This window comes from Salvia splendens, chromosome 18 (genome assembly GCF_004379255.2).
Source record: "Salvia splendens isolate huo1 chromosome 18, SspV2, whole genome shotgun sequence".
NCBI lineage: Eukaryota > Viridiplantae > Streptophyta > Magnoliopsida > Lamiales > Lamiaceae > Salvia > Salvia splendens.
Genome location: NC_056049.1, coordinates 4,748,482 through 4,808,250, shown reverse-complemented (window position 1 = coordinate 4,808,250; position 59,769 = coordinate 4,748,482). Strand labels below are relative to the sequence as shown.

Genomic DNA, 59,769 nt, shown 5'->3' with positions numbered 1-59,769 from the left:
CCATGAAGAAAAAACGTGGGACTTGAGTTTACCGGAATAAATTTGTGGAGCAAAAATCAAGAACTCACGGCTGCCCTACTCCTTTTGCTATCTCAAAATTTGGAAGAAAGGTAAAAATTTGTGGAATGGTTTGGATGTATATATTTACATATAAATTGTAGATTTGAAACTGATATGGAGTAGTTGAGATATATAATAAATTATGTGGAGATTTGGTTTGTTGGAGAGGTTTTAGAGAGTGGAGATATGGGCAAATCGTTTGGTGATGGGGTTTGGAGAAATATATTTGACCAAGTAGTTGACTACAAATTTGAAATAAATAATTGATTTTTTTTGGGCTTCTCAAAATTGGTCCCAACTAAAAGAAATAAAAATTGATATAAAAAGTCGGGGTGTTACAATATGCACATGACATTCATGTACCATTGCAACAACTTTCTCATAGGAAATGTATTCGTTTATTTTTATAGATATTGCGAGCAATATATGTGTGCTTGGAATATGCCGACCACTCGACTTGTGCTCGGCATTCTAAAAAGTAATATATTCATGCAATATTCCAACAATTTTGTACCATAAAATATATATGCAGTGTGTTCGATTTATTTTTATAGATATTGCGAGTAATATATGTGTGCTTGGAATATTTCAACCACACCAAATATTCTCACTTCAACAATATACTTATATATATGGATCAACCGAGCGCAATATATGTGCTTGGAATTTTCCGACCACCCCACCTTTGCTCAGAAAATCCCTACCACCACAAATGTGCTCGCCAATAATAGACTTGTATAATTATTCAATGTATGTCAAAAATAGACTTGTATAATTATTCAATGTATGTCAAAAAAGATATTGTTATTGTTTGAAAAGATATTGTTAGATGTTAGTATAGCATGTTTTTTTTTTATTTTAATAAATTGTTAATGCTTCAGCTAGTTAGTATAGCATGGTTTTTAATGGAATTGGTTTATTGATATAAAACATTCAGCTATTTCTACTCATTTCTAGTTTCATTTCATTGTATATTTCAAAACATGTGTAATCACAATGTATAACACGCGTGGATATACATTTTAAACAAAAGTCACTACACAATAGTTAGGATAATTTAAATTCTAAAACAATAATCAGAACATGATTATCATCATATAATAACATATTAAATTCCTTACTTTTTAAGTTTATAAAAAGAGTGTAGGATTAAAACGTTACCTCAAATTATCGACGAATTTGCTTCTGAAATACTTTATGATTAAATACGAATTTTTCTTACCGAAACTATCCCACGAAATGAGGTTCGATGCCTTTGTATACTTAGCCAAATCCATTTCTAGAATTCTCTTAGAAAAATATCTAACTTACCTTATCTTTTTAGTTTAGTTTAAGATGGCTTGCTTCCATAATCCATGTGTGCATTTTTATTTAGATTTTTATATCCAAACAGAGTTACATTAACATAGTTAGACAAAGCTATATAGAAGTGTGGGACCATGGACCCATCAATTATGAAATTTCTTAAGATAGTTTTTATAAAGTGATTTATTAAAACTTTATGATTAATTTCTTTGCTAGCTATTGATAGTATGTTTTAAAATCAATATCATTAAGTTATGGTAAGATACGATTTTTTAAATTTATTAAATTTCTTTCTGTAGATTGGGTTTATAACTTATGTTCTGTAAAATGGGTTTTAAATTTTCAATATATAATTTTCTTTTCATTATAGTTATATTTTGATTAAAATATTTATATTGGAGATATATATGTGTGTACATGTGGTGTTGTAGTAGGTGTTAAACTCTTGTTTCTCTAATGAAGTGAGACCTATTCTTCACGAACAACATTTTAATTACCTTATCTTTCTATCCCTCACTTGTTTTACCAACTGTGCATTAAAACTCATACCGAATCCAATGTGCATATTCTTTTGTGACGAAGGAAGTATTCTTTTGTGACACCGTTCGTCGGCGCGAGCACCGCTGCGGATGCTCTTAGTATTGAGTAATTGCAGTTGACCAATTTCCCGCATTGTTACCTTTTAGAATCTATTTGGAGAATGCCATAAATTTGTCTTTATCTTTGTGCATTTATCAAACATCGTCCCATATATCCTACAAATTGACTTATTTCTGTATAGAATAAAATATTACAATAGTAGTCCATAAATTATTGAGTATGCACATATGACATAGCATATGACATACTCCATTTTGCAACACTTAAACCACACATATATTTTAAGAAATTTTTTAAAAATATGAGTAAAAAAAATTAGTGGATTAGTTTTGAAATAAAATTTGAGTGAGAATGAGTTAGTGGAATATAAGGTCAACTACAAAAAATGGTAAAAAGTAAAATGTGATAAATTTGTGTAATGGACGGAAATGGAAAAATGTGACAAACTTTATCCGATATCTATATATCGTCAATGGTCGATTTTTATTTTACTACTAGTATCACCCATGTGCTACGCACATTATATATTTTTAAAGTATTAATTTCCAGTTTTAAATAAAATTAGAATTATTATTAATAATGAACAATATGAGTGACAATTTTTAGTTATAAGAGAATAAAAAATCTATACAAATCAACATTGAAGCATAATAAATTTGAAACAATCACATAATATAATGTTTAAACATTAAATCATGGAGTAGGAAGATAAAAATCTATCACAATAAAGAATTAAACCCAATGGATAATTACTCATACACTACATAAACATTAAACTTAAAATCAACATTATAAACTAAAACCTTAGATTCTTCACAACTCGTCACTCTCCAACAGAACTCATAGGACTGAACACCTGCAGAGAAAACAATACATGTAAATGGTGTTTCTATCAATAATCTTCTAGCATATAAGATTAACTTTTGTAGTTTACAACAACTTACATATTACACATTTAATCTCAAACGTTGAATAAATCTAGTATAAAATTAATCAAACTAATAATAATAAAAATACCGAAAAAGATTAAATCAAAAATGCAAATTGGGCATGTGTCTAGCTGCAGAAAAATGATGCTACACATAAATCCCACCACATCATCGCGTCATCTACGACCCCTCTACCCCATGCTCTAATACAATTTGTCGTCGAGAAACGTGAACAAAAAAAAATATAGAACCACAATGAAAAGATAATTCCACAACTAAAGAACATGTATTTATAGATACAAAGACAACATCAATCTCTTAAACCTTTCAAATTCCATCATACATCACACAAAAATGCCTCCTCTATATAGGTAATCAATAACAATTAATAAATAGTATTAATTTATATTAGCAACCCTAGGAAACGCCTAAGTGATTTTGAAAAAAACGCCTAAATCATTAATCATTATTTAGTGAAAATTGGCTATAGTTTAAAAAAAATCCGTGGATACTTTATAGAAGAAACGCCTAGAAAAAGTATTATACCCAAAAACTAATAAATACTTTATGATTTCATTAGTGACCCAAAATTCATACTCCTAATATTTAAACTAAAAATTAAATATTTGTAACTGTTACGCCTAAATTATTTTATGACATTTATTACACATTATATTCATTATAGTTACTACAAATATCTAGATTTACCCAAAAGTTTAAATATTTAAATTTATACCCAAAAACTAATAAATACTTAAGATTAAGGCCAAAACTCGCCATTTTATATATGTATAAATTAGATAAAAGATTCAACCACAAAATATGATGAACATTAAAAGTATAAATTCAACCGAAAACAAACAACAAGACCATCAACACAACGATATTTGAATAAAGCGATATCTGAATAAGATGGATATGTAGCTAAATCAAAAACAAAGGAAAAATGTCTGACAAAACTAACGCCAATACACCCCCACAATAAATAAAGCAACAAAAATGCTCTCATATATACCTCTTCAGAATAATTTAAAAATGATTTTATATTATATTAGGTACGTATGATATACTATAGTATCATATTTTTATATATATTTGAACTTACACTTGTTAATTTTATTTTCGCATCTCTACAAGAATCTTGAAAATAAAAATTAAATTTAAGGGAAAAGATTTAAATTTACTTCATTATACTAGTAATTAAGAAAATGATATCTTAGCAAGTTAGCGTTGAGTTGCTATACAAAATTGAATTCTTGTTGGAGTACTACTTACAATCACGACAGACTTTACTAACCGTAGTTTTTTTACTTCAAAGTCAAAACATAAGTATACCAAACCAAACAAAGATGTAGTGTTGACAAAGAAGCGAAGAAACAACAAAATGAATCCTCAACAATGCTAACCATCACAATCACATGATCATGTTATTAGTAGCACTTTTAATGAGGCACTATATCACTATAACCCACTCATGTACCCTCAAACAATTTTCATTTCATGCAATCTATATATATATAAATTTGAATGAGAAAAAGGGACACCAATGTGGCCAAATTGAGTCTAAGCACAAGAGGAGGGACCAAACCCCAACCTCCTGTTGCCAAAATCAAACTCCCACAAATGATTCTGCTGCATAATATTCCCAACAATACTCGCACCCGGCCCGGCCCCGCCGTCCGCGAACCCGAGGCACTTCACCTCGGGTGTGTCATCGATCACGTAGCTCTTCACCGGCGGCTCAAACCTCGCCCCGTCCACAAAATGCAGCATAAACCTCGGCACAACCCTCTCATCAAACCCGGTCGAGTTGAAGCAGTACTCGAGCGGGCCCACTTCCCCTTCATACACCCGCTGGGAACCGCGCAGCGACCCCCGCAAGGCAGCCATCACGGGCTCGTAAGCCGGCGTCGTCAGCACCGTGAGCGTCGTGCCCGAGTCCAGCATCGCGCCGCCGCCGCGTCCGAAGTCCCAGACCTCGGCCGGGATGTCGAGCATCGCCCCCCCAACCGAGATGCCTCGGACGCGGACGGCGTAGAGCGTGCCGATCGCGCCCAGCACTAGCTCCGTGTGCCGCATCCAGGCCACGGAGACGTTGGCGTCTTTGTAGGAGCCGAAGATGAGGTGGCTCGAGACGCTTCTCGGGCTCAGGTGGTCGACGAGGCAGTACGAGAACTTGCCCCCGAACGCGCCCGCGGCGTGGACGGCGTTCGAGTTGGTGCTGTATCCCAGTCCCATTATGCCGTCCGCGCCGAGTAGGCTCCGGCCGGTGGAGGACTCGCTGCAGCCCACGAGGACGTTGCGGAGACTCGCCGTTCTCCCGTTGGTGAGGCTGAACGTGAGGGTCTCGTGGGCGAATATGCCCTGCGCGCTCGTGCCATCCACGTAGCTAATCGTGTTGTGAATATGGAAAGAAATAATTAATGAGACTATTCTATTCAACATGGAGAGCTAGGCTCATTTGTTTTCATTTTTGTGAGCTTCAATAAATGAGGTTTCTTTTTCCAGAAATGCTATAATACTAGGAAAATAAATAAATACGTAAAATTTTGTGATAGTGACCTAACAAAATGTGAGAGAAAATCTAAGATAGGGTTGCTACTTGCTTTCAATTCACTTAAAAAAATGTTCCTCTCGTCCGCGATTAGTTCTATCAAATTTCTTTTGTTTTCAATCCGCAAATTAATTTCCCAACCCCACATTTCACTAATTTATACTTTCATTTCTCATTATTTTTGCAAAATTAGTTGACTAGTGCGAGTTTTACTTAACTATAAAAATAGAAGAAAAAGTTAATAAAATATGGATCTTATTTTTTATATTATTCTTATTAATTTTATAATAGTAAAATGAAATAGCAAAATATGAGATCTTACTAAATATAGTAAAATAAAATGTGACAATTAAAATTTAAGTGAGTCAACTTTAACCAATTAATGATGGACGGTAGGAGTGTCCCTATCATAATATTCATGTCATTTAGTAGAGCTCTTAATTTTAATTTCACACTAGTAGGTGGGTGTAGTCAGCCTATGACTAATTCAACCCCAAATGCCCCTACCATTCAATAATACATGTCATATTTGGATAATAAAATGAAATTTTAGGAGATGTTTTTGTATATTAAGTGGAGATAGAAAATACTACAAAATATATTTATATTTAATATAAAACAGAATTTAAAAAAGAAATGTAGTAACATTTTTTGTGGGACAAAAAAAAGTGTGACATCTACTTTTGAAGAGATAAAAGAGTACTTAATTGTCAACTTTACTTGCAAATAATGAAGTGCGTGTGTGAAAGAACCTGTAATCATAGGCGCAGGGGTCGAGTGGAGATGGGCAGATAGCGAGGGAGAAGAGATCAACAAGATCAGTCTGGCATGTGGTGGAAGAGCACGGCACAGTCTTGAATGACGAGGAGCGATCAGCGTGGAACACGCGGCTGCGGTGGCCAGTCTTTATCCTGCCGCAGTCATCCCCGTGGCATTTGTACCTGCAATTAGGATCAGTTGGTAAAATATCTTTAAATGGGAAACCATTATTGATCCTCTTAAAAAATAACAGAGTAGTGTACCTGCACTTGGTCCAAGTGAGGTCACTCCCGGTGTCGGGGATCAGCACGAGATGCTGCCCCGGCGTCCCCATTTTGAGCTTCACCAGGTACTGCCCCACGCCGTAGTCGGCGGCGGAATGCAACGGAAGTTCACCGGAAGCATTGAATTTGCTCCTCACTTTCCTTGACATGGCTTGCGAGCGAGAGGCGTCGCTGTGGACTAGCTTCCGCAGCGGAAGGGCGCCGCCTGGATGCAGGTGGTGGCGGTGGATGAGCTCGAATTTGACCCCGGCGGCGTCGGCATTGAAGGAATTAGCAATGAGAAATAAGATGAAAAGGAGCTGCTGCGGCATACACCTTGGCCTACCCATTTGGTACTCCTTGTTAAGGAAGGGAAAGCCGCCGTGGGTATTTCTTTTGGAAGGGAAGCGTGTATATATATATATATATACATATATATACGAATTCATCTCATATTTACCAGCTTTGTATATTGTGGGCTGTCTAAAACGTGGGGTTGAGAAGGTATAACTCAATATTCCATCTTTCCACTGGTAAATGTTTTAAGTATTTTTGTTTGATTTTGTTAAATAAAATAATGATATTTTATAATAAAATATGATTGAGGTGAATTAGCAGAATATAAGGTCATTAGTAATTTTATTACGAACGGAGGGAGTAATAAAATAAGAAAATATATAATCAAATACAATATTTTGTAAATATAACAAAATATTTTGTAAGCATAATTAAATTTTTTAATTTTGTAAATATTTGACTAAGGTGCTTGTCGCGGAGTGGTTAAGGTATTTTTACGTTGTGCGCAGATAAGAAATGGAATCTCAAAGCACACTATCTTTTAGGAATGTTGAAAATTGCTTTGGAAAATCGGGTAATCAGTCAACGATTCACGACCGAAACGACGGATTTTCCGGATTCAAAACGGTTTAATTAGTTACTCATACTTTAAAGGTGCAAAACGGTTTGATAAGATGTAAACAATAAATAAATAAATAAATATTCCATTGATTAGATGTACTCTATCTGTCCACAAGATAGTATTCACATTTTCATTTCGGTTGTCTACGAAATAATGTCCAAATTGTTTTTCCATTTTTAGTAACTGACTCTCACTTTTTTATTAATTCATTACACCCATATTCTATTATAAACTAATATGTAAAAGTGAGAGTCGTATTCCACATAATTTTTTCCACCAATTTTCTTTTACATTTCTTAATTAAAATCCACTGAAGGTGTAATTTAGTATTTGTATATAGTATTGAAGATTAGTAATTTGGAGTGTTAATTTGTACAGTAGAATGAATAAAAGTCTTTATTATTTTTTCCAATATAAATCAATCAAAAAATTACTCCATCACACATGATAAAGGAGAAAAGTTCATTAGTACTCCCCCAGTTCCTTAAATTTTATCACACTTTAATCGGACACAGGCTTTAAAAAATGTAATAGAAAGTGGGTGGAAAAAGTTAGTAGATAGTATGTCCTACTTTTATATATTAGCTATTAGCCTATTACTATATAATAAAATGCGAGTAATGAGTTAATTGAACATGAGGTATACTACCAAAAATAGTAAAAGTGAAATGTGACAAATTTTGTGAGACGGATGAAAATGAAAATATGTGACAAAATTTAAGGAACGATAGAGTATTTATCTATTTGACTGAACTTTTAAGGCATAAAAATCTTCAGTTACAGAAATTTGCACTTTTATGCAGCAATGGTAAAGTAAAATTAATTCATCACGATTTCATAATTAATTCTGTTACCTTGAATCCAACTGTATCCTAAAAAATGATTCGTCATTAAAATCCAGCAACATATTAGATTGCTTCTAATTGTAGTCTAGTAGTCGGTGGACTTTAATATATACAACAAATATTCACACACTAATTATATATCCACATCTCATTTGCAACTTCTTTTAATTTTATTTCTTTTATACTCCCTTCTTTAAGATTGACCACTTTCAGGAAACTCAATTAGTTTTCATAAACGTGTAATAAGCAACATAACTTTTGCAGAATGTTAAGGATGAAGTTCCTTAACTCGTAGATTTTGCGTCGAACGTCGCGGGAGCTTTTGCCCGTCGATCAATCCGGCGTCAAAATTATGATTTTGTGCGTTTTGCACGTTTGAAAGGAAAGAGAGTAAGAGAAAATAAAATAGAAGGATAATTGATATTTCTTGAATGAATGGGAAGAATACAATGCCTCCTATTTATAAGACTATCCTGACTTAGAGAACAAGAAAATAAAGATCCTAATAATATATGGGAAATATATGCTAAATCAATATTAAACTAAATAAGAGAGATTTGGGGATATTCGTAGAGATATTCTCGTATCAACTCCCCCTCTGTTAAAATCCACCTTGTCCTCAAGGTGGAAACCACGACAAAACAAAGAGTGTCGCGACTAGAAGCTTTGGCGAGGTATCCCCACCCGGATCAAATGTATGCAAATCCTCAAGAATTGCACAAAGTTGACGAAGTGCAAGGACACCCACAGAAGTCCCGAGCTTAAGAACATAATTCTGTGGATGATAACACATCTGAATTGTTGTTGTTTCCCAACCATCAAATGCTTCAATCTTTTTACAATCACGAGCAAAGTGTCGCAAAATACTCCCTCCTGGATCAAACGTACACGACCGTTGCTTTGCACTTACTCGACTAGGAGAAAGCGAAGCAATAATTCCTAGGGAAGTCTCGCCCACCTTTCGGTATTCAACAAACCCAATATCAATCCAAATATGATGATGCACCGCTAAAGCATTGATAGCACCTTCATCAACTTCGTGAATACCTACGATCACACGCATTCTCGGTCGTCGTGGACAATACATCACCATTGCCTTACCGCCATAACTACAGAACATCTCACAGAAATCCAATCCCACCGGAATGCACTCCAGTGCTTCACGTTGAGCTTGGAAACAAAACTCCTGTATAGTCATACCCTGTGATGAAGCTTTTAGAAATCCATTCGTTTCCTCATGGTCTAACAAAACCCCTTCCACTCCAACTTGATCACATTTAGGTCGAAGAACTCTGCTGCGTGCGCACCCATGGCGGGTCCCAGCAAGTGGGCTGTCTGAGCGTGGTGTGGCGTGGCTGCTGAGGCGGTTGATAAGGCTGAGAGTATCCCTGCTGCGTGCACAACGTTGGCGGGTCCCAACAAGAGGGCGGTGGTGGCGAGTACGAATTTGGCTCGTAGGACGATGGTTGCCGATACGCAGTTTCCTGGCGCAGCCATGGCGGGTCCCAGGAAGTGGGTTGACGGGCTTGGTAGGGATGGTGTTGTGGGTGGAGTCTCCCATCCTGTGGATATGGATATGATGGTTGTTGATCTAACGCTCTGTTCGGATGGAGCAGGGGTTGAGATACGGGCTGCCATGGGTGGTAATCCGCCTGCCGGAGTTGATATCCGGTGTAGCTGTACGACATGTAGACAACGATTCGGGGGAAGAGATCACGATGAAAGCACCAATTGTTAAGGATGAAGTTCCTTAACTCGTAGATTTTGCGTCGAACGTCGCGGGAGCTTTTGCCCGTCGATCAATCCGGCGTCAAAATTATGATTGTGTGCGTTTTGCACGTTTGAAAGGAAAGAGAGTAAGAGAAAATAAAATAGAAGGATAATTGATATTTATTGAATGAATGGGAAGAATACAATGCCTCCTATTTATAAGACTATCCTGACTTAGAGAACAAGAAAATAAAGATCCTAATAATATATGGGAAATATATGCTAAATCAATATTAAACTAAATAAGAGAGATTTGGGGATATTCGTAGAGATATTCTCGTATCACAGAACTAACCATCAACTGTCCCATTTCCAATTATTTAAACTTTAATGTATGTTACAAAAAAAATATAGATAATTAAATAAATAAAAATGTCTAGCTAACTACATGTGGTGGTAGGTAGAAGTTGAATTTATTTGTAGTTGGTTGATTCTTTACAAATGACCTAAAACAACACACAATGAAATAGGAGTGTAATGAGCTAATTATTATTTTTTTCTTGCAATTGTGAGATAATAAAATGATGGTTACTATTGATCTATGATGATGAGAGGGAACATCTCTCAATCTAGTGTTATTAGAATCACATGGATAAAAATAAATCTTGAAATTTCAAGATGAATTAAAATAGTAAGCCAAGCTAATTGCATTTTGATGCACAATCATAATTGCAATTACACACTAAAATGCGGCCAAATCCATTAGGAGCGCAATATCCTTCCCCTTTGAATTCGGCCTTGCAGTTAGCTTCACAATCTGGAAGGCTACAACCTCTGTTATCAATTATAGTTGTGCATTTTTGTTGTCCATTCACTTCAACGATTGTGCCCACTGCCACTGCAAAAACAGATTTTATTGTTTATCTAATAATAATAAATTTAAAATTAACCAATAAAAATAAATATGTATACCTGATAATACAAGGAAGAATAGAACTAAAGATAGCTTAGCCATTCTACTTGATTTAACCTTTCTTTTTGTTTACTAATAATATATTGGTTGCATCTACTATATTCCGATGGTGTTGCTGCCTCATTATATATATCCAAGAATCGGAAAATCATCCACATTAATATTGCAATCCCAATTATTTACCGTTTTATTTTGAAATAATTCGTATTTATTAACATTATATTGTTGCCATATTATAGTCGAGCGTTTCATTGAAATCTTGAGTATCAACAAGATTTGGACCTTGCATTTGTTTAAAGATACATATTTATTTGTCGTTGAAAATATGGATTTAAGTTCCCCAAGTTATTTTTTTGAATCCATAATCCATGTATATATATATTTTTAATTTTGTAGGTATATTATGTGTGGGCCCATAGCCCCCAGTAATAATGAAATTTCTTAGAAATATTTATTTTTTAAAACTATGATTAATCCATTTCTATTTTCCTTCGCTATTCATAACATTAGAAGATCAAGAGAAATGATATGCTACCTACCTTATGTGAGCATCATTCTCGTTTAACGAAGTGTTTTTCTTCAATTGCTTTTCCTTGTGTTTTTAATTAATTTGGCTTTTGCAAGTACATATTTTTGTGGTTTAATTTTATTATTAAGATTGAGTACTCCATCATTAGGATATTTTAAACTTCCATTTCTTGTAGTATTAATACGATATTAAGATGTTTGTTATGTTATTATAATTTCCATTTCTACGATAAATAATAGTATTAAAATAGTAATAATTTGATAGTAAAATACGCGTGAGACACTAAAATATTCGGACAGTTGCAAACCGGGATGCACTATAACAAACTTATCTTATATGGAAAAATGTTATGCATTTAAATACACAAATTAGTATTCTTAATTGATAAAAATAAAAAATAAAAAAAGTATCTTTAGACATTTTTTTAGTGATGCTGATAGTCTGAGATGCTTTGTGAACAAAATTATATAGTTGTAAGTTAAAATCTATTTATAATGTAACTCAACCTGAGAATCTCTTTTTTTCATTTTTTAAATAAAAAATTCACAGAGACCATGAATGTTCTCTTTATTTGATTAATACAATGTCAAAGGTATAAAACTTCTGGGAAACTCAATTAGCTTTCAAGTTTTCATAAACTTGTAATAGGCAGCATGAGACCATCCAAAACGCGTCTCGCGCCGGGCTCGCGTCTCGTCTCGGAGAGACGAGACCCCCGCGAGACGCATTGCAGCGCCCATCTCGTCTCTATCTCGCGCCCGTCTCGTCGCGTAGCTCGTCTCGGCGAGACACGAGACGAGATGGCTCGTCACGCGCCAGGGACACGTGGCACGTCCCCATGCGTGCGTGACGCCCACTCGCTGGCCCGCGAGTGGGCGTCGTCACTGATGACGCAATAATTCGTTTTTTTTTAAAAAAATCGATTTTAATTAAAATTTTTTTTTCAAACGGTAATATTACCGTTAAATTTTATTTTCATTTTTTAAATTTTTTAATTTTTTTACTCTATAAATAATTCTATTTCATACTCATTTCAAACACAAACACACATCTATTCCTCTCAAATCCTCTCTATCACTCCAATTTCCATCTTCAATCAACTCAAACAAATGGATCCTTTTGAGCAAATGCGTCAATTAATGGAACAATCACTCGAAGAAGATCGACGACGAGAGGCGGAGGAAGCCGCACCACCCCCACGATGCTCCCGGAAGTACATCAATCGGAACCGGGAGGAAGCCGCCGCACGGTTAGTACGCGACTACTTCTGCGATAACCCGATTTGGGGAGATACCTATTTCCGTCGCCGTTTCCGCATGCGGAAACCGCTATTTCTCCACATAGCGAATACTTTGGCGGCCAGGGAGGAGTTCTTCCGAGAAGGGTTCGACGCGGTCGGTCGTCCCAGCCACACGACGCTGCAGAAATGTACTGCAGCCATCCGGCAGCTTGCGACTGGACAAACGGCCGACATATTCGACGAATACCTGCACATCGGAGACAGCACTGGGCGCTTGTGCTTGCTCAACTTCTGCAGAGGCGTCCGGGCAGCCTTCAGTGACGAATTTCTCCGGAGGCCAACCACGGAGGATTGTCAGTTCCTCCTCAACCTGCACGAACAAGTGCACGGATTCCCCAGGATGCTTGGCAGTGTCGATTGCATGCACTGACAATGGAAGAATTGCCCGGTGGCTTGGAGGGGTTCCTACACGAGCGGCCACAAAGGCACCCACCCAATTTTGTACTCGAGGCCGTTGCCGACTACCGACTTTGGATCTGGCACGCGTACTTCGGGGTCCCTGGCTAGAACAACGACGTAAACGTGCTCCAACAGTCCGACCTCTTTACCGAAGTTTTGGATGGTAAAGCGCCGGCCATCAACTTCGTCGCCAACAACCGGCGGTATAAAATGGGGTACTATCTCGCCGACGGCATCTACCCGAAGTGGCCGACCTTCGTGAAGACGTGCGGCAGGCCAGCGAACCCAAAGCAGGCTCTTTTTGCGCAGAAGCAGGAGGCTGCGCGCAAGGATGTGGAGAGGGCGTTCGGGGTTCTCCAAGCGCGCTTCAACATCATCAAAGCCCCGGCTCGTTCGTGGTTCATGGAGAGCATGGTCGACATCATGTATACGTGCATAATCTTGCACAACATGATTGTCCGAGACGAAGGACCCGATGCCGGAAATTGGTTCGACCCCGAATCCCCCGGAAGCTCAACCGCAAGTAGTCCGCCGCGAAGTGGAGCGCATCCATCTATACAAGAACGGTTGGCTATTCGGGCAAGGACACGCGACTCTAGCGCCCACACCCAACTCCAAGAGGATCTAATTGAGCACATTTGGGAAAATTTTGGCGGAGAAGATTAAATTATGTCATTTTTATTTTTTTAGAATTTTAATTATGTCTTCGTTTTTTTAATGTTAAGTTGTAATGTTGTTTTAATTTTAATAAAGTGTGTTTGTTTAAATTGAATTGGGTTTTAAAAAAAATTTATAAATTAAATTGAATGAATAGTAATTAAGAGACGGTATAGAGACGGTTAAGAGACGGAGCGTTGCAGGTTCCGTCTCTTAGTTAAGAGATGGAGGAAAAAAGGACAGTGGGGCCCTCAAATAGTGCTCAAATAGTAGTTAAGAGACGGTTTAAGAGACGGTATAGAGACAGCGTTGTGGATGGCCTGACTTTTGTAGAACTAATCAACTGTCCCATTCAATTAATTAAACTTTAATATAATTCATATGTTCCAAAAATATTTAGGTAGAAGTTGAACTTATTTATTCTTGGTTGATATTACATTTTTATACAAATGAACTAAAATACAAACTGAGGAAAAAGGTGGTCAATCATAATTAAAAAATGGGAAAAAGGTGGTCAATCATAATTAAAAAATGGGAAAAGCTATGTGGCCACGTTATGGCTGGCCATAATAGGGCATTATGGTCATTATAGGCAAGAAATATATTTAATGTTTATGTACTTTTACTAAATTACCCTTTACCAATGATAGAATTCTTCAATGTACTTTTGCAAAATGGAGATATAAAGTTAGTTTTAATTAAAGTTTTAATTTGATCATAATTTATTTATTTTAGATACTTTCATACAAACATTTAAAATAAAAAAATAACTTAAAATTAACTATTTATATATTACTGATATCCCCATCTCCCGACACTTCATTCCCTGCCACTATGCAACTTACCGTCTCCATCCCTCCAGCCATTACTCTTAATTGACGGCTATCACCACCATTATTAATCAAATCTCTTTTTTTCTTGAAATTAGATTTTTTATTTTACTGTCTTCAATTTTAAGTTGGCCACTTTTTGCTTTTTAGGAGAAAGGGAGGGGAGTTGAGAGTCACCGGAATAAGGAGGAGAGCGAAGAGGAGGTTGGAGCCAGATCTGATCAATTTTCCGGCGAAGTAGGGAGAAGCAAACCGGAACTCTTGGTTGAACATAGATGTATTATTTCTGTTAAGACACGTTCACTAGAAGTAAATGCACAATAAAATACAAAAATGAAGTATTGGTGTTTCATAGATAATAAAAATTGCAATAAAACTAAAGGGTATGATCGTCCAAAACATTTGATGACTTTTAGTTGACACAATTAATACTGAATCGGTTCGATTTTTTTTAATAAATAAATCAGTTTATGGCCAGCCTCATTATGTCCATTTAATACAATTATTAAAAAATATTCTCTGTCTCTTAATTTCTCTTCTCATTCCATTGGACACAGGCATGTGTCAGTCCGAGCTACTGAATATTTACTCAATGATGAGTGGGCACGTATCTTAGCCCCTTGATGTGATTAGAGTCACCAATCAAAATTACATCACATTCACCAAAAAAATGAAATTTCAACTTATATTGAAATCGTACAAAATTAAGCTAATCAGCATTTTACAATGATGCACAATCGTGTTTGCAATTGCACGCAAATACATATGTGATCAAATCCATTGGAAATGCAATATCATTTACTTTTGAATCTACTCTTGCACTTAGCTTTACAATCTAAATATCTATTATCAATTTTAGTCATACATTTATGTGTCTATTCACTTCTATGTATCATTCCAATTTTATTAAATATTTCACATTCACTTCAACAAAGGCACCTAACACAACTACAAAACACATTTTATTATTTATCCAATAAAATATATTTAAAAAATTTCACTAGAATATATTTATATACTACCTGATACGAGAAGCAAGAGAAGTAGAAATAATTTGGCCATTTTACTTAATTCGATCCTTCTTCGTAAATTATATTGACCACCTCTAATATATAGTGCCTCAATCAATTACGGTATGCAAGAGTCGAAAAATATGCAACATTAATATGACAGTCAATTAGGGCTGGGTAAATATATACACAAAAAACGATATATCGATCGTATCGTACCGAAAAATATCGAATTTCTGGTATACCAAAATTTTCGGTACGATACAATACCGTATCGTAAGTTTTCGATACGATAACGATATGAATTTTCTTATACCGCAGTATACCGTTTTATATCGAATATACGATATATATCGATATTATTGGTATACCGAAATATATCGAAAATTAATATATATTGAATTATTGATACATATCGTTTATATTGATTATAATAATATAATATAATTAATTTTTTAAGGTTAAAAGTTAAAAATATATAAATAGATATCCCTTTAATTTCGATATACCGTTTAGAACGGTATACCGAAATTTCGATACGGTAACGATATAGATGTTATCCATACCGAAATTTCGGTATACCGGAATCCTTTCATATCGATATTTTCGATACGATAACGATACAAAATTACGTATAATGATAATGATACAAAATTTTTTCGATACAAAATTCTTTCATATCGATATTTTCGATACGATAACGATACAAAATTTTCGATACGATATATCGTATCGACCCAGCCCTATAGTCAATTACGTATTTATTTCAAAATATTCGCATTTATTACTATACCAATGCCAATTACTTCCTATTTTACTTTGAAATACTTCGCATTTTTTGAAAAATATAGATGCCATATTATACATTGGTGTTTCATCCGTCTCATGTTACTTGCACTGTTCCATTTCGGCTCGTCACAATCTACTTACACTATTTCTAGTTGAAGTTAGAATTAATGTATTTAATTAATATGTTAGATTAAGTTAAGCGCTCCTTAATTAAGTGATATCTCATTATACTTCAAATTCTAATTTAATTACACTAAAAAATCAATCCAAAATTTATGACCTAAAATTAAATGTGCAGGTAACATGGAATGGAAGAGTATTAATACTCTATAAATTATTGAGTATGCACAAATGACATATGTTACCTCTAGACATCGTCGATGGTCATTTTTTATTGGATAAAAAACTCAAACCACAAAAGGTGGTAAATATTAAAAGAACAAAATTCAATCTAAAAAATACAAACAACAAGATCATTAACACAACAATATCTAAACAAAGTGGATATCTAGCCAAGAGTTAGACAAATGAGAAGCAAGCTACAAAACCAAGACCAACACCCCTTCCCCAAACATAAAAAAGCAACAAAAATGCCCTTATACTCCTTCGGAATATTTATGAATGATGTTATATTCTAGTATTAGGTAATTGATTATGATATTTCATTTTTTATACTACTTTTATGAAAAATTGCAATCTCAATATGGATTACCAATATATTTTCAGCTCCTATATATATTTCATATTTATATATGCGCATACTATAATAATAATATCCCATATCAACCGCTATAAAAAATACAATCTTACAACATTTTGTTAGTACTATTATTTTATGTGTATGATTTTCTTTCTTTTTTATAACTAAAAATATGTGTATGTATATAACTAAAAATTTTACAACATAAATTAAAAAAACGTATGACTATAATGTAATTTTTCTATTTTTTTAGTGCATATAAACGGTTATATATTCACTCAAGTAGATCAATATGAAAATAAATTTAAATTACCGTCATGCTTTATATATATATATATATATATATATATATATATATATATATATATCATATTTATTTATATACATAATCAATAAGAAAAAAAGACAATCATACCCATAAAAGTATACCCGCAAATGTTAGTAACATTTTTTTTTATCAACGGTACATATAAGTTATTATTATTATATTATGTGTAATATATACATATATTTATTTATGTATATAAAAATAAGAAAAAGAAAATCACACACATAAAATAATATTAACAAAATGATGTAGGATTACATTTTTAATTGCGGTACATATTAGATATTATTATTATTGTAAGTGCAAATATAAATATAAAATATATATAGAAGCTGAAAATATATTGGTAATATCCATATTTATATTATGCATTTTCCATAAAAGTGGTATAATGAATGTTTCCTAAATAATTGTATGTATAGTTCGATATGTGTCATTTTAAATTTCTAATTGTCAATAAATAATTGGATGGACACACCACCTCATGGTGCCATGGTGGTGTGGAAGGACCAATAAATATTTTCTCCGCATACACAGGCCTCTGTGACATCTCTGTTTAAATTATATCCATATCCATATCCATATCCATATCCATATCCATATCCATATACGTATATAGTTTAGTATTTTCCCATTTTTTAACACCTCTTGCTGTGAGAGGAGTTAATCTAAAGTGGACAGATCACAATCAAGGAAGGCCCATTTCAAATGAGACTTAATGGACTTCGAAAAATTAAATACTACTAGTATAAAACTGTATCCTGGTTGGCCCAATACATTATGGCCCAATGGATGACGTAGAATTATACAAACTTGTTATAGTTGAGTCATTTTTCTATTTCGAGAAGTTTCCTCATAGTTGAGTCATTTTCATATATAGTTACTTTTTTCTCTTTCTTACTTTACTCTCTTACTTTATTCTTTTTGACTTTATTCACTTTCTATTTTATTCTCTCTACTTTTTTCTCTCTCTTACTTTTTTTTATCTATTTATTTAACATACTCAACATCTATTTCTTAAATTTCGTGTCGAAAAGTTTTGCCTCAACTATGAGGGAACGGATGGAGTATGTTTGAAGGTTTGCTCTTGTCTTAAACATCTAAAAACTCGAGGAAAGTGAATTTTAGTGATGGCATCTACCATATATATACATGTTTTATATATTGATGTATTTAAAAAATAATACCTCAAGTCATAATACTAAAAAGGGTACTGATATTTCATTAAAATTAAGATAGTTATGTAAGGTTTAAAATTATTCCATATTTTCATAATGCAATAAGAACTAAGAATCAATGTTATATGCTTTAGATTTTTTTAATCAAATGGCACCATTCATGTTATTTGGCAATTGATTAATATATTTTTTAATTATTTTAATGTGAATGGGTATAATTGTCTATTAAAATTAAGGAGTTATCGTACATCTTAAAATTGTGTAATAAATGTGAATGAATATACTAATATTGTGTGTAAGATAGAATTATATTGTGTTTTTCCGCACGATTTTTGCATGTATTATATTGATTTAATTTAATTGAATATTGCATGATTTTATTTCTATCAAATGATCATTTAATTTTGGTCTTTATAAATAAAAGGACTTCCTAAAACGTCAAGATTGGAAGTACATACTACTAATTTGGAGTCGGAACTATGACCTTTACAAAGTTGGCGGTCAATCAAGTTCGCACACGACCAACTCGGCAGCCCGTTGGAACCATCCTTAGAATCAAGAATTGCTTCGAGTCCAAAACCAAGACAACAAACCACTAGCTTCGCAACACTGCCAACTCATCGGTCCGCTATAATTGTTCCGAGAGAACAAAACCCGCTCAGCGGACCACAGACTTCACCTTATACCAATCCAACAGTCCACTAGAATCGCTAGAAAAGTGGGATTTTTTGAATCCCGATCTCTTTCCAATTGTAGAAGGCCATCTAAGGTTCGTGTTGGGAGATACTGCCATTCCGCACAAGTCATAACTCATATTTTGAGTCACCAGTACATCCATATACCATCACGGAGCTATGTCATCGATCAAACAAAGCAAGACAACTATGTTTTCCATTGTTTTTTATACATAATTTATTTGCATATGTAGATTAGAATTCTAGGATTTGGAGAGTAGTTGATTTTAATATTTTATTTATTTATTATTATCAATTAATTATTTTTTCAATCTTAATTATTATGTACATTTATCACTACTAAAAAAAGTGCATAAATAATTCACAATAGCTAGGCCTAGTATCAGTGCACAAATTAGTAATGTTTGGTAATGATAAAAATTTAAATCTATAATCAATATTAGAAATGCTAGCATCAGCTAGCCCACAAATTAATCAATGTTTGTTAATGACAAAAAAATATACCAAATCAATGTTATAATGGAAAGAAACGTTCAAATAATCGAAAATAAAAGTAAATCAATAAGCTAATAACAAACATCACATGATATATACCTACCAAATTATTAGATAATCACCAAAATAACAATTAAAATTAACATATCTAACAACACTTATGTTGTCGAAAAAACATGAAAAAGATATCCAAATAATTTACCTCTAACTATTGAGAGAGCCTTCAACCTTAACCCGAAAATTGTGGGTTGACCGTCGGCTGTTGTTGGTGCTGCTGGGCAAGGCCCAAAACCGTGCCCTAGCACGCACCGCACGCTGCTGGCGGCTGGTCAGGCATTGCTCGGCTGACCCAATTGCACGTGCTTATCAAAGGTGTGCACGTTATGACCATATGAAATTAAACAAACATAAACGCCAAATTTTTTATCTAACCTAATTGAAATGGTTTCTAGTCGAGTATAGGCAACTTTCCAATGCCAAATTTTGGAACTGCGCCATAATCAGACATCAATTTTAAATGCCAAATTTATGTTTATCCCTAATCAGTAGCTAATAGATGTAGTCATGAGTTAACTAAATATTGATGATTAAAACTAATAATTTATGAGTTAACTTGTATAGCTAACTAAATATTGATGATTAAAACTAATAATTCTAAACTGATAAAATTACAACCTGATTAACTTGCCACCTGAATAGGGCTTACTGAGGATCCCATAGGCTTGCCCAATAGATTGGACTCATATGTAAATATTGTCTATTCTCCTGTTTTTATAATATAAATAAGTATTAAAAAAGTTAACTTACTACTTTATATTTAATATATATATATATATATATATATATATATGTGTGTGTTAGATTCTATAAATATGAAAATAGATATATGAATTATGAGTAGTTAATTTAAATTCTGAAACATACTTTCAACTTTCTTGAAATATGTTTATGTTTTATTTTATTTATGCAAATCTTAAATTACCATTTCATATTTAATTATTTTTGAGTTTAAGTATATATATTAAAATTACCATAATTGAAAACATATTTTACATTGTGTAATTAAAACTAGTTTTTATTATTATGTTTTGAATTGATCTATGCAATTTTATTGCTAGTAGTCTGATTAGCCCACTAGGCTAGTCCAAAACTCGAACATTTATATTAAGATTGACATTTATAACAAAAATTAAAATTTGAAAACATCATATGCATATTTTTTTAATAATCAACCGAAATTCAAAAAAATTCAAAACTAAAAAAATTCAAAACTATGGAATATGATTTTTAAATTGTGATTTCTTATTATAAAATTAACCATGATTGATTACTATGCAATAACAAAAAAAATATTATAATTAATTAATATATTAAAATAGTAAGTTATTAATGGCACACAAAAGACTATAGAACGTACATATGTTCCATCCCCTATAAATACATCATTCACAAATAATCAAATTACACCATCTCATCAATTCCAATTTCAAAAAATATAAATCTCTTCTTAAGTTTGTAGTCCGCCCTACCTCATGGACTTCGACTTCTCCTTTATTCTGTTCCTTACTTCCACTTTCGTGTTCGTATTCATATTCATATTCATATTCGCGCTTTTCAAAACAACTAAATATTCTAATAAGAATCTTCCGCCGGGCCCCCGCAAGTTGCCTTTTATAGGCAACTTGCATCTCCTCTCCGGCTCGGCCCCGCCCCACCACGTCCTAGCTAACCTAGCCACCAAACACGGACCCTTAATGCACCTAAAACTCGGCGAAATCTCCGCCCTAGTAGTCTCCACACCTGAAACCGCCGAACACTTCCTAAAAGCAAACGACGCCGTCTTCTCCTCCCGGCCGTCCCTCCTCGCCCCGGAGATCAACTGCTACGGAAACACCGACATCGCCTTCGCCCCATACGGCGACTACTGGCGACAGCTGCGCAAGATCTGCTCGCTGCAGCTCTTCACCGCGAAGCGCGTGGGGTCGTTCCGGCCGATCCGAAAGGAGGAAGTGTCGAATCTCTGCAAATCGGTGGCTATGCGCGCCGGAGAAGCGATCAATTTGACGGAAAAGGTCGCCGCCGCGAATTTGAACATCATGGTTAAGGCTGCGTTTGGGAAGAAGAGCGATGGGGAAGTTTTTGAATTGAATTCGATCATCAAAGAGGCTCAGGAGTTTGTGACTTGCTTCAATGTTGTTGATGTTTATCCGTCGTGGAGATTGCTGAGGGTTTTCAGCGGGATGAGGAGGAAGATTGAGAGGCATCATGAGCTATTGGATAAGATATTGGAGAGCATTATTAAAGAGAGGAGAAATGCCAGGGGAAATGATGAAGGTGACGGTGATGGTGATGGTAATCTTCTTGATGTTCTTCTTAGGTTACAAGGCGATGGATCGCTCCAAATTCCGTTGACAACTGACAATATCAAGTCTGTTTTAATGGTATGTTGTTTCCATCATTTAAGAATCTGATACGAACGTTCCTTTAGTTTAGATATATTAGGGATTTGCATATATTAGTCTTCTACGGGTGTTCGGTTGACAAGATTAAATCTTATGATTAAATATGTATCATGTTTGGTTCATAAGATTGAAGCCTTCAACTTAATCCTAGACGGATAGTCTCATGATAATTAGTCATAGCCTCCCCCCTCCAACTAAAATAATCCCACAACTTAATCCTAGATGGATAGTCTCATGATATTAGTCATGGCAACCGAACGCCACCTACTATTATTATTTTGTTTAGATATTATAGGGACTTAGCATATCTTTTTTGTATCCACACATATTTATAATATGTGTGGAGTCTTCCATAATATTCATTCAACCAATTAATGAAATCAGTATTTCGCCCAACTTGGCTTGAATCACCAAACTCTAATTATCTATCGCTGCCGACGAGAACCTCTCTCGCGCCCAGCACCCCTTCTGTCGGACGTCTTCGCCGACCCAAACCTCTTGGGTGCTCGACGACTATGGCTTCAGTTTCTTGATTGTGTGGAATTCCAACGTTAAGGAGGACTATTCTTAACAACGGGTGCTTTCATCGTGAGCTCACCCTCCACAACACCGATCGAACCATAGTTACGTCGCTGCCCGACGGGAAATCACCGCGCACAACAACTAGACACATCGATCGAGCCACATCTACGTCGCTGCCCGACGGGAATCCACCCGCGCACAGCAACTAGCCACACTGCTGCCCAACGGAATCATTCCGCACACCCTCCGCAAACCACCATCACCATCGCATCTCACCCTCCATATTCTGTCAAAAAAAAGATACCATCTTCACTAAAAATAAAGTACTACCGATCACTGCCACCATTCAACGTCATTATGTCACGCAACTACACCAGAGTTCGACGGAGGGTTCAAATCAGCGACCCACCGAGCAACTTTCCGGTGACGAGCGAGATTTCCTCCGCCGGACTGGAGAAGATCATGGCCCGGTTCGACAAATTGGAGTTCAGGCTGGATTCGACGGATAGGCGGGTCGACAATCTGGAGGAGCCGCGCATCCCTGAGCCAATACCACCCTACGTCTCACACCACTTGGATCCACCTGATCGTCGCCCACGACCGAGATACCAGTCCATCGGGTACCGCGATCGCTCGCAAGACGCTTGGCCCCGACACCGCGGTGGCTACGTCGAGAGGGGTGGCCACCTATCTGATCGTGGAGATCATCAGAACCAATTAGGGTTTGATCGCCACCCGAGACCCGGAACGCAGCGGCACCGCCCGACGTGCCGGGACCCACCGGCGCAACAGCAAGACCGCAGCTACCTGACCTTTGACCGGCCCCGATGCTCGAAGACGTGCTGGGACCGACCTCACCCTTAGGAGGAGGTGAGAGTGCTGCGAGTCCAGCCCACCTCCCACCGGCCCCGCTACTTCACCGAACAGCCACCGCGGGACCTGTACAGTCAGCCCACGCGTGTGACCAATCAAACTCCGGACCAGCCTCCGCACTCGCCTACCTGTTGGGATTTGCCAGAAGTGCTGCACGCGCAGCCTATGTACCAGCCACCACTGTGCGACCGATCGTTGGGTCCCGCACAACGACGTTGCCTGTTGTTGCTCCCAGTTTCAAGGTTCGTTCGTCTTGCCCGGCCCAACTAGCTGCCGTAAGTGATTTCAACGAGAAATTGCGTATTTATAGATTGGAGCAAGCTGCCCTCCTCCCCCGGTTGAATTGCATATTTGAGGAGAATATTGATGACGAAAATCTAGTTGAGGATGTTCCCAACAATGCCGCTAACAATGGGGGCGCTAATCTTGATGTTCCAAAGGAAGAGACCATGGAAGAGATCGTCAAGACTGACAATATGGCGTTGCAAGGGCTCGTTGGGGTATATGATGAGAAGATTGGTGATGAGGAGGAGACATTGCTAGAAGATAAATAGGAGGATGGTTCTATTGGTGAAGTGGAGAAGATAATCGCATCGTTCAATTTTGCTCAAATGTCATCAAAGGATGTTGCGAATTGTTGGTTTAAGAGAGGAAGTGCTTGCACTGGTGTAAGGATAACTGCCTATTTCTATGTGGATTTCTTTGATGGCGATGTTCCAAGTATTGTTCATCGTTCGACATCACTCTACGTCGATACACGATTCATCCCTCCGTGCAATGACATGCCATGTTTGAGCATTCTTGGAGGCGATAAAGGGAGACATTCAGTTGTTCGGTATGCATTTGATCCAGGAGGAGAAGCCTCGCCAAAGTTGTTGCTTTCAATTGTCATCGTTGCTTCGTGGTTCCCACCTTGAGGACAAGGTGGATTTTAACCGTGGGGGATTTGATACGAACCTTCCTTTAGTTTAGATATATTAGGGATTTGCATATATTAGTCTTCTACTATTATTATTTTGTTTAGATATTATAAGGATTTAGCATATCTTTTTGTATCCACACATATTATAAATATGTGTGGAGTCTTCCATAATATTCATTCAACCAATTAATGAAATCAGTATTTCGTCTAACTTGGCTTGAATCACCAAACTCTAATTATCTATCGCTGCCGACGAGAACCTCTCTCGCGCCCAGAACCCCCTCTGTCGGACGTCTTCGCCGACCCAAACCTCTTGGGCGCTCGACGACCACGGCTTCGGTTTCTTGATTGTGTGGAATTCCAACGTTAAGGAGGATTATCCTTAACAGAATCGTACCTATGCAATAAACGAAATTGATGTAGCTTAGATTGTGCATGAGAACATGGTATTATAGTGTGTGAATAGGTTTATTTATGACATGAGATTTAGCTTTATGACCTAGCTTTCACTTTTTTTAAAGGCCATGTTACACAAAAAAAAAACTACGAAGTTTGGTCGAATTATGATCAACCTCGTAAATTTTAAAATATGGTTGACTTTTTTCTAGCAAACAATGTTTTTTATTAATGGATAGACCACATTGTTTAGCTCGTCATCAGAAACATCCACGTATAAATTCTCAGCTGCTAGTGTGACACTATCATAAATTTGATGGAGCAGTTTTTTTGGCTAAATTTTTTTGAGTTGCGAATGCATTAAACTTTATGATCTTTCGAGCAATTTGGTTGTACTTTAAAAATGAAATAAACTTTAATGTGCAGTAAATCCTAATTTTCAATAAACCCATTTTTTTTATATAAATTAACAGGATGGCGCTGGAGTTGAGTCATCAACCACAGCTACAGACTGGGCAATGGCAGAGATGCTCAAGAACCCTAGGGTTCTCAAGAAGGCGCAAGACGAGGTGAGAAGTGTCTTCGATGGCAAAAACCAAGTAGACGAAAGCCACTTTCATGAGCTAAAATACCTCAAACTAGTCATCAAAGAGACTCTCCGGTTGCACCCACCCGTCCCTCTCTTGCTTCCCCGAGAAAGCAGAGAGCACTGCGTGATCGACAGATACCAAATTCCGGCTAAAACATGGGTACTAGTTAATGCTTGGGCGATCGGAAGAGACCCCAACCAATGGGAGGATCCAGAGAGCTTTAAACCGGAGAGGTTTCTTGAAAAACAAATCGATTTCAAGGCGAATAATACGTTCCAATACATTCCTTTTGGTGGTGGAAGGAGGATTTGCCCTGCAATAGGGTTTGGGATTGCGAATATAGAGATTCAAATGGCGATGCTTCTCTACCATTTTGATTGGATTCTGCCTCATGGGATTAAACCAAAAGATTTGGATATGAAGGAGTCATCTGGTTTGTCGGGGAAGAGGAAATGTGATCTTACTTTGATTCCTGTTGTTAAGAGGCCTTTGTTGCAGTAGTTAACAATATTTATTGTTTGATCATATGGTTTATAATAATGTATTATTGTGTATTAAGCAAACCCTACTGGATTAACACTACAAAATAAACAGTGTTTACCGAGCACCAAAGTGCTCGGAAAATTGGGGAATACCGAGCACATAAATGGTGCTTGCCATTGTTGATAGATTGTCAGGCCGAACACGTTGACCTTATCGAAATTGATCGCACACGTTGACCTTATCGAAATTGATCGCAATTAACACACCCGTTTCTGATATTGCCGAGCACCTTCATTTGCGCTCGGTATTTGCCGAGCACAATTGAAGGTGCTCGCTATTTTCCGAGCACATTTAATTGTGCTTGGTAAATTTTTTGTAGTGTTATAATTTTGCTAATGTCAAACGTTTTTTATTTGTTACTATTAAAAAGTTGTTCATCTAAAAGTAATAAAGTGTGAAAAGGAATACGTAACAAGTACTTCTCATATCAAACTCCTTGGAAGTCTCCTTATGGTCTTCCGTTTCCATTTTAATAGTTATGAATGATGTATTGATGTTATAGTATTCTACTAGGTAATTGATATGATATTTAATTTTTTATATATATTTGAACTTACTTTTTTCAATTTCTTTTCTCATTTCTACTAGAATTAAAAACATCTGACAAGATTTATACCTCACCTATTTTAACATAATTTAGTTATGAGTAAAATGTAGGAAAAAATCCTAAATATAAAATTCAACATAATTAGAAGATTTATGCGTACACACGGACCTCTGTGACATCTCTGTTTAAATTATATCCATATCCATATACATATACGTATATAGTTTAGTATTTTCCCATTTTTTAACACCTCTTGCTGTGAGAGGAGTTAATCTAAAATGGACAGATCACAATCAAGGAAGGCCCACTTCAAATGAGACTTAATGGACTTCGAAAAATTAAATACTGTACTAGTATAAAACTGTATCCTGGTTGGCCCAATTGTTTAGTATTATACGGGCCCAATACATTATGGCTCAATGGATGACGTAGAATTATACCAACTTGCGATTATTTTGACAGTTAAAATATGTATTTTGTTATACTATATATGTGTGTGACTTTACATGTATAACAATTGAATATAATACTATGGCAATAATTAAAAATATGTTTTAAGGTTTGCTCTTGTCTTAACTCTTAAACATATAAAAACTCGACGAAAGTGAATTTTAGGGATGGCATCTACCATATATATATACATGTTTTAGATGGATAGTGATAAAATGTAAATACTAAATATTACTCCCTCCGTCCACGATTAAGAGTCACACTTTTCCATTTCAGTCCATCTCCAATTAAGAGTCACACTTCATTATTACCATAAATGGTATGTAGGCCCCACAATCCACTAACCCACTTCACTCACATTTTATTATAAAACCAATATAAAAAAGTGGGTCCCACATTCCACTAACTTTTTACCAGTTTTCTTTACATTTCTTAAAATCCGGGTCCAGTCAAAGTGCGACTCTTAATCGGGGATGGAGGGAGTATATAAACACTAAATTATGACTTGGATCGTTAGAAAATGTCAACATATAATAAATTAATAGCAACAAAAAATATCAACATATTTTCAACACAATGTCAACACAACATCAATTGTTGAAATTGTGTTGATATTTTTTGTTGCTATTATTTTATCATCTGTTGACATTCACTAATGATCCAGATTATAATTTAGAATTTGTACATTATTTAGAGTTTACATTTGATCATATCTTTATTTTAGATATAGATATATTTAAAAAATAACTATACCTCAAATCATAATTTCGAGATTTTTTTTATCAATGTAATGTGATTTTAATGTATGATTCTAATAACACCAGGTTGAGTCGAGAGACGTTCCCTCCCATCATCATATAAAATATTTGGAAATGGGATAGTTAATGGTTAGTTCTACAAAAGTCATGTTGCTTATTACACGTTTATGAAAACTAATTGAGTTTCTTAAAAGTGGTCAACCTTAAAGAAGGGAGTATAAATATTAAAAGAAGGGAGTATAAAAGAAATAAAATTAAAAGAATTTTCAAACGAGACATGGATATATAATTAGTGTGTGAATATTTTTGTATAAATTAAAGTTCACCGTTTACTAGCCTACAGTTAAAAGCAAACTAATATGGTGCTGGATTTTAACCACGAATCATTTTTTGGGCCCTATCAAATACATTGAATTTTATAGGACGGGGGAAGTAAATATACAGAGGAGTATACGATTAATTAGGAATGCCTATACGATTTAGTTTAATTCTTACACTAACAATAATTATTCTATACATGATTATATTAAAAATATCTATTGTAAATTAAATTATTATTAATGTATTAACAAATAGTATAGAACAAATATTAATTACACTACTAAGTTATATCCCTTGACACTGAATATAATTATACGGCGAAATGTCGACTGATTGGCTATTAATGAGATTAATGAGTGCCAATTCATTATTAATTGAATGGATTGATGAAAGCAGTGCAATTTAATATATACATATATTTTGAATTTCCTACATTCCAAAAAATAATGAACAAGATTATTAATGTAATGGGAATAATGTTATTAATCTCTTAATAAGATTAATTATGTTGATTGAATATTTTTTCAAATTTTTGCCGTTTCTTGATTTTCAATTATTAAATAAATTCCCATTCATAATTGCTACTTATTCCGTCCCACAAGTGTATGCATTTTTGGTTGACTACGAGTTTTAATACACAATCAGTAAAGTAAGAACGAGATAGAAAAAAAGTAATTAAAATATTGTTAGTAGAAAATGAGTCCAACCTCATTAGAGAAAAAAGAATCTTCAAAACTCGAAAATGCAACCTGTTGTGCAACAGACTAAATGAAAATAGTACATACTCGGTGTATTTCTTGATGTATGAAAACCGTAGAATGAAATACTATAAAGTTTTAACAAATCCGTAAAACATAAAATTAGCACTCAAAAGTACATTTAGTAAAAACATAATCAAGATATTAACTTTCAACAATCATAATTGCAGTAGCACGCTTTTCCGACATCGATCAAAGCACAAAATGGGCTGGGATTGGCTTTTGGGTGAGCTTTGTTGCATTTGTATTTGCAACAGTTTGCACCGCAGCTTCCATCCTCGCAACAAACTGCATCTTCACAACTTCCAAAAGTATCCGTGCATGATCCTCCAAACGCCTCTTCCACACCTAGAAAGAAAGACACAAACAAAAAAAATATAAATATTACTCCCTCCGTTCCCTCATAGTTGAGGCGAAACTTTTCGGCGTGAAGTTTAAAAAAGGGATGTTGAGTACGTTAAATAAATAGATAAAAAAGTAAGAAAGAGAAACAAGTAGAGAGAACAAAAGAGAAAGTGAATAAAATAGAGAGAATAAAGTAAGAGTGAATAAAAAGTTAATATATATGGAAATGCCTCAACTATGAGAGAACTTCCCAAAATGAAAAAATGACTCAACTATGAGGGAACAGAGGGAGTACAAATCTGCTATTATTAATTCTTGAATCATGTCACGACCGCATTTTCTAAGGATAGAAAACACGGTTGATCGCGACTAGGAGAGGATTAAAGAAGCGGGGAAGAAAGGGGGGGGGGAAATAATATCAAGCATTGGCTGCGAGACATGACTAATCAAGTGCTGATACACAGAAGAAAAGATACTCGATCATGAAAACTCGAGTAATTGTTTGTAAAGAAATTTCAAAATATCAGAGTTTTGAACAAAATAGACTTGAGTCTTTTAAGATGCACAACGGAAACAAATGAACGCGGTTCCATGTATGAAGACATGAACCTCCGAGAGTCAAAATCTGACTGAATTAAATGTCTTGTCTCAATAGCACTTCCTCCACCACTTCGCTGCTCAACCTGCACATTTAGAAATATATGCAGGGCTGAGTACAAAAAGTACTCAGTGAACACATTGCCGACAATTACACATATACATTTAAAAATATTGTCAAGCCATCATCACAGTAACACTCGGGGTGTTGTTGAAAAGACCCGAGCTTACTAAAAATACTCACATTGGACTGCAGTCCCTTTTTTTCCTGTACTTAGCCATATCTGATCACATTGTGCCGTCGAGATGGTGTTCTCGCACGGTCACCTTCTCTGCCCAACATGTCAGAGGTATTCTTGTGCCGGGAAGGTGGCCACCTTCCTCGGTCACCTGCTCTGCCCAACATGCAGAGGGAGCTTGTGTACACTAGTCCGAGTGGGGACACCACCCTCATTGGGACCCGAATTCGACTTATATCATCATTCATAATTCACTTGGCCGTAGCCAACAGATAGGCATCATACACAAAAACATTTATGACAAGACAACATCTTTAAAAAAATCACGAACATGTGTTCAAGTTTTCATAAAATACAATTTGTATTTTTAGTATAAGAAAGCTCACCTCGACAGCTTAAAACTCCTTAACTTGAATTTTCCTGACTCCACCCTTAACTCACGGAGATAGCCTTTTGAAAACAAATAACGTACTAATAAGACTCGAGAAAATTCACATACTTATATGAATGCATGCCCCTACTTTATTTCTTTTATCATTTGTTCACCGATAGAAATTTTAGAAACTTGCATATTAATTAAATTGGGAAAAATTTAATTAATAGCACTTCTTTATTAAACTTAATTATTTTTGTGACTTGAGAACGTCGTCTCCCTCTTTCTTTCCATTTCCTTAGCGGCCGCCCGAGGCGTCGCGGGGCAATGCCGGTCGGCCGCTTACGCCTATAATTCCTCCGTTGGCTCCTCATATTTTTCTCAACGATATCGAATTAAATCCTAAGATTTAATTGAGCACATGAATTAATTATCGAAGATGTTTTCCCTTGCAATGTTTATTTCGGACTTGGGATAAATCATTCATCCTTCGAAATATTCCAAAAAATTAACTAACTAATTCTCAACAATTAAATTATCGGCCCAAGGATTAATTACTTGACCCAAGATAATTGTTATCTTAGTCCACCTTATTTCACCAATTTATTTAGTGAGGCCAAAAGAAAAATAGCCCAAATTAATATATCCCCATCCTTATTTCTCCATTTATGTAATAGTGCCCAACTAAAATTGGTGTTGTGTACCTTACTAATTATTCTACAAAAACATAACAACTTGGATCATAACAAATCATTTTATCTTACTTAACCATTTGATTTAAGCCTAGAAATAATTAAATTTGAAATCGAACCTCACATTCACTATGCACTGCAGCCCCAATTTGTTTATAAGTGCTCGAATTCATGTTTACATAGTCCAAACTTCCATTCAATTAATTTGTCTCATCTCAAAACAATTTGTAAACTTTGTGTAGTCCAGCTTCTAACTTGAAGAAGGAAACGGACTCTCCCTATCTCAAGTCATCCCCAAAAGGTTAATATTGATTTCACTAAACTTAGTGTGATTCGAAATATTCCACTAGTCTAATATATTTGCTATTACACATGTGAGACAAATCATTATCGGGCCAAAGAATTAACATTTTAGAGCCCAAAACAATAATAATCCCCAACCCAAAATAATTTGAAGGAGCCCAAGTCAAAAGTGATTTAAGAAAAAGATAAAACATGAAAACATGGAAGTATTCTCCCATTCCCTACGCAAGTCTACTCCCTTCCTTCAGTTTTCACTTTTCACTTTTCACTTTTCACTTTTCACTTTTCACTTTTCACTTTTCACTTTTCACTTTAACCCAATAAATATTATAGTAGGAGTACTAAATAATTAAACGAGAAAATCAAATACTCCCTTAACCCCCCTATGCGTATCTCTCTCTTCTCTCTCCCTCGCGTTTTTTTTTTCTTTTCTCCCCAAAACAGAATCCGCCGATTTTCTCCGATTCGCCGTGGTGCAAGAATCGACGTTGCCGTCGACTCCGATCTCTCTCTCTCTCTCTCGATTTCCACCGCCTCACATCACCGCTGCTCCACCGCCCCAGCCCCCTTCTCTCCTCAATCTGCCGCCGCCGTCCCTTCTTTCTCTCCAGCTTCGCCGCCGCTCGCCAGCGTCGCCGCTCCGTCGGACTCCCGAAAGGTAAGGATTGATTTATTGTTCTTCCCTTTCATTTCAATTTCTAAGAATTTATAATCTTAGATTTAAAAGTTTTGGAATTTAATTTGTGAAGGTTGTGAAATTAGTGACGTATCGGAGTGGGGGCTGTCCTTGGTTGTCTCCGGGCTGCCGAAGAGCCGTCGCTGGAAATCCGGCAGATTCATGTTCAAGATAAGATTCTCAATTTATGCTTACCCTGGTTGTAGGACTTAGTTGTCTATTTTATAAATTTGGTGAATTCCGGACAATTGTGTGTCTTCTTGGAAGACTTAATGGTGAAACAAGTAATTCTTGGTGTTTATTGTTAACATTTGGGCAGATTCTTCTTCCAACTACATATATGCATGCTTGTACATAGATGAAAGAAAAGAAAGGCTTGGTGTTTACCTTTTGATGTGGCAGTTAAGTGTTGTTGGATGGTAGTGTTTCACTCTACGAATTGTGTGAAATTCTCCTTCCTCAAACTCCTATATCCATGTTGGCTTGGTGTGTGCAGACAACTTAGGATTACTTAGGATTTGAGGGTGATGTGTGTGTGAGGGAAAGAAAAATGATTGTATACAATACAAAAAAGGTGGTATTGAAAGTGACGTGTAACAAGTTGGTGTAGCAAGTTGCATGGTATTCTTATCTCTAATTATTCTCTTTTGTCAGAAGGGATATGATTTGTCTGCCCTCATTAAATGAGGCATTTAATGTTTTGAAAAAAAAATCATCCTCATGATCGGCCCTCTCTCCCCTTTTTTATATATATATTATTTGTTTAATTTGGTGCAGGAAAAAAAATTCAATTCCAGTTCGGAGCTGTTCTCGTTGATGTACCCGATTTTCTTTAGAACAAAAGATGTATTAAATTAAATTTTGTTGGACTTTTATTGGATGTATCGGACATTAAGATTTTGATTATGGGACTTTATTTATTTACTTAAATTTATTGTATTCATAAAGGTGTAATATATATTTACGTGTGTTTTATTCATTTGTCTATCGTCAAAACAAACAACAACGATAATCTATCGTAGCTCGGATTTAATCGCATAAAAGTTACTTATATAGATAATCAAGCTAATAATATTGTTTCTAATAATATTGGCTTAGCGGGTCGTTACATTCTACCCCTCTTAAAAGAAATTTCGTCCCGAAATTTAGGATGTATTTAGACAAAAAGCTCGGGATATTTCTCCTTCATTTTCTCTTCTAGCTCCCATGTTGCCTCTTCTGGTCCGTGGTTTTTCCACAAAACCTTCACTGTAGTAATCGACTTGTTCCGAAGCTGTTGCACCTTTCGATCTAGTATTTCTACCGGCTTTTCTTCGTAACTCAGGTCAGGCTCTAAAGCGATTTCTTCATGGCGAATCACATGTTTTGGATCGAACACGTATTTTCAAAGTTGGGAGACGTGGAATACGTTGTGTACATTCCCAAAGTTGGGTGGTAATGCCAAGCGATATGCTACTGGGCCCACTTCTTCCAGAATTCCATAGGGTCCAATATATCGTGGTTTCAGCTTTCCCTTGACTCCAAATCTGGTTATTCCTTTGGAAGAGGATAATTTCAAGAAGACCTTCTTCCCGATGTTAAATTTCAATTCGGTTTGACGCTCATCGGCGTAGGATTTTTTTTTTGCCGGTCTTGCGCTTCCTTGATCCGACTCCGGATTTGTTTCACGCTAGGAAATTTTGAGGTGGTCTAACAGTTTTAACTTTTATAGGAACTGAATTTGGGATCCCAAGAGAAATATTCGAATTGTTCTTGCTTTGTGTAGGCTCCAAGGTAGCCATGAAAACAAAACAATTATAATTATTTCAATTACGTGGGTGTTTGGTTCACCACAAACTCTCACCAGTAGCTTGCAACAAAGGTTTTCATGAAGTGCAAAGACTAGGCTCAATTGGGCTCATTATGCTCACTCCCATAAAAAAAATACAAATTCAAAGGGCTTGAGCTATACCCATAGAGCTTGGAAATTTTATTGTGGGAAGAGCTTGCCAGATGGAATAAATTGCGAAAGTGAGGGTACGATGAATAGAATGTAGATGTTAATAATAGGTTGCCAATAATATAATCAAAATGAACAGTGAAGTAGAAAAGTTTCAAGTATCCCTAGATGATAACAGGAAGATCTGAGATGATTGGTTACAAACGGATTTGAAAAGAATAGGAAAACAAACAATTGCAATTTGCTCAACAACACTGTGATAGAAGATCATATCAACGAAATTTTTAGAGTTTGTAAGCAGTTCAGGGAAACTGACTAATAAAGGGGGCAACAAGAGGAAACTAGCCAAGAGAGAAGCAATGTGCCAGCTTTAACATGGAGCTTGCAGAAAAGCTCAAATCAAGAGACAATAGTCATATTTGAATTCATAAGATGAGAGTATTCAGGTAAAACAAAGAGCTTGTCAATAAGTATATCTGAAAACACAAAGGGTTAATTTAAAAGGTTTAATAAGGTCTTACCAGATGGCTGCTCCAATATAGTAAGACTGAAAATGATTGGTCTCAAGTGTATTTGAGAAAGAAGAATAACAAGAAACTACCCTTTTGGGTCAACAAAATCGTGATACTATATCAGGTTAATGAATTTACAAAGTTTATAACCAAATCAAGAAAATTAACTAGTAGAGAGAAGACAATCAGAGCAGAGCAAATTGCTTTAGACCTGGAGTTGCTGAAGAGCTCAAAGCATGATAGAATAATTGTAGTGGAATTAATAAGAGGGAACTACTCATATAAAATAAAGAGCTTGTCAAGAAGCACTTTTGAAAACAAAAAGGTCCACTAATGACCTTTGAGGGATACATCATTGAAAAGACAATTGTTTAGGGAAACATGTTCATTCTGAAGGGTATAAATAAAGCAGCTCCGAGTATAAGAGTTTGTTGGCAAGAATTCAGGGAGTCAAAGTATTGCTTTTATACAGAATGAGTAAAGAAGGATTGTATTCACTGGAGGTTATCAGAAAACATGAGGGTGCAAGCTCAGAACTGGAAGTGATGCACAACCTTGACATAGAAGAGGAAAGATAATGACACGTTACCTTGCAAAGGAAGTCATTTAAGGTCTTAATTCAACAAAAGTATTTTGATCAGGGGGATTCGAGAAATTGGAATTCATGGGAACCCAAGTAAGCGTTGTTGATGAATCTTCCTGGTTAACTACGATGGTGATACTCCCTTGTTTAACTCTTTATAGAGAATAATAAATAAGTTATGGAAAACTTTGGTCACAAGCTACATTCACCTTACGATCACGTCAGATGACCATATGTGGGGATTATGGCTCTTTGGTACTCTCGGTTCGTCATAACGCTCAACCTCGTAACACATCGTTTCTGTTTACTTATATTATAGACCTAGGTGCTTTGTTTACATTGTAATCATATTCTCTTGCTATGTATATGTACATCGCTTAGTTGGATCAAAGGAATGATCCTTTGGAGTGATTGGATTGTCAAGAAAGACAAAGGTTAACCCAGATTATTCATGTCATTGTGACGTAGAAAATGGCATCTCACCCCTACCATCTTTCTAGAAACATCGTTTTGTTCTATATTGGATTGCTTTTCTCATGACGAAGTTTCTTCCTTATAGCGTCATTTTCTTTTCGTCGCTCGGGAAAGCGATAAATGTACATATTGTACTTCTAAGTTCGAGTTCATATTGTGTTCTAGAAGGAACGCATAACTAAGTATTCTATGTTCTTTAGAAATTTCGATTTCCCGATACTAGCAACATGATCAATTACTAACTTAAAAAGAGGTATCATTTCACAAACTCAAAAGGAGACATCATTTCAACAATTGGTACCATGCTCGTATACTTTATACTTTCATATTTCAGTATTATTTTTTTTTCCATTTAGGAAAGTTACTTATTTTATTCATACATTCACAGTCTTTAGCCAAGAAAAGACATACTAACTCTTTCTTTAAGCACGCTACCAAATCAAGAAACATCAACTCTTTCTTTAAACATAGCATTTTCATCTGTTCACTCAAATTAACTTCATGAGTTATTTCCCATTTCAAACTTTCAAACATCTTGATTTTCTTTTGAAAAAGAACAAGTTACCTTTTTCCTCATTGAGCGCGATTGGTGGGAGTGCTAAGAGTATTTTCATTAGACAGTCTAGTGGAACAAGGCTAGACCAAGATTTTCAAAGAAGATTCTCGGGTTCAGAGCGAGAAAGAATGCTCTGATACCACTCTGTCACGACCGCATTTTCTAAGGATAGAAAACACGGTTGATCGCTACTAGGGGAGGATTAAAGAAGCGGGGAAGAAAGGGGGGGGGAAATAATATCAAGCATTGGCTGCGAGACATGACTAATCAAGTGCTGATACACAGAAGAAAAGATACTCGATCATGAAAACTCGAGTAATTGTTTGTAAAGAAATTTCAAAATATCAGAGTTTTGAACAAAATAGACTTGAGTCTTTTAAGATGCACAACGGAAACAAATGAACGCGGTTCCATGTATGAAGACATGAACCTCCGAGAGTCAAAATCTGACTGAATTAAATGTCTTGTCTCAATAGCACTTCCTCCACCACTTCGCTGCTCAACCTGCACATTTAGAAATATATGCAGGGCTGAGTACAAAAAGTACTCAGTGAACACATTGCCGACAATTACACATATACATTTGAAAATATTGTCAAGCCATCATCACAGTAACACTCGGGGTGTTGTTGAAAAGACCCGAGCTTACTAAAAATACTCACATTGGACTGCAGTCCCTTTTTTTCCTGTACTTAGCCATATCTGATCACATTGTGCCGTCGAGATGGTGTTCTCGCACGGTCACCTTCTCTACCCAACATGTCAGAGGTATTCTTGTGCCGGGAAGGTGGCCACCTTCCTCGGTCACCTGCTCTGCCCTACATGCAGAGGGAGCTTGTGTACACTAGTCCGAGTGGGGACACCACCCTCACTGGGACCCGAATTCGACTTATATCATCATTCATAATTCACTTGGCCGTAGCCAACAGATAGGCATCATACACAAAAATATTTATGACAAGACAACATCTTTAAAAAAATAACGAACATGTGTTCAAGTTTTCATAAAATACAATTTGTATTTTTAGTATAAGAAAGCTCACCTCGACTGCTTAAAACTCCTTAACTTGAATTTTCCTGACTCCACCCTTAACTCACGGAGATAGCCTTTTGAAAATAAATAACGTACTAATAAGACTCGAGAAAATTCACATACTTATATGAATGCATGCCCCTACTTTATTTCTTTTATCATTTGTTCACCGATAGAAATTTTAGAAACTTGCATATTAATTAAATTGGGAAAAATTTAATTAATAGCACTTCTTTATTAAACTTAATTATTTTTGTGACTTGAGAACGTCGTCTCCCTCTTTCTTTCCATTTCCTTAGCGGCCGCCCGAGGCGTCGCGGGGCAATGCCGGTCGGCCGCTTACGCCTATAATTCCTCCGTTGGCTCCTCGTATTTTTCTCAACGATATCGAATTAAATCCTAAGATTTAATTGAGCACATGAATTAATTATCGAAGATGTTTTCCCTTGCAATGTTTATTTCGGACTTGGGATAAATTATTCATCCTTCGAAATATTCCAAAAAATTAACTAATTAATTCTCAACAATTAAATTATCGGCCCAAGGATTAATTACTTGACCCAAGATAATTGTTATCTTAGTCCACCTTATTTCACCAATTTATTTAGTGAGGCCAAAAGAAAAATAGCCCAAATTAATATATCCCCATCCTTATTTCTCCATTTATGTAATAATGCCCAACTAAAATTGGTGTTGTGTACCTTACTAATTATTCTACAAAAACATAACAACTTGGATCATAACAAATCATTTTATCTTACTTAACCATTTGATTTAAGCCTAGAAATAATTAAATTTGAAATCGAACCTCACATTCACTATGCACTGCAGCCCCAATTTGTTTATAAGTGCTCGAATTCATGTTTACATAGTCCAAACTTCCATTCAATTAATTTGTCTCATCTCAAAACAATTTGTAAACTTTGTGTAGTCCAGCTTCTAACTTGAAGAAGGAAACAGACTCTCCCTATCTCAAGTCATCCCCAAAAGGTTAATATTGATTTCACTAAACTTAGTGTGATTCGAAATATTCCACTAGTCTAATATATTTGCTATTACACATGTGAGACAAATCATTATCGGGCCAAAGAATTAACATTTTAGAGCCCAAAACAATAATAATCCCCAACCCAAAATAATTTGAAGGAGCCCAAGTCAAAAGTGATTTAAGAAAAAGATAAAACATGAAAACATGGAAGTATTCTCCCATTCCCTAAGCAAGTCTACTCCCTTCCTTCACTTTTCACTTTTCACTTTTCACTTTAACCCAATAAATATTATAGTAGGAGTACTAAATAATTAAACGAGAAAATCAAATACTCCCTTAACCCCCCTATGCGTATCTCTCTCTTCTCTCTCCCTCGCGTTTTTTTTTCTTTTCTCCCCAAAACAGAATCCGCCGATTTTCTCCGATTCGCCGTGGTGCAAGAATCGACGTTGCCGTCGACTCCGATCTCTCTCTCTCTCTCTCGATTTCCACCGCCTCACATCACCGCTGCTCCACCGCCCCAGCCCCCTTCTCTCCTCAATCTGCCGCCGCCGTCCCTTCTTTCTCTCCAGCTTCGCCGCCGCTCGCCAGCGCCGCCGCTCCGTCGGACTCCCGAAAGGTAAGGATTGATTTATTGTTCTTCCCTTTCATTTCAATTTCTAAGAATTTATAATCTTAGATTTAAAAGTTTTGGAATTTAATTTGTGAAGGTTGTGAAATTAGTGACGTATCGGAGTGGGGGCTGTCCTTGGTTGTCTCCGGGCTGCCGAAGAGCCGTGATACGTGAATATCTCAAGAATATCCTTAAAACTCTCTTATTTAGTTTAGTATTGAATTAACATATCTTTCCATATATTCGTAGTATCTTTATTTCTTATTCCCTAAGTCATTATAGTCTTATAAATAGGAGATATTGTATTCTTCTATTCCAATCAAGAAATATGAAATTATCTTTTTAGCTTTTATCGTTTTTTTATCTTTTTGCAATCTTAAATCTTGGTTTGATTGACCGGCAAAGCTCCGGCGACTGCCTTTTATCGTGATAAGGGAACTTCACCCTTATCAACTGGTGCTTTCATTGACGATCTCAGATTATCCTTGTCGAATCGAATGGGGAGCCGTACGGAATCGGGAGTTGTGACTTCCGCCGGAGTCATACGCGGCCTTGAGCAATTCACGGCGTCGAGTGGATCGCTGGACTCCACGGCGATGGCGTTCGAACATCTGCTGGCGTCGCTTGCACGTGTGGAGGCGCGCTTCGACGCGATGGAGCGGCGGCAGAACGTCGCGCATCCTCCGCCATGGCCAGACCCAGAGCGGCGGCATAACGTCGCGCTTCCTCCGCCATGGCCAGACCCAGACCCAGACCCTCCTTTTGATGATTGGCAGCGGTGGCGTGGCGATTCAGCAAGAAATAGACCGACCATGTCAGCGGCGACAGCGGTTGCGTCTCACCCACATCTAGGGTTTGACGGCGCACAGGTTCGGAGCAATTACAATGCGCCGCACTCGGAGGAGATGCCGTGGGATGCTTACGGGCCTAGCAACGATGGCTTTCAGTCGAACCAGACGCAAAAAGGGTTCACCGGGCCGTCTCGGAGCAGATTCCTTCCGCTAAACTCAGAGACGAAGCAGTGTGACCGTTTCGGGGCAGTCAACGATGGTTTTCGAGGGAGAAGCCCCACTGCATGGGACAATCCCGCACATAGATGGGACAATCGGGGCGGGAGACACGTGCCGGCGTCGGAGAATGATTGGGGCCGGCGAGAAGTGGAACCCTATTCTGATATACAGCGTTTTGGTCAGCGACGTCAGGATCAGCCACCGCCACCGACAAGGCCTGATCCGAGGCCCGATCCGAAGCCGCCCTATTCTGATTGGGCGAGGGATAGGACCGCGAGGGATAATCCCGACCATAGCCATGAAATTCACGCTGGGCGACAATCGACGGCGTGGGACAACCCTTGGGCACGCTACGACGGTGGGGGTTACTCCGAACCACCCCGTTACGACCATTATCGATCAGACAGACTACGTTACGCGACGATGACGCCCCCGTGCTTTGACGGGTCTGATGCAGTCAATTGGAGATCGCGCGTGCCGGTGGTGGTTGGTGATGAATTGTCTGATAACGAAGATGATCTTCTGGTAGCAGATAACGACGATGCTGAGCACATGGAAGAAGATATAGATGGTGATTTAGCGGATATAGAAGCACTTAACTATGAGGATCTTGACAGTGTGTCGAAACTACAAAAAACTCAGCGATTTACTGACATCATGCAGAAAGTTGAAGATGCATTGGAAAATGGGTCTGAGAACTCCACTCTTGGAATTGTTTTGGAAGATGATCCAGAGTATCAGTTGATAGTTGATTGTAATGCCTTGTTTGTCGATATTGAAAATGGGATTGTGTTAATTGACAATTTCATCAAGGTGGAGTTGGATTCGCCTCATCCAACAGAAGTAGAAGCTCGCGAGTCCGCAGTATTCATAGTTGCACGTATGAAGCAACTGTCGAATGATGCTGCAATTGTTCCAACGCAGCGACCGGGATCGTTTGATCCAGGAGGGGAGGCCCCGCCAAAACTTCTGTTCGCAATGTTCATCCGTGTGTCGTGGTTCCCACCTTGAGGACAAGGTGAATTTCAACCGTGGGGGAGTTGATACGTGAATATCTCAAGAATATCCTTAAAACTCTCTTATTTAGTTTAGTATTGAATTAACATATCTTTCCATATATTCGTAGTATCTTTATTTCTTATTCCCTAAGTCATTATAGTCTTATAAATAGGAGATATTGTATTCTTCTATTCCAATCAAGAAATATGAAATTATCTTTTTAGCTTTTATCGTTTTTTTATCTTTTTGCAATCTTAAATCTTGGTTTGATTGACCGGCAAAGCTCCGGCGACTGCCTTTTATCGTGATAAGGGAACTTCACCCTTATCAAGCCGTCGCCGGAAATCCGGCAGATTCATGTTCAAGATAAGATTCTCAATTTATGCTTACCCTGGTTGTAGGACTTAGTTGTCTATTTTATAAATTTGGTGAATTCCGGACAATTGTGTGTCTTCTTGGAAGACTTAATGGTGAAACAAGTAATTCTTGGTGTTTATTGTTAACATTTGGGCAGATTCTTCTTCCAACTACATATATGCATGCTTGTACATAGATGAAAGAAAAGAAAGGCTTGGTGTTTACCTTTTGATGTGGCAGTTAAGTGTTGTTGGATGGTAGTGTTTCACTCTACGAATTGTGTGAAATTCTCCTTCCTCAAACTCCTATATCCATGTTGGCTTGGTGTGTGCAGACAACTTAGGATTACTTAGGATTTGAGGGTGATGTGTGTGTGAGGGAAAGAAAAATGATTGTATACAATACAAAAAAGGTGGCATTGAAAGTGACGTGTAACAAGTTGGTGTAGCAAGTTGCATGGTATTCTTATCTCTAATTATTCTCTTTTGTCAGAAGGGATATGATTTGTCTGCCCTCATTAAATGAGGCATTTAATGTTTTGAAAAAAAAAATCATCCTCATGATCGGCCCTCTCTCCCCTTTTTTATATATATATTATTTGTTTAATTTGGTGCAGGAAAAAAAATCCAATTCCAGTTCGGAGCTGTTCTCGTTGATGTACCCGATTTTCTTTAGAACAAAAGATGTATTAAATTAAATTTTTGTTGGACTTTTATTGGATGTATCGGACATTAAGATTTTGATTATGGGACTTTATTTATTTACTTAAATTTATTGTATTCATAAAGGTGTAATATATATTTACGTGTGTTTTATTCATTTGTCTATCGTCAAAACAAACAACAACGATAATCTATCGTAGTTCGGATTTAATCACATAAAAGTTACTTATATAGATAATCAAGCTAATAATATTGTTTCTAATAATATTGGCTTAGCGTGTCGTTACAAATCAAGAGTACTATTATGTTGGGCGTGTCAATTCAGCTCGAACTGACTAACCAACCCAAAGAGACCAAGAAGACAAGGAATTGGGGAAATATTATGGAAATTGACGATTTTGTCTAGCGTTTACCTAAAAATATCACAAGGTTTAGATAATTACCATTAGTACAATTCGTTTTGCTTTTTACAATAAAATGTTCTGCGAAATATCTTTTTGATACGTTCACTCATTGACATGGCAGTTGTGTACAGTATTCGAATTTTTTTGCTGAACATTTTACTCCCAAAAATGAAATGATAAATTCTAAAAGGTGAGACATTTCATTCCAAAAAATGAAACGATGGGTACTAAATGATAATTTAACAATAAGACGTTTTTGGGTGAACGTCCGAAAGATGAGACAAAATCAACCCTCTATCCAAAACAATTAGACCCAAAAATATCTTGATTGGCCCGAATCGAAGATAATCCAAGGATTGATAAATCGAGCGGGTTGAAATCCAACTCAAAATCAAATAAACATATATAGATAACATAACATAGTATAGTAAAATCAAATACAAATTAAAAGAATTCTTGAATTTTCTATACCCAAGTGGACTAAGTAAGTCCAATTAATATTCATAATCACTAATATTTAAAAAGAACTATCCAACAAGAGATCTATTTGAATTACAAATATTTGATTGCTTGTCTAAATACAATGAAAACACAAGGGCGTTTGTAGTTTACCTAAGGCAGCAATGAAGAGAAAAACAATAAATAAGGTTCGAGTTGGTGAAACCATTTTGCCTGATTTTATATTTAAACTATGTATGCAATTTGCCCTATTTATATATGCATAATGATACACATACCATGATCCATCATATTCTTTTCTTTTAATACAGGATTGTATTAGATAATAAGAAATTTATTTTGCATAAATCTAATAAACTTTTAGCAATTTTTATTAATTCTGGATGGCATCTTGGGTATGTCGTCAAAATTAAATTTGAGACAGATGCCAAATTCTTCTCTCTTTTTTTAATATAGGATTGTATTGATAATAAGAAATTTAATTTGCATAAATCTGATAATCTTTTGGCAATTTTTATTAAATGTTGCTTGCATCTTGGTATATTGACAAAATTAAATTTGTGACAGATTCAAAATTCTTTTTTTTTAATACAGGATTGTATTTGATAATAAGAAATTTAATTTGAATAAATATGATAAACTTTTACCAACTTTTATTAAATGTGGGTGGCATCTTGGGTATATTGACAAAATTAAATTCGAGACAAATGCTAAATTCTTTTCTTTTAATACAGGAATAATATTGTATTGGGTAAAAAGAAATTTAATTTGCATAAATTTGATAAACTTTTGGCAATTTTTATTAAATGTGGCTCGCATCTTGGGTATGCTGACAAAATTAAATTTGAGATAGATGCTATTGTCCAATGGTATCATGTTTTTAAAATTCTGTTTAAGATATAATATTATGTTTTAATTGTTTACATCAAATTTTTGTTCTTTAAATTGAATCAACCATGTAAATCAAGTTCATATTGTTATCGTGTTGTGTTCACCCATATTATAACGTGTTGTGTGCCCGCCGTTTTCGAGTTTGAAAGTAGTACTATTGTATTTGAATTTTGAATTTCCTTAACTACACAAACCATGATCCATCAAATTCTTTTATGTAACACATGATTGCATTGGATAAGAAGGAATCTAATTTACATAAATGTCACGACTACATTTGCTAAAGATAACATAGTCGGGGAACCATGACTAGGGGTGGGGTATAAGAAGTGGGAGAGAGAAATAGGGGAAAATAAGATCAATCAATGGTTGCGGGACATGACTAATCCAGTGCTAGTACATAAAATAAGAGATACTAGATCCTGAAGACTCGAGTAATTGTTTATAAAAAAAATTCAATATACCAGAGTTTTTAAACAAAATAGACTTGGATCTTTCAAGATGCACAATGAAAGCAAATAAACGTGGTTGCATGTATGAAGACATCAGCCTCCGAGAGTCCTAATCTGGCTGAATTAAATGTCTTGTCTCAATATCACTTCTTCAACCACTTCGCTGCTCAAACTGCACATTTAGAAATATATGCAGGGCTGAGTACATGAGTAGTCAATGAACACATTGCCGGAAAATACAAATGTACATTTGAAAATATTGTCAAGCCATCATCACAGTAACACTCAGGGTTTTTTTTTAAAAAGACCCGAGCTTACTAAAAATCTTTGTTCGACAGCACAGTCTAAGTTCTTTTGGTTCTTTGCCATATCTGGAGAATAATAAATATTAATGCCTAAAACACAAGAACTTTTGAAGTATTCTAATTTTGAACACTAATTTGAGAGCTGAGAAGAAAATAGATAGGTTTGAGATTTTACCTTCTTCTGAAGACGAAGTGGATGGCTGGAGCACGGTTGGAGGCGATGGGCTGGAACAGAGATAGGTCATGGGTTGGAGGCTTAGAGTTTGTGAGACACAAGAATGCATTATTGATAAACATAATGATAGGCCACGAGTTGGACATTTCTGGATTTAGATGCATTCTTGTGCCGGGAAGGTGGCCACCTTTCACGGTCACCAAACCCGCCATTTGGCCATATGTCTCCTATGTACACTAGTCCGAGTAGGAACACCACCTCACTTGGACCCGAATTCGATTCATCACTTTCTTGGCCTTATCCAAACAAATAGGCATCACACATAAAAATATTTATGCCAAGACAACATTACTTGAAATAAACAATGAGCATAAGTTCGAGTTTTCATAAAATATCACTGAAAATTAATTTGCATTTTTATCCATATTAGTATGTAGGATAGAAATTTCACCGAATTTGGAGAAAAGTTGGCCTCGCCTCGTTCGTTTGCCAAAATTTTTGAAAATAATTCTCCACTTTACAATGTTACTATCCACCGGGTTCTCCTTTTTTTGGAAACAAATACAAGCTAAATTAAGCTTCAATAAAAATATAAAAACTTGATGTGATGCATCTTATTCCAGGCTTCTTCTTCTACTAATCTTAGGTTTCAAAATTAATTTGGATCATGCTAAAATTTTAAATTAACTTTTAAGATCAAATTATTTAGCCTTAGTTACATCATTTGAAAAGCAATGTAAATCAATTAATAAAAATATTAAATTGATCCTTGATTTAACACTTAGACTTGATTAAAAATACCTTCCAAAAGATTTTTTTTTTTTAGAAACTGGCCAAGACTCTCTTTTCATTTTCAGCCCAAAACAATTAATCTCAGAATTGGGCCTCCTCCAATTATTTACTGCAGCACTTATTATTTAAATAAAAATGATGTGGGCTCAGATTTATTCTTCTATTTCTTTTGCCCAAAAGAAAATAATTAGTTTTAGCCCAACAAGAAGGAGTTAACCCAGATATAAATACCCAACCCCATCTTCCTCACTCTTTCAATTCAACCCTGGTTCTAAAATGAGCAGCTGAGCTCTCCTTCCTCACAACTTTTATTTTGAATTTATTCTTTGGATAATCTTTAAAACCAATTGCTAAATAACAAACTAAATTTATTAGATGTCTCGTCCAGATTTTCTTAACTCAGTTTAAAATTCGCAACACAAATATAATCTTAACTATTATGATGATACATAAGAAATAGTTCACAGTAGCATCAAAGATTTTCCTTATATTTTAAATTTGATAATCAATTTCTTTCTTTATTTTATTATTATAAAAAATACTAGGATGCAAAACAGTGCCACAATACCCGCATCCAAATTCCGTCGGTTTATCAGTCTTGAGCCAAACCCGGCCCGGCCCGGCCCGTCCCACAACAACTTTTTCATAGTTTAATAGTTTATGTATAAAAATGTGTATGCTTTATAAACAATTGTTATCCATAGCCGAGTTGTTACGGATGGTTTTTCGTTTTGGTTATTTTTGTTCACTTTTACATAAATTCGTGTTCTTTCATATTTTTGCTTTTTAAAAGTTTTACCAAATGCGCGAAATTAATGTGGATGCAATTCCCCGTCCTTTAACCCGCACGTTATAATTTTGGGTATCGGGTGGTTTAGGCTGATAATACCCGACAACCGGTTTGCCATCTCTAAATTCGAATCAGACATGAAAACATTTTGCAATTTCCCAGCTATTCTTTTATTTTTTAGTTAAGGTCAGCTTCATATCTTAGGTAGTACTAAAATATTTTTTATCTCAATGATGATTCCTTGTTTAGGCAGTTGGGAAGTTTTGGAACAAACTTCATTAGATACACGATTTTCATCTAGTGCGGTTTTCATTGAATATTCCACGTTAACTGCATATTAATGTAATAACATTATTATAAAACTATTCAAATTAGAACAAGTATTTATATAGCACAAAATTATAAACAAATTTCACGAATTTATCATCTTATTATCCTAACAACTCATCATTCTTACAAATAACATTATTCGAAATAAAACATTTTGCAATCAACCTCAGTGCATGCACAAGAGTAACATTAGCTTGTCCGAATCTTTAATGCAACGGCGGAATGCTCTGTTCGTTCTTGAAAAAATTATGTGGATCAACCATTGTCTTCACCCGGACAAGCCGATCGAAATTACCCAAAAAGTATTTCTTACCCCAAATGCTGGCTCGTTTATAGCTCGTCTTCCCATCAGGGTTATTGACTCCAATATCGAGATCTCTGTAGCTGAGGTACGCTTGCCTAGGCGAGCGCGACACATAAGGAGTCAAATAGCTGTAAAGCCTCCTCATCCAGCTTGTATAGCTTTCGGAATCTTGATTCTCGCTCTCATTCCAATATACAAGATGCTGGATCTTGTACAAGTTTCCGGCCCTATGAGGAAACGGAGTGGCGGAGGACGGAATCTCTGACATCCTCCCGCCGTAAGGGGTGAGGATGATCACAGACTGGCCGGCCTCCGCCTCGAACATCCTCCTCAGTATGCCTTTGAGCCCGGATTCAGAGATGGGCTTCTTCACGTAGTCGGACTTCGCTTTGAAGTATTTCACCACAGATTGAGTTCTGTTCAGCAGCATTTCAGGTGCATCGATGGGGAACGTCGCGAGGAATAAGGCGGATTCGATCCAGCTCATCTCTCTGCAGTCTTCTCTCACTAACCCTAACTCGGGGAAGCTCTTCTGCATCGACGGAACCAATGTGTCGATTTTCCCGAGGAATAGTGAGTTGAATATAGCTTGAATCGTCTTGTTTCTTCCTTGTACGTCGAAAGGTAATATGATGATTCTCACGAACAAATCATCGACGAATTCGGGAGCGATGGATTGCCATTTGTGAATTAAATGGTTAATGTTTTGCTCCAAAGTTCTGCCGGCATTGAAAACAGTGACGGTTTCTGGAATATCTACCAGTTGTACCTTCCAGGCAGTGATCACGCCGAAACTGGGGCCCCCGCCGCCTCTGATGGCCCAGAACAGATCCTCGCCCATTGATTTCCTGTCCAGGATTATGCCGTTGACGTCCACTATTCTGGCATCGATGACCTGGTCTGCGGCCAGGCCGTATTTTCTCATTAGTGTGCCATAGCCGCCGCCGCTAATGTGGCCGCCAACGCCCACAGTCGGGCATACTCCAGCCGGAAACCCTAGAACCGGGCTTTTCTCGGCGATCCTGTAATATAGAGAACCAATGGTTGCACCTGCTCCGACCCATGCGGTCTTCTCCGCGGCATCGACCGTGATTTCCTCGCGATTGATCAAGTCGAGGATCACGAACGGGGCATGCGCGACGTAGGATAGTCCCTCGTAGTCATGGCCCCCGCTTTGGGTTCTGATCTGCAAGCCGCTGGCTTTGGCACAGTAGATAACCGGAGGGATTTGAGTTTCGCGATCCGGTTGTACGATGACGGCCGGTTTTGGAGTGGAATCAGAGATGAATGTTAGGCTTTGGATGGAGAATCGGAGGATGGAAGAGTAGGATGAGTTTGATGGGGTGTAAACATTGTTGTTGAAATCATTTTGGGTTATACATTTGAAGAAATCATTGTGTTTATCCGCAGCAGAAGCTGCGTGTAAACACAAGGAGATGAGAAAAAGAAGAAGAAATTTGGAAATGTTTGAAATCTTCATCATCGAGGGCAAAAATTTGAGAGATGATGATGATATCAGTTGGTATCTACCTCCAGCAACTAACCGAGGGCTTCGAAGTTGCAAGAAGAAGAGCAAAAACTAGAGCGGGGGTTCGGAGAAGTTGAACGAATAAATAAAAGAGAAAGAAGAAGAGATATTGAAATCTAAATCTTTCTTATGCATAATGTGTGAAACAAGAGGTATTTATAGGCCCTTATGCATATTAAATAAGAAATGTCGTAACAAATGTTGAAAATCAGGAAAGTGATGCTATTAATAAACATTAACAGCTGAGAAATGGTCACATTTGTTATTTTGAGAGGATATTTAGTTATATGGTAAATAAATTGAAAACATGAAGTACAAGAATATAATGGATAGTTTCAAAAAAGAATGAGACGCATTCTTATGGGATTTCCAATTTAAATATGAAAGACATATGAGTCTGTCTGTATTTGAAGAGTTTTGCAAGCATATTCCTACGTGTACGTGCCTCATTTGAAGCTTTATAGTAGTATTTTATGCATGTTTTACGTAAACAGAGTCAAAGTAATGAGTTTACATGTTGAGTGTGCTTCTAAACTGGTAGCATAAAATTGTGCAGAACAAGTTGGGGTTCGATCACTACTTTTCTGAAAATTGACAGATTTGTTGCTTTTTCAAATCGGATATCTCCAATAAGGAGAGTGTTATATTGCTAACTCAATACTTAATTGTTAACTATAATTAAATAATAAATCTTAGATATTTAAATCAAAGGCCTAGATCATCAATCCCGAAATATCAATACGATAACAAAAAAAACGTCAATAAGGTCAATTTACAATAAATTAGTTGTAACTAGCTTTTGAAAAAAAATATCACATAACTTTAAAACGCATATAACTTTCTCGATTTAAATTATTTTTTCGCACAACATATATCAAATTAAAGATAATTTCATAAGGATTCTAACGAGATCCCATTTGCATATGTTCCGATGTCAAAATTTGAAAAAAAAAATTCAAAAAATTTCAATTTTTTCGTACAACAACAAATGTCAACATAGTATATAAAATATGTCAATATAATACATGTATAAAAACCAAAATATGAGAATGTCAATCTTAAATTAATGTGTTGACATTCTCAAAGCATTGTGTTGATATTTTCAACCCTAATTTGGTAGTTTTTTTATCTTTTTTTATTTAATTAATAAAAATGAAAAATACACATGGCAAATTTTAGACCATTAGATTTCTAAAATCATATAGTTTTAAATTAGTTATAGTTAGCAACTGGAGAGTGAGTTCTCCAATAATAAATAAATATACTCCTATCCCCTAATTTATTTAGGAATTACGGTATATTGAATCTGATTTCAGTTCTAGATTAGGAAGATTTGTTCATTAATTTTGATGATTTTGCAAATCACTATGTTTACCCATTAACAAAATTAGTGTAGACGTGCACACCTATCTTGCCCATGTATGACTTGGACTTTTGATTAATCCAGCTACTTCGAAATAAATTCAAGAACTATAATATTTTTGGAGTAATTTTAAAATTTAGATAATACAGGATTGTATTTGCATAAATTTAATAAACTTCTGGCAATTTTTATTAAATGTGGCTGGTATCTTAGATATGTTGACAAAATTAAATTTGTGACAGATGCCAAATTCTTTTTTTTAATACAGGATTGTTGTAGGAGTGGGAATATTATGATTCCTAAAAAGTATGTTTTTCATCAGTATTATGACAATAATTTCAATTCTCTTGATGAAAAAAGTAAAACAATAACTGATTTAAAGATTGAAGTTAAATGTAGTGATTCTTTCACTGTTACCAATTTTATAAAATCCAATTCCCATATTTCTGTATAGAATAATATATCCTACAAATTGACTTATTTCTGTATAGAATAAAATATTACAATAGTAGTCCATAAATTATTGAGTATGCACATATGACATAGCATATGACATACTCCGTTTTGCAACACTTAAACCACATATATATTTTAAGAATTTTTTTAAAAAAATGAGTTAAAAAAATTAGTGGATTAGTTTTGAAATAAAATTTGAGTGAGAATGAGTTAGTGGAATATAAGGTCAACTACAAAAAATGGTAAAAAGTAAAATGTGATAAATTTGTGTAATGGACGGAAATGGGAAAATGTGACAAACTTTATCCGATATCTATATATCGTCAATGGTCGATTTTTATTTTACTACTAGTATCACCCATGTGCTACGCACATATTATATATTTTTAAAGTATTAATTTCCAGTTTTAAATAAAATTAGAATTATTATTAACAATGAACAATATGAGTAACAATTTTTTAGTTATAAGAGAATAAAAAATCTATACAAATTAATATTGAAGCATAATAAATTTGAAACAATCACATAATACAATGTTTAAACATTAAATCATGGAGTAGGAAGATAAAAATCTATCACAATAAAAAATTAAACCCAATGGATAATTACTCATTATTTTTAATAAACTTTTTTATACACTACATAAACTTTAAAATTAAAATCAACATTATAAACTAAAACCTTAGATTCTTCACAACTCGTCATTCTCCAACAGAACTCATAGGACTGAACACTTGCAGAGAAAACAATACATGTAAATGGTGTTTCTATCAATAATCTTCTAGCATATAAGATTAACTTTTGTAGTTTACAACAACTTACATATTACACATTTAATCTCAAACATAGAATAAATCTAGTATAAAATTAATCAAACTAATAATAATAAAAATACCGAAAAAGATTAAATAAAAAATGCAAATTGAGCATGCGTCTAGCCGCAGAAAAATGATGCTACACATAAATCCCACCACATCATCGAGCGTCATCTACGACCCCTCTACCCCATGCTCTAATATAATTTGTCGTCGAGAAACGCGAACAAAAAAATATAGAACCACAATGAAAAGATAATTCCACAACTAAAGAACATGTATTTATAGATACAAAGACAACATCAATCTCTTAAACCTTTCAAATTCCATCATACATCACACAAAAATGCCTCATTTATATAGGTAATCAATAACAATTAATAAATAGTACTCCCTCCGTCCCGGACTACTTGCACTTATTTCCTTTCTGGGCGTCCCAAGTTATTTGCACTCTTTCCATTTTTAGTAAAAATTATCACCTACAGCCGCAATTGTTGACTTTGCTATACACTCATTGACTTTGCTATATTAGCAACCCTAGGAAACGCCTAAGTGATTTTGAAAAAACGCCTAAATCATTAATCATTATTTAGTGAAAATTGGCTATAGTTTAAAAAAAATTAAATTTAAGGGAAAAGATTTAAATGTACTTCATTATACTAGTAATTAAGAAAATGATATCTTAGCAAGTTAGCGTTGAGTTGCTATACAAAATTGAATTCTTGTTGGAGTACTACTTACAATCACGACAGACTTTACTAACCTTAGTTTTTTAACTTCAAAGTCAAAACATAAGTATACCAAACCAAACAAAGATGTAGTGTTGACAAAGAAGCGAAGAAACAACAAAATGAATCCTCAACAATGCTAACCAATAACCATCACAATCACATGATCATCTTATTAGTAGCACTTTTAATGAGGCACTATATCACTATAACCCACTCATGTACCCTCAAACAATTTTCATTTCATGCAATCTATATATATATAAATTTGAATGAGAAAAAGGGACACCAATGTGGCCAAATTGAGTCTAAGCACAAGAGGAGGGACCAAACCCCAACCTCCTCTTGCCAAAATCAAACTCCCACAAATGATTCTGCTGCATAATATTCCCAACAATACTCGCACCCGGCCCGGCCCCGCCGTCCGCGAACCCGAGGCACTTCACCTTGGGTGTGTCATCGATCACGTAGCTCTTCACCGGCGGCTCAAACCTCGCCCCGTCCACAAAATGTAGCATAAACCTCGGCACAACCCTCTCATCAAACCCGGTCGAGTTGAAGCAGTACTCGAGCGGGCCCACTTCCCCTTCATACACCCACTGGGAACCGCGCAGCGACCCCCGCAAGGCAGCCATCACGGGCTCGTAAGCCGGCGTCGTCAGCACCGTGAGCGTCGTTCCCGAGTCCAGCATCGCGCCGCCGCCGCGTCCGAAGTCTTTATTATAATAATAATATAATTAAAAATATATAAATAGATATCCATTTAATTTCGATATACTGTTTATAACGGTATACCGAAATTTCGATACGGTAACGATATAGATGTTATCCATACCGAAATTTCGGTATACCGGAATCCTTTCATATCGATATTTTCGATACGATAACGATACAAAATTACGTATAATGATAATGATACAAAATTTTTTCGATACAAAATTCTTTAATATCGATATTTTCGATACGATAACGATACAAAATTTTCGATACGATATATCGTATCGACCCAGCCCTATATTCAATTACGTATTTATTTCAAAATATTCGCATTTATTACTATACCAATACCAATTACTTCCTATTTTACTTTGAAATACCTCGCATTTTTTGAAAAATATAGATGCCATATTATACATTGGTGTTTCATCCGAATCTTGTGTGCTAATTTGTTTAAAGATACATACTCTTCATCGTTGAAAATATCGATATTGTTTTCTTGCTTCCAAAATCCATGTGTGTGTTTTTATGTTATTTATATTTCCAAAGTGTGTGACATTGACTTATGTACACAAAGCAATATAGGAGTGTAGGACCATGGCCCCATCAATTATGAAATTTTCTTCGTGAATTTTTGGTGATTTAATGATCAATTCTTTTCTAGCTTTAAGTTATGATTATCATTTAAAATTTAATTAAATATGTGTAAATTGGTTTAAATCTATGTTTTGATTTTATAGTAAATCTGTAAAAATAAATAGACTTCCGGTATTTAATTTTCTTTATCGTTATAATGATATTTTAATAAAAATATAGTACTACTACTATATTAAAGAATCGAGATATGTGTGTACATGCGGTGGTGAAGTAGGTGGTGAGTATTGAGTAATTGTAGATTTGTAGTTGACCCATTTCCGCATTATAAGTTGTAACCATTGACATTCTATTTAGAGAATGCCATAAATTTTGCCTTTTTCTAAAATTTTGTTTGCATTACCTAACTCTATGCATTTATCAAACATCGTCCCATCCTACAAATTGACCTTTTTTTTATACCGAATAAAATATACTCCCTCCGTCCCATGTTACTTGTATTGTTCCATTTCGGCTCGTCACAATCTAATTACACTATTTCTAGTTGAAGTTAGAATTAATGTATTTAATTAATATGTTAGATTAAGTTAAGCGCTCCTTTATTAAGTGATATCTCGTTATACTTCAAATTCTAATTTAATTACACTAAAAATTCAATCCAAAATTTACGACCTAAAATTAAACGTGCAAGTAACATGGGATGGAGGAGTATTAATACTTTATAAATTATTGAGTATGCACAAATGACATGTGTTACCTCTAGACATCGTCGATGGTCATTTTTTATTGGATAAAAAACTCAAACCACAAAAGGTGGTAAATATTAAAAGAACAAAATTCAATCTAAAAAAACAAACAACAAGATCATTAACACAACGATATCTAAACAAAGTGGATATCTAGCCAAGAGTTAGACAAATGAGAAGCAAGCTACAAAACCAAGACCAACACCCCTTCCCCAAACATAAAAAAGCAACAAAAATGCCCTTATACTCCTTCGGAATATTTATGAATGATGTTATATTCTAGTATTAGGTAATTGATATGATATTTCATTTTTTATATATATTTGAACTTACTTTTTTCAATTTCTTTTCTCATTTCTACTAGAATTTTGAAAAAAAATCTGAGTAAAATGCAGAAAAAAAAATCCTAAATATAAAATTCAACATAATTAGAAGATTTATACGTCCACACGAGAAAATATTCAGTACTCCTTCCACACCACCATGGCACCATGAGGTGATGTATCCAACCAATTATTTATTGACAAATAGGAATTTAAAAGAGTAGACATGCAATTATTTAGGAAACACTCATTATACTACTTTTATGAAAAATTGCAATCTAAATATGGATTACCAATATATTTTCAGCTCCTATATATATTTCATATTTATATATGCGCATACTATAATAATAATATCCCATATCAACCGCAATAAAAATACAATCTTACAACATTTTGTTAGTACTATTATTTTATGTGTATGATTTTCTTTCTTTTTTATAACTAAAAATATGTGTATGTATATAACTACAAATTTTACAACATAAATTAAAAAACGTATTGACTATAATGTAATTTTTCTATCTTTTTTAGTGCATATAAACGGTTATATATTCACTCAAATAGATCAATATGAAAATAAATTTAAATTACAGTCATGCTGTATATAATATATATATATATATATAGGGAGATGATCAAAGTATAATTAATATTAAGTGTATAACTAGAGAACAAATCTCAGCCACACATTATCTTAATCTAATGACCAAAATAAGTAAATATTTTTAGTTAGTAAAAATTGCATAGTGGTATTTTAGGAAATTAACTTTGTCCTCATATTTTCACATACACACGCCATTCAAGCTCACACACAAACACACTCTCTCCTTCTCTCACGAAAGAGATGGCGGAGCAGCTTGCACCTCCTGTCCAGCGACATCCTCCTCCGGCCTGCCTCACACGGCTGCCTCCCCACTATAGCCCCTCTCCTCCGCTTCCCCCCGCCGATCGCCCGCCTCGGAGCCGGAACCGCTCGACTCGCCGCCGATGCAGTGGAATTCCCCACCTCATCGTCATCGCCAAACCCTTGCTGAGCTGCTACAACAACTAGCAAATTCTCAATATTCTCCTGCATCCTCATTAGAGCCGCCACTGTGTTCCGGAATATTCCATCCCCCGGCACCGCCACCACCTCCTCCTCCCTCTCCCACTGCGGGGACGCTGACTCGATGGTGCTCTCGCACTCCTTCACAAGCTTCGAGATCAAGTCCGTCGTGAAGAGCGGCTGCTGCAGCACTTTCTGGATGAACGGTAGCCGCAGAACTCCGCCGGTTCTCTTGTCGTACTTCTTCAGGATCTTCGCCAGCCCTGCGCAATTTTTTTTAAAAATTGAAATTGTGATGAAGAATTGGGGATTTGGATTGAATGTATTTATATTTATATACTTGTGTAGTTGATGTTGATGTAGTTCGTTAACAGAACCATTTCGCCGTGAAAATTGACGATGTCTTTCATGATTTTAGCCATTTGCTCTTTGAACTCCGTCTCTGATGCTTCACTGCCATTAGGTCCCCATTTCTCCATCACTTTCTTTATTCTCTGAGGCAATTCCTGTTTTCATATTCATTAATTAGTAATTTCTACTACTATTTTATTGGATAAATAGTATTCAAAATTTGATTTAAAAAATCAGATAGAGTGATGGTCAATGCAATTTCGTGTTTAAATACATCCACAAGCAAAATTTGAAAAATAAAATATATTAATTGAGGAATATAAAATTTGAAAAAGAAACATCACTCTAACCTTAGAACACATCACTCTAAGCATGTTTTTACTTCACTGATGTGAACAAAATAGATCACTATAAGAAAATATCACAGACACTTCACTATAACCTTGGAACACATCACTTTAAGCATGTTAGAGTGATGTATTCCATGGTTAAAGTGATGTTTCTGTGATATTTTCGTATAGTGATGTATTTTGTTAACATCAGTGAAGTAAGTACATGCTTAGAGTGATGTGTCTCAATGCTAGAGTGAAGTCTCTGTGTTATTTTCGTATAGTGATGTATTTGTTAACATCAGTGAAGTAAGACATGCTTAGAGTGATGTGTTCCAATGCTAGAGTGAACTCTCTGTGTTATTTTTGTATAGTGATGTATTTTGTTAACATCAGTGAAGTAAGTACATGCTTAGAGTGATGTGTTCCAATGCTCGAGTGAAGTCTCCGTGTTATTTCCGTATAGTGATGTATTTTGTTAACATCAGTGAAGTAAGTACATGCTTAGAGTGATGTGTTCCAATGCTAGAGTGAATTCTCTGTGTTATTTTTTATAGTGATGTATTTTGTTAACATTAGTGAAGTAAGTACATGCTTAGAGTGATGTGTTCCAATGTTAGAGTGAAGTTTCTGTGTTATTTTCGTATAGTGATGTATTTTGTCAACATCAGTGAAGTAAGTACATGCTTAGAGTGATGTGTTCCAATGCTAGAGTGAATTCTCTGTGTTATTTTCTTATAGTGATGTATTTTGTTAACATTAGTGAAGTAAGTAAATGCCTAGAGTGATGTGCTCCAATGCTAGACTGAATTCTCTGTGTTATTTTCGTATAGTGATGTATTTTGTTAACATCAGTGAAGTAAGTAAATGCCTAGAGTGATGTGTTCAAAGGCTAGAGTGAAGTCTCTGTGATATTTTCTTATAGTAATGTATTTTGTTAACATTAGTAAAGTAATTATATGCTTAGAGTGATGTGTATTTAGAAATATGAAATCCGCATGAATTACTACTAGAACTGGAGAAATATATATATAACCCAATTGTTCCAATCAAAATACATCTATACTCACACAGTTAACACTAGACAGTCAGGACAAGGGTCAACATATTATGAAGATTTGACCAGACATGTAGAAATAATAAAATCCAAATTGATAATTCAAATTAGAGGAGAGAAGGAAATTACAATTACAAAATTTAAATAATCAGTAATAAACACTAAACACACAAACAAAAGTCGTCTCCCTCCACTGTGCGACGACTTTCCCAGTTTTTCTCTCTGGATCGCACCTTACAACACAGTCTCCATTTCATTTTAATCGAAAGGAAAATTATAGAGAAATTGAATGGCGACTATTGGTTGATCGGGCTGTTCTAAATGGTTAAAATTACGGGAACAAAATCGAAGGAAAGGCCAATTGGAGCTGCATCTCGAATTCCAAGCTGACGTTCAGCCCGAAGAGAGCGACGACAGACGGCTATGGCGAAGGCGACGGCGAGTTGAATCGCGGTTTAATTTCGCAGAAGAGGGAAGAGGAAAAGAGGAGAAGATGCGAACGCGGTTTCTTTCAAATTAATTGAATTTGCAATGACGTAACCTAATTTTGGCTGTCAATGACCATTATACCCCCGCCTTGTGAAGTACATTTGTGATAGAGAGAAATAATTTCTCCTTTAAATTAGAAAATTACATGTATTAATACTAGCCATTGATTTTCTTGATCTTGTGGCTGTGATTTGTTCTCTAGTTATGTAGTTAATGGGCACTTGCTCTATATCACTACTATATATATATATATATATATATGGGTGTGATAAACTACAAACCCTCTATAATACAGACTATACAAACTTTAATCCTACTCACTTAATACAATTAATCAACGGTTAATATAAGAGATTTTTCTAATGTCAACATTTCCTACAAATATGTACACTCCGTTGACATCGAACAATCAGAATTTGTACACTCCATTGACATAATTTGTACACTCCATTGACATAATTTGTACACCTTGTTGACATCAGCCCCCGTTGACAGAATTTGTACACTCCGTTGACATCAGCCCCCGTTGACAGAATTTGTATACTCCGTTGACATCAGCCCCTGTTGACATCAGCCCCCGTTGACAAAATTTGTACACTCCGCTGACATCAGTTTGTATTATAGAGAGTTTGTATTTGATCACACCTCTATATATATATATATATATATCATATTTATTTATATACATAATCCATAAGAAAAAAAAGATAAAAGAATACCCGCAAGTGTTAGTAAGATTTTATTTTTTTATCAACGGTACATTTTAGTTATTATCACAATCAAGGAAGGCCCACTTCAAATGAGACTTAATGGACTTCGAAAAATTAAATACTACTAGTATAAAACTGTATCCTGGTTGGCCCAATTGTTTAGTATAATGCGGGCCCAATACATTATGGCCCAATGGATGACTTAGAATTATACTCCCTCCGTCCTGCACTACTTGCACTTATTTCCTTTCTGGGCGTCCCAAGTTATTTGCACTCTTTCCATTTTTAGTAACAATTTATACCTACAGCCGTAATTGTTGACTTTGTCTATCATTCATTCCTTAATCTCCATGCCCAAAAGGAAAGGTGCGAGTAGTGCGGGACGGAGGGAGTACTAACTTGCGATTATTTTGATAGTTAAAATATGTATTTTGTTATACACTATATATGTGTGTGACTTTACATGTATAACAATTGAATATAATACTATGGATACTAACTACTACGGTACAATAAATGAACTAAAATACTCCATCTATTCCCTTATAGTTGAATCATTTTTCTATTTCGAGAAGTTTCCTCATAGTTGAGTCATTTTTATATATAGTTACTTTTTTCTCTTTATTACTTTACTCTCTTACTTTATTCTTTTTAACTTTATTCACTTTCTATTTTATTCTCTCTACTTTTTTCTCTCTCTTACTTTTTTTTATCTATTTATTTAACATACTCAACATCTATTTCTTAAATTTCGTGTCGAAAAGTTTTGCCTCAACTATGAGGGAATGGAGGGAGTATGTTTGAAGGTTTGCTCTTGTCTTAAACATCTAAAAACTCGAGGAAAGTGAATTTTAGTGATGGCATCTACCATATATATACATGTTTTATATATTGATGTATTTAAAAAATAATACCTCAAATCATAATACTAAAAAGGGTACTGATATTTCATTAAAATTAAGATAGTTATGTAAGGTTTAAAATTATTCCATATTTTCATAATGCAATAAGAACTAAGAATCAATGTTATATGCTTTAGATTTTTTTTAATCAAATGGCACCATTCATGTTATTTGCCAATTGATTAATTTTTTTTAGTTATTTTAATGTGAATGGGTATAATTGTCTATTAAAATTAAGGTAGTTATCGTACATCTTAAAATTGTGTAATAAATGTGAATGAATATACTAATATTGTGTGTAAGATAGAATTATATTGTGTTTTTCCGCGCGATTTTTGCATGTATTATATTGATTTAATTTAATTGAATATTGCATGATTTTATTTCTATCAAATGATCATTTAATTTTGGTCTTTATAAATAAAAGGACTTCCTAAAACGTCAAGATTGGAAGTACATACTACTAATTTGGAGTCGGAACTATGACCTTTACAAAGTTGGCGGTCAATCAAGTTCGCACACGACCAACTCGGCAGCCCGTTGGAACCATCCTTAGAATCAAGAATTGCTTCGAGTCCAAAACCAAGACAACAAACCACTAGCTTCGCAACACTGCCAACTCATCGGTCCGCTATAATTGTTCCGAGAGAATTCACCTTATACCAATCTAACAGTCCACTAGAATCGCTAGAAAAGTGGGATTTTTTGAATCCCGATCTCTTTCCAATTGTAGAAGGCCATCTAAGGTTCGTGTTGGGAGATACTGCCATTCCGCACAAGTCATAACTCA

General features: G+C 35.6%; 5 protein-coding genes and 2 long non-coding RNA genes across 8 annotated transcripts; 3 read left to right on the top strand and 4 right to left on the bottom strand.

Annotated features, from left to right (window-relative positions):
- Positions 1–4,457: 4,457 nt before the first annotated feature.
- Positions 4,458–6,833, bottom strand: LOC121776624 (aspartic proteinase NANA, chloroplast-like). The gene is made up of 3 exons (XM_042173815.1): positions 6,471–6,833; positions 6,201–6,389; positions 4,458–5,283 (listed from the first exon to the last, which is right to left on the bottom strand). Exons 1-3 carry the CDS (start codon positions 6,818–6,820, stop codon positions 4,458–4,460), a joined length of 1,365 nt encoding a protein of 454 aa, XP_042029749.1. The 5' UTR covers positions 6,821–6,833.
- Positions 6,834–21,197: 14,364 nt separating this feature from the next.
- On the top strand, positions 21,198–26,176 carry LOC121776356 (salviol synthase-like). The gene is made up of 2 exons (XM_042173527.1): positions 21,198–22,268; positions 25,476–26,176. Exons 1-2 carry the CDS (start codon positions 21,360–21,362, stop codon positions 26,091–26,093), a joined length of 1,527 nt encoding a protein of 508 aa, XP_042029461.1. The 5' UTR covers positions 21,198–21,359; the 3' UTR covers positions 26,094–26,176.
- Positions 26,177–28,976: 2,800 nt separating this feature from the next.
- LOC121777527 lies at positions 28,977–42,095 on the bottom strand. Of its 2 annotated transcripts, none has more exons than XR_006045513.1 (3): positions 41,484–42,095; positions 37,302–37,365; positions 28,977–29,317 (listed from the first exon to the last, which is right to left on the bottom strand). It is a non-coding gene; the product is annotated as an uncharacterized LOC121777527 (long non-coding RNA). The 2 variants fall into 2 exon arrangements; XR_006045512.1 differs by lacking the exons at positions 37,302–37,365; positions 41,484–42,095 and adding exons at positions 30,537–30,600; positions 32,582–33,065.
- On the top strand, positions 30,775–32,502 carry LOC121777528. Its single transcript, XR_006045514.1, has 2 exons — positions 30,775–32,176; positions 32,268–32,502. It is a non-coding gene; the product is annotated as an uncharacterized LOC121777528 (long non-coding RNA).
- LOC121777526 lies at positions 38,565–42,028 on the top strand. The gene is made up of 3 exons (XM_042174810.1): positions 38,565–38,898; positions 38,990–39,077; positions 39,371–42,028. Exon 3 carries the CDS (start codon positions 39,390–39,392, stop codon positions 40,911–40,913), a length of 1,524 nt encoding a protein of 507 aa, XP_042030744.1. The 5' UTR covers positions 38,565–38,898; positions 38,990–39,077; positions 39,371–39,389; the 3' UTR covers positions 40,914–42,028.
- Positions 42,096–46,724: 4,629 nt separating the features above from the next.
- LOC121776594 (berberine bridge enzyme-like 8) lies at positions 46,725–48,302 on the bottom strand. Its single transcript, XM_042173791.1, has one exon. It carries the CDS (start codon positions 48,300–48,302, stop codon positions 46,725–46,727), a length of 1,578 nt encoding a protein of 525 aa, XP_042029725.1.
- A 6,599-nt stretch (positions 48,303–54,901) lies between these two features.
- On the bottom strand, positions 54,902–55,946 carry LOC121776622 (SPX domain-containing protein 3-like). Its single transcript, XM_042173814.1, has 3 exons — positions 55,935–55,946; positions 55,482–55,647; positions 54,902–55,404 (listed from the first exon to the last, which is right to left on the bottom strand). Exons 1-3 carry the CDS (start codon positions 55,944–55,946, stop codon positions 54,902–54,904), a joined length of 681 nt encoding a protein of 226 aa, XP_042029748.1.
- Positions 55,947–59,769: the final 3,823 nt, after the last annotated feature.

Bases quoted from the DNA above. Each gene is read 5' to 3' on its own strand.
- LOC121776624 (XM_042173815.1), bottom strand. From the start codon at position 6,820: ATGGGTAGGCCAAGGTGTATGCCGCAGCAGCTCCTTTTCATCTTATTT. The intron at 6,390-6,470 runs GTACACTACTCT...TCCTAATTGCAG, and splicing joins CTCACTTGGACCAAGTGCAG to GTACAAATGCCACGGGGATG. The intron at 5,284-6,200 runs GTTCTTTCACAC...CAACACGATTAG, and splicing joins CCCTGCGCCTATGATTACAG to CTACGTGGATGGCACGAGCG.
- LOC121776356 (XM_042173527.1), top strand. From the start codon at position 21,360: ATGGACTTCGACTTCTCCTTTATTCTGTTCCTTACTTCCACTTTCGTG. The intron at 22,269-25,475 runs GTATGTTGTTTC...ATAAATTAACAG, and splicing joins ATATCAAGTCTGTTTTAATG to GATGGCGCTGGAGTTGAGTC.
- LOC121777526 (XM_042174810.1), top strand. From the start codon at position 39,390: ATGGGGAGCCGTACGGAATCGGGAGTTGTGACTTCCGCCGGAGTCATA.
- LOC121776594 (XM_042173791.1), bottom strand. From the start codon at position 48,302: ATGAAGATTTCAAACATTTCCAAATTTCTTCTTCTTTTTCTCATCTCC.
- LOC121776622 (XM_042173814.1), bottom strand. The intron at 55,405-55,481 runs GTATATAAATAT...AAAATTGCGCAG, and splicing joins CATCAACATCAACTACACAA to GGCTGGCGAAGATCCTGAAG.